The sequence below is a fragment of the Babylonia areolata genome, chromosome 22 (genome assembly GCF_041734735.1).
Source record: "Babylonia areolata isolate BAREFJ2019XMU chromosome 22, ASM4173473v1, whole genome shotgun sequence".
NCBI lineage: Eukaryota > Metazoa > Mollusca > Gastropoda > Neogastropoda > Buccinidae > Babylonia > Babylonia areolata.
In genome coordinates, this window is record NC_134897.1 from 41,153,799 (window position 1) to 41,225,887 (window position 72,089).

Below are 72,089 nucleotides of genomic sequence, written 5' to 3' on the forward strand. Positions count from 1 at the left end.
TTAACCTATGTGTGTACGTGTTTCGTTCCTTTCAATTGATATATCAACCATCATGTTTTTGCCTTCATTTACTGTTACTATAGTGGATAGTATTTAGGGCGGGGCAGGATATAAAAAGCACGCAGTCCTCATCTATTAAATCGGTATGTTTCTATCCTGTGTGTCTGTTTCTGTCTGTCTGTCTCTGTCTCTCTTTTCCTTGAATCATTTATGTGTAGCATTCATGCTAGGGTTTTGTTGTTGTTTTTCCCTTGGTGTGTGTGTGTGTGTGTGTGTGTGTGTTAGTGTGTGTGTGTGTGCGTGTGTGCGTGTGTGTGTTACTTGCTTCCGTTCCGTACAGATGTGAGCGATGTTGTGTCTCTCAGTTTGACACTGTGTTATACTCGTACATTATACATGTATTAAGTATTAAGTATAACTACATTTATATGCGTACATGTTTGTGTGTCTCTTAGAACAACGGCAGATGTGTAAGTCGACCAAAGTGCTAATATCTTCACCGTTGGAAAATAAAGATTTATTCATTCATTCATTCACTCTCTCTCTCGCGCGCGCGCTCTCTCTCTCTCTCATGCCTGCACGAGACAGACCCTTGGTTTAATAATCAAGGGGCTAGCTGGCCTTCTGGATGACGAAGCAGTTTCAGCTGCAGGTATTAATTTAAAGCGCGCATGAAAGAATTTTGAAACAAAACCATGTAGTTTTCTTGACAAAATGAAGTAGAAAAAACCGTCGGTAGGTAAACAAACACACTGAGAAATCAATACAAAAACAAAAAAACAAAAAACAAAAAAACAGCAAAACAAAACTATCAACAACAACAACACCACCAACAACAGATACTGTGATACGATGCCGCACTTTCCGTTTGCAAAAGTGACACTAGGAGAATAAATAGTCACGAAAAGAATGTAAGACAGTCCAAAAACAGCGGCGGAGAGGTATGATAAATTATCTGCATCAAAAAAAGAATTTTTTTTTAAAGACTGCCTGACGTAAAAAAGGTGGGACGAGAGGGCAGAGTGACGTCATCCGGACAGAGCAACCGAGAGCAGTCATGACGCCAGACGGAGGAGAAGGCAGACAGACCACCTTGACGTCAGAAGAAAAACACGTCACAGAGAAAGAAACAAGATCAGCGTCGTGGTTTTGAAGCTCTGGTGTCTACAGGGAAAGAGGATGTGTGTGTGTGTGTGTGTGTGTGCGCGAGGGGTTGGGGGGGACATTGTAGTGGTAGAAGCAGGGAGCTCTGGCGCTGGAATTAACAAAGTACAGACCTGAGTGAAGGAAGTCTGATTTGTATTTGTATTTCTTTTTATCGCAACAGATTTCTCTGTGTGAAAATTGGGCTGCTCTCCCCAGAGAGAGCGCGTCGCTACACTACAGCGCCACCTTTTTTTTTCTTTTTTTTTCTTTTTCCTGTGTGCAGTTTTATTTGTTTTTCCTATCAAAGTGAATTTTTCTACAGAATTTTGCCAGGAACAACCCTTTTGTTCCCGTGGGTTCTTTTACGTGCGCTAAGTGCATGGTGCACTCGGGACCTCGGTTTATCGTTTCATCCGAATGACTATCGTCCACACTACCACTCAAGGTCTCGTGGAGGGGGAGAAAATATCGGCGGCTGAGTCATGATTCGAACCAGCGCACTCAGATTCTCTCGCTTCCAAGGCGGACGCGTTACCTCTAGGCCATCACTCCGCTTTTGCACATGCTTTTTCATCAACCTTCATCAAACACAGACCGACATTCAAAGCCTCCGTATCGGTCTGGAAGACAAAACATCCACATAGTGTAGAGATAAGACGGAAACACAATTACAGAGACAGAGAGAGAGAGATCACAGAGCCAGACATTGAGGTAGAAAGACAGACAAGTGCAAAGACAGGAGAATGCTCACCCAGGTATTCCACACACACACGCGCGCGCGCACACACAAACGCACGTACACACACACACACACACACACACACGCACACACACACACACACACACACACACACACACACACACACACACACACACACACACACACACACACACACACACACAGAGTGAGAGTTTGTTATCAGTCGAATGAGTGATGACGAATATTATTGAAAAAGAAGGGTGGCTGTTCAGATGATGTTCTTTATCTGTTGCACTCACTGGCAGGCACACAGGGCGGAGAGCAATAGGACGAAAAGATGGAGAAACATGTTTCCCTCATAAGATAATGAGAGAGGTGGTTCGAGGTCCAGAAAAGATGGCCAGATCACTAGGGATATTGTTAGTACCTTCTGTCTGCGTGCCTACCCATTGATTATCTACAGGGAGGGTATGAAGGAAAGACAGAGAGAGAGTGAGAGAGAGAAAGACAGAGACAGAAAGAGAGACAGAGACAAATAGAGAAACAGAGAATACGATAATATGGACTATTCAGCAAAAGCTTTTGCCTCTTGTGAAGAGGTGTGTACAGAAATCTTTTTTTCTCCCCCCCCCCCCCCCCAAAAAAAAAAAAAAAAAAAAATCATGGTCAGCGCGATTTCTCTAACTTTAAAAGCTTCATACAGATAAAGACACATATTTCGGACAATATCAATATTTTATAGAACAGAGAGACAGAGACAGACAGACATTGAGAGACAGAGTCACTCACTCAATTGATTGGACAACTTGTGTAAAATGCTGAGGGGTTGTATTTAACCACAAACAGAAAAAAATGAGAGAGAGAGAGAGAGAAAAAAAGAAAAAACAAAAAAAAGAAACCGAGGGAAAAAAATCTGTGATCACCTCCATACCTCTCACCACCGACTTACATCCCCTCTCTGTCTTCGTTCCGTTAATGATTCAGATCGATGTAATCTTCAACACACACATACCCGAAATACCAAAAGTCAAGGGACAGACACAGGAACACTGACTGCTACTGGCTTGCTTCTGTTAGTTAGTTGATGCTTTGAAGCTCAGTCTTTGAATATGGAACCGGACGTTGGATGATGGTGCCAGTTTGTGCCATCTTGTTATGGGGGGGGGGGGCGGGGGGAGGGAGTTATGCTTTGTGAATCCGAAAGACAGAGAAGGAGAATGAGGGAGAGACAGAGAGAGAGAGAGACAGAGAGAGATAAAGAGAGACAGAGACAGAGAAAGAGACAGAGGCACAGAGAGAGAGAGAGAGATGCAGAGAGAGACAGAGAATCGGGGACACAGAGAGAGACAGAGATAGATACAGATTGACAGAGACAGAGAGAAGCAGAGAGAGAGAGAGGCAGAGAAAGAGAAAGAGAGGGAGAGAGAAACAGACAGACAGACTGACAGACAGAGACAGAGAGAGGAAAATCAACGGAAGAAAAAAGATAGAAAGGAAGAAAAACAAAATAAAAGAAGACAAAGGGGAAGTTCCGACGGAAAGACAGACAGACATTGCAAAGACAAGCAGCATAAGTATACATCCCAATTAATCTGAAGCAGATATGCAAGATACGTAATCTTTCTTTGCCCTAAAATGGGGTGAAATCTAAAGTCGCAAAATGCCAACAAAAATAAACAGATTAAAAAACAACAATGAACAGCACTTCGATAATTGCAGTCAACCTCGCTACTCCCTTTACATGACGAGAGAGAGAGGGAGAGAGAGAGGGAGGGAGAGAGAGAGGGAGGGAGGGAGAGAGAGAGAGGAAGAGAGAGAGAGAGGAAGGGAGAGAGAGAGGGGGGAGAGAGAGAGGAAGAGAGAGAGAGGAGCGAGAGGGGGAGAGAGAGAGAGAGGAAGAGAGAGGAGAGAGAAAGAGGAAGGGAGAGAGAGAGGGGGAGGAGGGAGAGAGAGAGAGGGAGAGAGAGAGGGGGGAAGAGAGAGAGAGAGGAGAGAGAGAGACAGACAGACAGACAGACAGACAAAGAGAGAGAGATAGAAGCAAACAGACACAGGCAGAAGCAGAAACAGAAACGGAGAGATTGAGACAGAGAGAGACATGTAGAAAGAGACAGAGAAAGGAACAGAGAGAGAGGGGTGGAGAAGCATATGAACACACACACACACACACACACACACACACACACACACACACACACGCACGCACGCACGCACGCACGCACAGACAGAGAGGGAGACGGGAGACTGCGAGACACAGAGAGAGAGAGAGAGAGACAGAGAGAGACACACAGAGAGAGGCACAGAGAGAGACACACAGAGAGAGGCACAGAGAGAGAGAATCAGAGACAGAGACTGGGACAGAGACAGAGACCGAGGAAGAGACAGAGGAAGACAGTCACAGAGAACGATAATAAGCAAAGGACAAGTAGACCTACTTTGCACGGAAACATCTTACAAGAAGGATAAAGAAAGAAACCCAGAAATTCCTACCCGTACCAGAGGGTTGAAATCCTGTGGTTCTGCTGTCTCAGAGAGATTAACTTACTCAGTACGGCCAGTCCTCTCTTCTCCTCTACACAGACCCCTCGGATGTCCAGTGGGTGTCTGAATGACCCAACCTTTAGCTTCCGTCGTCAGAACTGTGGTATCCTTTGTCAACATACACGTCTTCAGTATAAGAGCCTTCTGCTTGCAATATTTTGATGATGGTAATTGGGGTGAAACGCTGTTAACGTCGTCTCTTTCGCCGTTCGTATGGAAAGAGTTAACAGTCCTTGTTTTTATCTTTAGTTAACCAAGGTTGTTCCTGGCTGGCAAAATCAGCTTTGTCCGAAAAAAAATGAAATGAATACGTCCACTTGCAAAGAGGATAAAAAGGGACTGAAATGTGGTTCTGCACTTTAGCGACACGCTGTGCTCGGAGAGAACAGCCCGAATTTGTGACCACAAAAAAGTAATGAAAAAGCAAACAATACAATACAATGCAATACAATACAATACAATACAATATAATACAATACTGTACTTTGCTTATTCTGTGATCATCTAGCCCCTGAAAAAAACCTTGACAGTTTTTAATTGATGGCATAAAAACATAATAATCATATTTCTTTTTAAAGTTACATGACCAAGAATGCATACAAAGCTGCAGAATATTAAATTTGGCACTTCACGTACCTGTCCCACGTCAGAATGAATAACGCCAATAAAATTTCTTTGTTTTAATATTATCATTATTTTATACTACATGTACACATTATGTATTTGTGGGTTTGGATACTAAAGGAAAATAGAAGAAGAAGAAGAAGAAGATGAAGGAGGAGGAGGAGGAGAAGAAAGTATGTGTGTGTGTGCGTGTGTGCGTTCGTGTGTGTGCAATCTCTCTCTCTCTCTCTCTCTCTCTCTCTCTCTCAGTATACGTATAGATAGATAGATAGATAGGGTATAGTCGCACTTTCGCATCCTAAATTCAGCTCAGGAATTTAGTATGCTAAAGTGGGATTCTATCTGTAGATAGATAGATAGATAAATAGATAGATATAAAGTGGGATTCTATCTGTAGATAGATAGATAAGTAGATAGATAGATAGATATAAAGTGGGATTCTATCTGTAGATAGATAGATAGATAGATAAATAGATAGATATAAAGTGGGATTCTATCTGTAGATAGATAGATAAGTAGATAGATAGATAGATAGATAGATACCTTACCTGAGAGTTTCAACGCTTGTGGGTCTTCTTCACAAACAATCGTTCCATTCCAGCCACTACACCAGAGACACCGGCACTGCACTGCCAGCAGATCTCTGTTGTCTGCAAACGGCTGGCATCTCTCTGCCTCCCTCTGCCCCTCGCATACTGCCGCACAACTCTGTCGCCCGCAGACATAGCCTGACATATCGACGGAGAATGACGATGACATGTTTTACATTTATTTGCTTATTTATCATCATCGTTGTCTTTTTTTTATTATTATTATTATTTTATTATTATTATTATTATTATTATTATTATTATTATTATTATTATTATTATTATTGTTATTATTATTATTATTATTATTATTACTACTACTACTACCTTTTCTATATTATAATTATTATTTTATTTATTTATTTATGTAAGCTTATCTATTATTTATTCCCCCTTTTCTTTTCTTTTTTTTTTTTCTTTTTTTTTTTTCTCAAGGCCTGACTAAGCGCGTTGGGTTATGCTGCTGGTCAGGCATCTGCTTGGCAGATGTGGTGTAGCGTATATGGTTTTGTCCGAACGCAGTGACGCCTCCTTGAGCTACTGAAACTGAAACTGAAACTGACAGTCAACACAAATGTAGGCTTGCTGTTAGTTAGTTAATTAGTTCGTGAGTTAGCAACAGTAGTAGCAGAGGAGGAAGAAGTAGTAGTTGTTGTAGTAGTGCCGTTGTGGTTGATGATGGTGGCACTGTCAAAATGTGGCAGTGAATGATTAGGAAAGTGATGGATTGCTTGTGTCACTCGCAATCTTGGAGTTGGGGACAAACTTGTTTGTGCCAACAATGCTGGGTTAGGACTCTCCTGGTGTGTGTGTGTGTGTGTAAGGGTGTGTGTGTGTGTGTGTGTGTGTGTGTGTGTGTGTGTGTGTGTGTGTGGTTGATGATGGTGACACAGTCAAAAGATGGCAGTAGATGGTTAGGAAAATGATGGGTTGTTTGTGTCACTACTATCTGGGAGTTGGGGACAAATTTAATTTGTGCCAACAAAGCTGGGTGAAGATTCTCCTGGTGTGTGTGTGTGTGTGTGTGTGTGTGTGTGTGTGTGTGTGTGTGTGTGTGTGTGTGTGTGTGTGTGTGTGTGTGTGTGTGTGGTTGATGATGGTGACACAGTCAAAAGATGGCAGTAGATGGTTAGGAAAATGATGGGTTGTTTGTGTCACTACCATCTGGGAGTTAGGGACAAATTTAATTTGTGCCAACAATGTTGGGCTAAGATTCTCCTGGTGTGTGTGTGTGTGTGTGTGTGTGTGTGTGTGTGTGTGTGTGTGTGTGTGTGTGTGTGTGTGTGTGTGTGTGTGTGTGTGTGTGTGTGTGTGTGTGTGTGAGGGAGAGTGTGTGTGAGAGAGAGAGAGAGAGAGGTTGTTGCTGCTGGCACTGTCAAAATATGACAGTGGATGGTTAGGAAAATGATGGGTTGCTTTGTCAATCGCTGTCTTGGAGTGGGGGACAAACTTGTTTGTGCCAACAATGCTGGGTTTGGACTCTCTTGGTGTGTGTGTGTGTGTGTGTGTGTGTGTGTGTGTGTGTGTGTGTGTGTGTGTGTATGTGTGGTTGATGATGGTGACACAGTCAAAAGATGGTTAGGAAAATGCATTGTATCGTATAGTATCGTGGGGTATCGTATCGTGTTGTATTATATCGTAGTGTAGTGTAGTGTAGTGGTGTATGGTGTAGTGTAGTGTTGTGTAGTGTTGTATTGTGTAGTGTAGTGTAGTGTAGTGTTGTTGTGTAGTGTAGTGTTGTGTAGTGTGGTGTAGTGTTGTGTAGTGTACATGGCGAAGTACGGATGTCCCAGAAAGTTCATCAACATCATACGGCAACTACACGATGGGATGCTGGCCCGAGTCCAAGACAACGGAGAGACTTCAGAACCATTCCCTGTCTCCAACGGAGTCAAGCAAGGGTGTGTTCTTGCCCCCACCCTGTTCAGTTTCATGTTTTCAGCCATGCTGACAGATGTCTTCAGAGACGCTGAAGTAGGCATTGGCATCAGGTACCGCACAGATGGCTCACTCTTCAACCTCAGGAGGCTTCAAGCAAAAACCAAGGTGAGGACAGACACCGTCAACGACTTCCTGTTTGCTGATGACTGCGCTCTCAATGCTGCCTCCGAAGCTGGCATGCAACACAGCGTCGACAAGTTTTCTGCTGCCTGTGACAACTTTGGCCTCACAATCAGCAACAAAAAAAGTCTGAGGTGATGCATCAGCCAGCTCCAGGAAAGCCTTACGTTGAACCAAACATCTTCATCAACGGGCAACGACTGAATGCGGTGGACAAGTTCACATACCTGGGCAGTACACTCTCTCGCACAGTTGTCATCGACGACGAGGTAAATGCCAGACTCGCCAAAGCCAGCGCTGCCTTCGGCAGACTCCATAAGAACGTTTGGAACAGGAGAGGCATCACCCTGGAGACGAAGCTCAAAGTATACAAGGCTATAGTTCTCACCACACTGCTCTATGGATGTGAATCATGGACGGTCTACAAACGCCACGCCAAAAAGCTGAACCACTTCCACACCACCAGCCTCAGAAAACTTCTCGGCATAAAGTGGCAAGAGAAGATCCCTGACACAGAGGTGCTCACTCGTGCAAACTTGCCCAGCATCTACACCATCTTGATGCTGGCCCAGCTGCGCTGGGCAGGCCATGTAGTTCACATGCCAGACCACCGGTTCCCCAAGAAACTGCTATACGGCGAACTCCAACATGGCAAGCGCTCCCATGGAGCCCAAAAGAAGCGCTTCAAAGACACTCTGAAAGCTTCTCTGAAGGCCTTCAACACCAGCCACGACACATGGGAGCTGAATGCAATGGACAGACCAAAGTGGCGTTCAGCTGTCCACAAAGGCGCCAAATCCTGTGAGGCCAACAGAATCGCTGCAGCAGAGCAACGCATACAGGCCAGGAAAAGCAGTACCAGCAAGTCCCCGACAGCCGCCACCATCCCCTGTCCACACTGCGTCAGAACCTTCCGGGCGCGGATTGGCCTGACCAGTCATCTGCGCACCCACAGAGCCCGACCCACCCACCCCCAGGATGACTAGATGGTCCTCGTCGATCCGGACGGACGAACCACACCACACAGTGTACTGTATAGTTGTGTAGTGTGGTGTAGTGTAGTGTTGTGTTATGAAATATAGTGTAGTGTAGTGTTGTGTTATGTAGTGTAGTGTAGTATGATGTAGTGTAGTGTAGTGTGGTGTAGTGTAGTGTTGTGTTATGAAATATAGTGTAGTGTAGTGTTGTGTTATGTAGTGTAGTGTAGTATGATGTAGTGTAGTGTAGTGTGGTGTAGTATGATGTAGTGTAGTGTAGTGTAGTGTGGTGAAGTGTAGTGTAGTGTAGTGTAGTGTAGTGTAGTGTAGTGTAGTGCACACACTGGCGTCTGCCTCCAATAATTAACGACATTCCTGTACCATATATCATCAGGCTGGCATCACTCAATCAGTCAGTGCTATGACAACAAGAGGCAAACACTGCGCATTAGCTGAATGTGGGATTTTGAGTACGGTGGGGGGTTTTATGGCACTGCCGGTATACTGATATCAGGACCAACAACAGTTGGCGAGCCGTGTGGGATTAAGGTGAAGGGAGGGTGGGGGGGAGGTTGGGGGGGAGGGGGTGGGGGGCGGATAATTAATGCGTCGCACTGGGTTTGGGGAGATGTTTACTTTGCTGTTGTTGTTGGTGGTGGTGGTGGTGGTGGTGGTTTCGTTGTTGTTGTTGTTGCTGCTGCTGCTGCTGTATTTATTCTTGTTCTCCTCCTCCTCCTCCTCCTCCTCCTCCTTCTTCTTCTTCTCCTTTTTGTCCTCCTCCTCCTTCTTCTTTTCCTCCTTCTTCATCTTCTTCTTCTGCTCCTCCTCCTCCTCCTCCTTCTTCCTCTTTCTTCTTCTTCTTCAAAAAGATCATGATGATAATGATGATGAAATAAAGACGCACCTCATGATAATGTTCAAATGAGTGCTTGTGTCTGTTTTCTGGGTATGGCGATGTGTTGTTGGGGGGGGGGGGGGGGTGACTGATTTTTTTTTTTTTTTTAATGTCGTACTTTGACGTGCATATTTTGAGTAAACTGAGATGATGACTGGTTTTAAGAGTCGGGACTATTTATTCAAAATACTGAGATATGATTATTAATAGTAAAGTGATATTGGGAGCGGTTTTTAAGTATTGTGGTGTGGTTTCCAAGTATTGTGAGCACAATATAGACCAAGAACTCTTTTAGATTTAGCATGCTTGCCATTGCCAAATGAAATAAACGATACACTGAAAGACAAGCCCTAGTTATCATCAAAGCAATCATTTGGAGTCATTTGAGCGTTTTCTTAAAAGTGTTTTAACGTGTGCGTGTTTTTTCTTGGCTAAAATTTGTATTTTGTATTTGTATTTCTTTTTATCACAACAGATTTCTCTGCGTGAAATTCGGGCTGCTCTCCCCAGGGAGAGCGCGTCGATATACTACAGTGCCACCCATTTTATTGTATTTTTTCCTGCATGCGGTTTTATTTGTTTTTCCTATCGAAGTGGATTTTTTTTTAACAGAATTTTGCCAGGAACAACCCTTTTGTTGCCGTGGGTTCTTTTACGTGCGCTAAGTGCATGCTGCACACGGGACCTCGGTTTATCGTCTCATCCGAATGACTAGCGTCCAGACCACCACTCAAGGCCTGGTGGAGGGGGAGAAAATATCGGCGGCTGAGCCGTGATTCGAACCAGCGCGCTCAGATTCTCTCGCTTCCAAGGCGGACGCGTTACCTCTGGGCCAACACTCCAAATTGGAAGTGCCAGAAAGCATTTCTAATTATGAATGGTGTTATCTACATTGGCTGCATATACCACTGTCGTCTGCAAAAGGTCAGCATCATTTCATTATTCACCATGATGTCAAGATGCTGTGCATTGGTCCTTAACTTTTTTGTGAACCGTGTATCAACTTCCTTTACTGATATAGACCAGCCAGATTAATCAACGTAAGTATGTGTTTTTTCGTGTGTGAGTCGGTGTGTGAATGAGTGTGCATGTGTACCTCTGTGTGTGTGTGTGTGTGTGTGTGTGTGTGTGTGTGTGTGTGTGTGTTTGTGAGAGAGAGAGAGAGGTTTACGGACAAAACATCGGGGCACTCAGTCCATTTCGCCCCGTGCAAACTGCCACGGGTCCGCTGTTTTGTGAACTCTTGCACGAGTCTTACAACAGATTTTCTCGGTCATTTTTTAAAATGGGAGGGCCGGGACTTCCATCAGCTATTCTTTTGACGTACATCCCGAGGTTAGTTGGGTTTTTTTTTAATTATTATTAAATGATTAGGTACCACACCATCACAAGCCAGAGAGAGTCACTGGAAGATGTGATGTGTGCAAGGAAGGGAAGGGATTATGTTTAAATAGTATCTCGTCACACACAGTGGTAAATGTAGACTTCTGGTTTAAAAAGGCTTCCTTTTTTTCTTATTTGAACGATATCAGTTAGAATAGATAAATAAATGGTGGGAGAGGATTGGTGAGATGGATTATGCTGAACTAATAAGTTCTGTGCACATCATTTTGATGTCTTACTCTCAACAACTTGTATCACCACTTCGTCATTATATCAATCATTCTATGGTCAAAATGGTTTCCACTCCGAAACTGATGAGCAGTTCACTATCAGCGAGCTTTTTTTCAAACGGTTTAATCCGTTATATACTGAACCTTGGTGGAATGATATCAAAGTGACATGAGTTTGAAATGCACATGCCACTTTTTGTGTACCATTCGATGATGTAACTGACTTTGCTGAAGAAAAAAAATAATGCAATCCCAAGAGACCAAAAAAAAAAAGTACATAGTAAAGAAATGATGCCTGACGACCTGATCTTAAGCTGTCTTATCTCAGTGAGGTGACATACCTTTCCGGACGTGCACACACGCTAGCATCAGACAGGGGTTTAAGTAAACAGATGATCAAGATAAGTACACTGGCGAAGGAATATGTATTGGGAAGGAGAGAAAGATGAGTGCTGTTTCGTGAGACAAGTTTTGTTGTTGTTTCTTTTTCTTTTTCTTTTTTAAGGAAAGAAAGGTAAAACAGTTCGTTTAAGCATTTTACCTTACCCAAAGGTTTGCAACAACAACAGAAATCCTAACACAAACAGTGGATCAACTGAGCAATCTACAGATTTTAGAAATAACAACGCGCATGTGAGAGAACACAGACAGGGAAATGGATCGGAGGAAGAGTGTGGAGATGTTAAAACAAATTCTTAAATGACTAATCAATCTTAGACCATGACAGTTTTTTTTATACCAACACACACACACACACACAGAAACTCACGCACGGACGCACGCAGGCACACACACACACATATCCTACATCCTACATTCAACCCATACACCAATAGCCGAGTGGTTAAAGCGTTGGACTTTCAATCCGAGGGCCCCGGGTTCGAATCTCGGTAACGGCGCCTGATGGGAAATGGGTGTAGATTTTTCCGATCTCCCATGTCAACATAATTATGTGCAGACCTGCTAATGACTGAACCCCCTTCGTATGTATACGCACGCAGAAAAATAATTTACGCACGTTAAAGATCCTGTAATCCATGTCAGTGTTCGGTGGGTTATGGAGATACGAAAATACACTACCATGCATCTACCATGACAGAATCATCGGCAAATCGATGTTGGTCATGTAACGGAAAGAAGAAGAACCCACACTTATCCCTTCTCCATTCCTTCTCCAACTATTAACCACTTTGCTGTTGTTGTTGTTGTTGTTGTTTCTCGCTGCACTCTGAACTGGCCTGGATAAGTCCTCATGATGTGAGTGTGGAAAGCACTTTGGTCATTCCTATTTTTGTTTTCTACACTGGAACTGACGCTGAACGAAAACCACGTTCAGCGTATGAAATATCAACTACACGGCATCATCCTTGGAAGTGGAATTCTGTAACATGGCTTACCTATTGTATTGAATAGTATTGTATTGTATTGATTTATATTATTAATTTTTGTCACAACAAATATCTCTGTGTGAAATTCGGGTTGCTCTCCCCAGAGAGAGCGCGTCGCTACACTGAGAGCGCCATCCATTTTTAACATTTTTTTTTTCCTGCATGCAGTTTAAATATTTGTTTTCCTATCGAAGTGGATTTTTCTACTGAATTTTGCCAGGGACAACCCTTTTGTTGCCGTGGGTTCTTTTACCTGCGCTAAGTACATGCTGCATACGGGACCTCGTCTCATCCGAATGACTAGCGTCCAGACCACCATTCATGGTCTAGTGGAGGGGGAGAAAATGCTGGCGACTGTGCCGTGATTCGAACCACTGCACTCAGATTCTCTCACTTCCTAAGCGGACGCATTACCTCCAGGCCATCTCTCCACACTCCACTCGTTTTATTTATATATATATGTATCCTTTTTTTAATACCAGAGGAACAAGAGGGTGTATACACTCCAGCATGTTTTTGTGTGTGTTTTTTTTTCCAGAAGCAGTAATGGAATGGTCGATGTTGCCAGACGAGATGCTCGCTGTCGCCTGTTTTTTTCTCAGTTCAACAACCGCATGTTAAATGCTAGTGCTAAGAAACCATATTGATTGGAAATATGAGCCGTGGTGTTTTAGGTGATGTGTGTGTGTGTGTGTGTGTGTGTGTGCGCGTGTGTGTGTGTGTGTGTGTGTGCGTGTGTGTGTGTCTGTGTGTGTGTGTGTGCGTGCGTGTGTGTGCGCGTGCGTGTGTGTGTGTATATGTGTGTGTATGCGTGTGTGTGTGTATGCGTGTGTGTATGTGTGTGTGTGTGCTTGCGCGTGTGTATGAGTGTACATGTGCATATGTGTATACATGAGCACGTGTATGTCTTTGTGTGTGTCTTGGGGGGTGCGAGAGAGAGAGAGAGAGAGAGAGAGAGAGAGAGAGAGAGAGAGAGAGATTTAAATGTAGTCACTAGCACGGAATACAGGATGAAAAATATATAGATTTCTATGATAGAAGCCAGCTGCAGCTGTCACTTTGCTGTTGGCTCAGCTGTAAGCTTACGTCAATCTGACATGAGCTGAGCGTTGATAAACCTCAGTGTTATTCTTTCGTGCACACTGCCATCTTTTTTTTCTCTTTTTTTTCTCAAGGCCTGACAAAGCGCGTTGGGTTACGCTGCTGGTCAGGCATCTGCTTGGCAGATGTGGTGTAGCGTATATGGATTTGTCCGAACGCAGTGACGCCTCCTTGAGCTACTGAAACTGAACTGAAACTGCCATCTTGTCCATCACTTTTTTCTCTTCTTCCCTCCCCCCCCCTCCCCCAATTGCGAAATCCCAGTGGAATGGGGAAAGCGCATAGAGCTTCAAGAATATGCGATATAGCAAAATAAATGAATGAATGAGGGGGAAGATGAAGATGGACGAGGGAGATTAGACGCTTAGGTCAAGAAATACAAACACGTCTTGTGGTGGGCGACATACGATTCAATAATATAGCACACAAAAAATTATAGAAAACATAAACTGATTCTAGAATAGCCTATAAAGGTCAACATGTATTCTTCTTCTGAATATAAGGTGGGGGGTAGGGTGAAAATAAAGAACGAAAAAAAAGAAAGGAAGAAAGGAGAGAAGAGGAAAGAAATTATAAAAATTAAAATAAAACATAATTTTAAAAAACCAGGCAAAACAACTGATGAAATAAGAAGGAAAGAAAGAAAGAGGGAGAGAGAAACAGAGACAGACGGACAGACAGAGACAGACAGACAGACAGACAGACAGAGAGGCAGAGACACAGAAAGAGAAGAAACAACGAAAGGAAAAAAAAGATAGAAAGAAAGAAAGACAACATGAAATAAAACAAAAGGGAAGTTCAGGCGGAAAGACAGACAGACAAACCGAAGACAATCAGATAAAGTGTATATATATATATATATATATATATATATATATATATATATATATATATATATACTCTGCAAGAATCTCCACATCTACTTCTTTTTCTGCCTCTATTGTGTTTGGTGATGCCAATGTTCAGTTTTCTAAATCAGCAAGACCTTGGAGTCATTCTTGACTCAAACCTCAGTATGCATGCTCAGGTAGTGAATCTGATATGCATTGTCAATTGTGAACTTCGTCGCATCAACTCTATCCGTCAGTACCTTTCTGTTGAAACTACAAAAACTCTTATTTCTGCTTTTGTGCTGTCACGAATCGACTACTGTAATTCTCTTCTCATAGGCTGTCTACATTATATTCTTCAGCGAATTCAAAAACTTCAAAACAATTCTGCTCGTCTGACTCTCAGAGTCCCACGTACTGATCACATTTCTCCTCTCCGCAGGACCTACATATCTTTCTGACCTTATCAGTGTTTACACTCCCGCACGAAATCTCCGCTCTTCCTCTGACTGTTACCTTTTGAAACTTCTTCGTGTCAATACAAGAATCTATGTTGAACGTTCTTTCGTCTTTGCTGCTCCTCACATCTGGAACAACCTTCCTTATCATATCCGTGCATCTGATTCTATTTCTGCTTTTCGCTCATCACTAAAAACTGATCTTTTTAAAACCTGTCTATAAATACTCTCAGCTTCTTTGTTCTTCAACACCACCCATGTCAGCTCACTTTGGATGTATGTAGAGTGGGAAAGGGAGATTGTGTGTGGGTATGGGGGGGCAGTCTGGGGGGTGAGGGGGGGGTTGAGAAAGAGTGGTCATGAACGTTTTAAGTAACTTGTAATATTTTTCTTTTATGTAAAGCGCCCTGAGCTCTCAGAGAGAAAGGGCGCTATATAAATGTACAGATATATATATATATATATATATATATATATATAGATATATATATAGGCATAACGAAATAAGAACAAAACGACGAAGAAGACAAAGAACGACAACGACGACGAAGAACAACAACAACATGAAAAGGGGGGCAGGGGGGAGGACGAGATGAGGCAACAAGTGATGATGACAAAGCACCCACACAGCACTCAACCCACTCCATCCACCATCAGCAACAACAGTCACTGACTCTCCAGTCACCAGGAAACTGGATAAAAGGAGAAGGGGGCGGGGGGATGGGGGAGGAGTGGTAGAAGAGAGAAAGAAAAAACACGACAGAAAATACATTGTGCTTCAAATGTCAAGGCTGGGTAATCTGGCATCGATCACTGTGGTTACCTAGGTGCTTTACAGAGACAGTGTGACTTGGGTGACATCTGGATCTCTTGTTTCTGTCTGTCTGTCCGTTTATCTGTTATGCATGCGTGGGGTGTATGTGTGAATGTGTGTCTTCATGTTTTACATTTATTTGCTTATTTATCATCATTGTTGTCTTATTTATTTATTTTTTTATTATTATTAATTTATTATTATTATTATTATTATTACTTCCTTTTTTTATAATTATTATTTATTTATTTATGTAAGCTTATCTATTATTTATTCACCTCTTTTTTTTTCTTTTTTTTCTCAAGACCTGACTAAGCGCGTTGGGTTACGCTGCTAGTCAGGCATCTGCTTGGCAGATGTGGTGTAGCGTATATGGATTTGTCCGAACGCAGTGACGCCTCCTTGAGCTACTGATACTGATACTGATACTGTCGGTTTGTCTGTCTGTCTGTCGGTTTGTCTGTCTGTCGATCTGAATCTCTCTTTGTGCCTGCGTCTGTTTCTGCCTCTGTATCTGATTCTGTCTCTCCGTTTCTGTTGGTCTGTCTGTCTGTCTTTCTTTCTTTCTGTCTCTCTCTCTAACTCCCTGTCTCTCTCAATCGCTCTGTCTGTCTGTCTGTCTGTCTGTCTGTCTGTCTATCTCTCTCTCCTTCCCGTATGTACTCAGTTGCAGAGTGATATTGATAAACTCGTAAAATGGACCGAAATTAATCACATGGCTATTCATCCACACAAATCAAAATTTATGCTAGTGACAACCAGACAGAAACGCCAAAACATCAAATCTAGATTACTCGGACCAAAGGTACTTGGCAGTGAGCTGGGGGTAGTTAATTCTTACAAATTACTTGGTCTTACTATTGATAATAACCTGTCATGGTCTAATCATGTTTCTGCTTTATGTAAAAAGCTATCGAAAAAATTATATCAGCTCAACAGAATTAAACATTTCCTTGATCAACATACCCGCAAGTTATTTTTTCACGCATACATTCAACCTGACATCGACTATGCCTCAACATGCTGGGACTTAGCAAGCAAAAATTGCTTGAAACCACTCATAAGCATATACAGACGTTCTCTCAAGATTATTCTCCTCAAATCTTCTGTCTATACTAACGACTACAAAGAACTAAACATCCTTCCTTTCCATCTCAAATGTATCTTTAATAAAGGTGTTTTTATGTACAAAATTAAAAAGAAATTAGCACCATCCTACCTTCAGAGGAAATTTCCTGAAAAAAGTGTTCGTGGCAAAAATACCATTTCTATCCCTCGTCCGAGAACAAACCTTTTCATGACATCTCTCATGTATTCTGGTGGTAAACTATGGAATGAAATTCCCGACTATTTGAAAAATAAATCCACCTTGGTATCATTCAAAAAAGAGTACCAAAAATATCTCATGAATCAATTATAAATAATTCTTATATTCCGTATGTTGTTTGAGCTTCTTGAGAGTGCTTCTACACAATAACATGTTTTTTCCTTGCCCTCTGACAATGTGAACAGGGAAAGGAGCTCAGAAGATTAGTGTATATCAGTCCGTGTATACATGCGTGCGTAAGCTGGTGCGTGCGTGCGTGTGTGTGTGTGTGTGTGTGTGTGTGTGTGTGTGTGTGTGTGTGTGGAGAGTTATATTCCATGCTATTTTTTTTTATGTTTCGTGATTAACTCTTGTTGTTGTAGTTGTTGTTGTTGTTACCGTCTACACCGAGTGTCCGTACCGATATTCTTTTTTCTTCACTTTTTTTCTTTCTTTCTTTCTTTTTTTTTTTTTTTTTTTTTTTTTTTTTTTTTCCTTTTTCATCTTTTGTGCATGTGAGTGGGTGTGTGTGTTTGTGTGTGAGGGAGGGCATGGTGTAAAGAAGCTTCCAGCTTATCCAGTTACCCTCAATAAAACATTTGTTCATTGTTCATTTTGTTCATTGTTCCCTCTCTCCCTCTCTATTTTTTTCTCTTTTTATTTGTCTGAATCTTTGATACATGTCTCAGCTCAGTAATAATTATGGTAAGATACTCGCGGATATACATGAATGTTATAACTCAATAAATAAAATTCCGCGGATATCACGTGTTAAAAAAAAAGTAAATATTTTTGTTGTTGTTGTTGTTTTTTGTTTTTTGTTTGTTTGTTTGTTTGTTTGTTTTTTTGTTTTTGTTTAAACAGTAAAAGTGGATGCACATTCGCGGTCATATGTTAAGACTCAGAAAACGTGGTCACTGATTCACTGATATTTCATATTTCATATTAGAAATCAGTAAGGTGGTGAATATTACTAAACACATGTTCATGTCTTCTATTAGACCCAGAAAATAAATATCAGGTGCGCCGAGAGTTCATTAATTTTCCTCCTGATAGTTTCAGAATGCGACAGCAATTTCAGCATAAAAAATGGAATCCAGGCTTCTGGAATATACCATCCATGGTTCCATATACACTTGTATCATCTATAGTACCGTAGAGATTGTCAGCATTAGTGGTAATACGTGAGCTCTTGTCTCATTCATATGTCTCCACTCTTCATGTGATATACACACCCAGTATGCGTATATTGTTCACCCTACCCGTCCATAACATATGGCGAGAAGCAAAGGAATCGCCTCGCACGCTAGTCAGGTTGTCAGTCGGTTTGTCCGTCTGTCCGTCAGTTCTTATGTCTGTCCATTCATTTGTCTTTTTGTTTTCTTTCGGGTTTTTTTTTTTTTGTTTTTTGTTGTTGTTTTTTGTTGTTGTTTTTTTTTTGTTTGTTTGTTTTTTAAACTGACAAAGCACGCGTTTGATAAACAAAAGAGTATTCGAAACTGTTATTGATCAGGAGTCTTGGAGTCTTTGGGGGGTTGTCATAGGATGCAGTCATTCTTGTTCTGCCTCAAATAGACTTCTTTTTTTTTTCTTTCTTTTTTCTTTTTTTTTTTTTCGCCTCTTTTCAATATACTTTTTGTTGTTGTTGAAAATAAAGATATGCCGATGGAAAAAAAAAAAAGCCGTTGAAGTTAATATGAATCATTAAGTAGAGTGAAAAAAACAAAACAAAACAAAAAACCCTGACCTAACTCCCAGTGGATTTTATTCTGAGCGAAAACCAGTGTAGTCAGAACGGCGCTAATCAGGGCTCGGGGGTTGGGGTTCTGTGAAGGGTTATATATATATATATATATATATATATATATGTATGTATGTATGTATGTATGTATATATATACCGGTATTTCAGCTTTTTTGCTACAACGCATTTTCTCTACAGACAGTCGGTGGTGTGAAGCCGTAAATCAAGGCTTCAAGCACGCTAGCCTACGTGCATCAAATCGCCGAAAGTTCCGATTAACTGTGTGTGACGTATTGATCCGAAAAGAAAGAAAACGGGTGAAAACGAGAATAGAATTTCTTGCGTGATAAATAAGGGAGGTAATGCAAATCCGCGTTCGTCGGATTTTCGTCGCTTGCAGAACGACAAGAAAGGTCATATGACGTCATGAGTAGTCCACCACCACCACCACTGTAACTAGCTTTTCTTGGTGTGCATTGCCGTTTTTTCGACAACGTTTCGGCAGAGTTCGATGACATCATTTTATTTGCATAAACTGAATCAAACAACAAAAACTATGTCGTCAAAAAAGTCTTTAGAACTCAAGACATATACAGCATTTTAAAAGACAGCAACGCGGTAAGTTTATTACTTAAATATCCATTTTATTTGTTTTTTATTTCTTCTTTTTAGATCCCTCCCATACAAGATCTGGCGTAAACAAATGACAGAAATCAGATCACGTAATCGGCTTGGAACCTTTGCCTTGAAACGGAATACGGAATATGTATCATAGATCCCATCGACAGTTGCCCAAAACAACAGTTTCCCATTCCCTCAATTTCACAAAGACATGAAAAAGTATTCGTGCTGTGGATAAAATGATGCTTCAAACTGATATTCGGTGTGTCAAGTCTCTCCAAAGTCGAAGCCAGATGAGGCTCTGTGTTGACTTTAAATTGATCAGTTCGAATACTTGAATGGCAATGGGAGAGATTTTACATGAAGCACACTCAAAGTAAACATAGAAGATTAAAGCAAATAATTGGTGTAATTGTAAAACGAAAAGTAACGTGTAAACTTGCTAAAATACTCATCGAAATAGTTCAAAATCCTTTTGTTGGAACAGGCGATTTCCACTTTTAGCACTTCGGTGACCAAGAAAAACCGGCAATGGAGACGCGCATGCGCACACGGTTCTCGCTAAAAATAAACATGGAATCCCGACGAAAATCCGACGAACGCGGATTCGCACTACCCCCCTAATGTGATGAAAATTTGCGCTAGAAACACCCAAGAATTTTGCGCCCATACAATAGGGTCTAGTCATAACATGTTCTGTTATGCAGAACACACGTGCTGTTAAGAAAGGTCTCGGAAGGACACAGTGTGTGGTCTTTCTGCCGGAAAATTGTTATGAGAGACGAAAACCTTTTTTTGGTTGGCCTACCTTCGGACGGCCTACAAAGGGCGGCAGGTTGAACACAGAAGTGAAGATCCGCCTCGCAACAGCAACATCAGCGATGGCAGAACAGGACAAGATCAGGAGGAGCAGGAGCATTTAACTTGCCACCAAACTCAAACTGTACATATCCTTAGTGCTCGCCATTCTCCTGTATAGGCTAAATGTGAAAGCTGGACACTGTCAGCCGAGCTTGAGAAGAGGATCCAAGCATTTGAGATGAAATGCTACCGAAAGCTGCTCCACATCTCATGGGTCGAACCAGAGGCACTAAACTTAGCGAGATGAATCACTCAGCGCTTCGCGTGAAGCCGCCGCGCGAGCAGCTCTCGCCCGGAAATAGTATGCGCCCTCAAGCGGCCAGACAGTTACGGCAGCAGAGGAAATGGCTTGGTGTTCTGCTGTAAACTGCAAAAACTCGCGCAAAAAAGGATGGACATTGTTCCGATTTCCCAAAGATGAAGACAGGTAAGCGTTTCATGATTTTGTTTAATGAAGTATCGTGTTGATATGGACATTTATGTCGTTATTACATTCGTTAATCAGAGCTTTGTTTAGCCGAGTGTGCAAAGTGAAAGTAGTTTTCAGCAAAACCGAAAGTAGAGCTGTGAAAGGTATCCGTGACGTTTTGTGATTGTGACTTTGGGTCTGGGACAGACAACATTAGAGCGGCATCAAAACTGAACCCAAAATAAGGCACTGTTTTAGTGATTAGAACCATAGTGATGCATTGATATAATTATGCAACACTGAATGTGTTGCTATGGTTGTAGTGTAGTGGTTATGGTAGACTGCTCAGCTAGCAGTCATAGTAATAGTAATCACTACTTGCAGTAGACGCCAGTCAAATCTTTCTAGTAATCAGTAATCACTCAGTTTAGCAGGAATGGCAGTAATAGTAGAAGCAGTTGCAGGAGCAGCAGCAACAGCAGCAGTAGTAGCAGCACCAGCTTTGTCATCATCATCATCATCTTCATCATCATCAGTAGTAGTTGTTGTTGTCGTGGTAGTAGTAATAGTACTGAGAAGGATGAAGAGAACAACTGAGGATGAAATGATACCAGTTTCTATAAATTGAAAACTGAATGAAAATAAATATTGAAATGCTATATTGCTTTTTTTGTACAGATGCAAAAAGTGGGTTCAGAACACCAGGCGAGCTGATCTACAGGGAAAAACCAGCGAGTACCTGTACACTAACTGCAAACTTTGCTCTGAACATTTTGAGCCAAATCAGTTTATGAAACCCAGTGCGGAAAAATTGAGTCGTGTGTGGAATGCTGTCCCCACATTGTTCAACATTCCAAATCCACCACCTAAAGTCACAACAAAAAGAAAAATGCCCTGTCGACAGGATCACCCTGCAAGTTCCAAAAAAGCCAGAACCAGCCATGAATCACAGGAAAAAGCAGGTAATTTAATTTACTGTATATATTTGTATGTTTTTAAATTGCTGTAGCTTTTATATGTACAAGTATTTTGATATAATTATATCAGACTTGTTATCTCTGCGATAATATTATTTAGAACTGTGTATATCACATTGTGTGGGGTGTGGATGAGGAGAGTGAAAAGATAAAACATAAATGAACATATATGTCATTATTTCTGTCGCCTTGTCAGTGTCTCTCTCTCTCTCTCTCTCTCTCTCTCTCTCTCTCTCTCTCTCTCTCTCTTTGCTGTATCTCTTTTAAAACCTATGGAGAATCTGCAAAATTATGTCGATAACCCACGTATTTATTTTGGGGGACATGCCGCAGACAGTCAACATACGCACATGCTTTTTCTGTGTTGCTTCTCCTTTGCGCCTGGCTGCTATCTACTGTCTGGGGGAAGGGAGAGGGTGGTGAGGGACGCGGCGCGCCGCGAGCGAGCGAGGCTTCAGTTTTGCACATAGGGGAAAGAAGGGAGTGTGCCCTCTCCCTCATTCTACACTCTCTGGTCGAACACAAGACCAACGACTATGTCCGGAGCAAAGTCGAAGCCTTCGCCGGACATCAAGAACCCCTCCTGGCCACCATCAAAAGGAGGAAGCTGGCCTGGTTTGGCCACGTGACCCGCCACAACACCCTAAGCAGGACCATCCTGCAGGGCACCATGGAGGGCGGAAGAAAGAGGGAAAGACCAAGGAGAAGTTGGACAGATGACGTCAAGACCTGGACTCATCTGAAGATGCCAGAGCTGGTGTCAGTGGCCGAGAGCAGACCAGGCTGGAGGAGAGTGACGTCCGCTGCATCCCTTGTGTTCCCCCCCCCCCTCCCCCCCAGGACCCGGTGGGTCACGGGACAAAAGGTAAAGGTAAGTTATAACCTTCGGACAATTCTTCACTACTACTACTACTACTGTCGTTCTTGCCTGTAAATTCGAAGACCCTTCCGAATGCGAGCATCCAGTTCTTGATTTGGCAAGGGGTGTTGTATGCCTGTCATGTATGTTGCAATGTTCTGGGTGAAAGATCCAAGTTCGAAGAACTGAAGTTGTAGTTTGATTTGTTCTAGAATTGTTGGTCACCATTGTTTACGTAATTTTTAGCTACGTCATTGATCGTTTGACGTGTTTTCTTGTTTGTCTATTGTTTTGTTGTTGTTGTTGTTGCCTTGAGATATCGTGCTACTTATTTTTCAGGTGAGTTTCCTTTGTGATCGTTAAGATCGCGTATCTGATAGATTGGGATTTCGATATAGTTATGCATCGATTTTTTTAAGCAGTTCGAACATTCTAGGCTTTGTTTTGCATCGCCACAAATCTTGATCTAGAATTGTTTCTTTCTTCATCCATATCGCTGTTTGTTCAGGTTCAGGTTCAGGTTAGGGGCTGATGTTGATCATCGTAGCCTCACTGCTTTTTACGCCCCGTCTCATTTATGATTAGCACAAGGCCTCACGGCCTTCTTTGTGCTATGTCGTTATCGGTCTTGTCTCAGTCTAAGTAGACCCAGTTACAATTATCTTGGACCATCAAAGTCAAACCAGATGTCTTTTAAAATTTTGTGATTATCGATAAGGTTCTTGAAGTTGTTGGTATTGGAAGCATACTTGATGTTAGTGATTAGTTTGTTCCAGTCGTTAGTAACCCTATAACTGAAAGTAAAGTTCCTTGTTATGTCTCTGTTTATAAATTTTATCAACACTGTTTCTTGTTTCCATATTAGTATCTGGCGGTGAATCAAAGAAGTGATCTTTTTTTTTAATATCGTCTATACCATTACAGATCTTATAGGCTTGAATCAAATCTCCTCTTTTTCGTCTTGCTTTCATTGAGGGTGATTTTAGGAATTTCAGTCTTTCTTCGTAAGACAAATCCTTAATTTCATGCACCAGTTTAGTAGCACGTCTTTGCACTCTTTCATGTTGTTATGTTCTATCATTGTTCATTTCATTCACATTGTTATGTTCAGTGTCATTTTCGTACCTATATTGGTAGGTGGGGTTTTCTTTCCCGATTTTTTTTCCCCGATTTGCTTTATAGTGTAATTGCAGCCGGACTGGTTTACTGAATTCATTAACCACGTGTAGAAATGATAGTCCCTTTTCTTCTCTTCTACAGTAGCTTCACTTCTGCATCTACTCTGCCATCTGGCCATTCCCGACAATGTCTTCCCAGAGTGGGTGGGCGGGTAAGGAGGGGTAGAAAGCGAGCATCATGAGTGTGTCTGGAGGGGTGGGGGGCGGATGAGATTGTATGTGTGTGCGTGTGTTTGTGTTTGCATGCTTTCGTGTTTTAATGTCTGTGCTTTTTTCTGTTCTGCAAGGTTTCAGTTGAAGAATATATAGCCAGAAAAACTAATTGTAACAATTTTATTTGCAAATAGTCTCAATGTAAATTGCTGTTTGTTAGTACAGTTATGATATTGATATTCCTATATTTTGTATCTTGTACGGCCATACATATGTTAACACTGCGAGGTTGACAAACCATCATTGATACCCCAGATGTATCTGTGTACAATATGTAAAAAGAACTTCAAATATTACCTGTTCATCTACTTATTAGATATAACACGTTCATTCTTATGCATAAGATTGCTCATATCGAATGAATGCCCACAATACCTAAAATCATGATCATGTTTCCAGTTTCAACGTAAACCAGACAAGAGCTATCGTCCCGAAGCCTAAAAATGATTTAACGCGCGCGCGCGCGCGCGTTCGTGTGTGTGTGTGTGCTATGTATGTGTGTGTGTGTGTGTTTGCATGCGTGTGTCTGTGTGTGTGAGAGAGAGAGAAAGACAGACACATGCTGCCAGGCAGGCAGGTGGTGAGAAAGTCGTGTGTGTGTTTTTGTTTGTTTGTTTGTTTGTTGTTTTTTTTAATGTCTTTTCCTTTGTCTCTCTCTCTCTCACTCTCTCTTTCTCTCTCTCTCTCTCTCTCTCTCTCTCTCTCTGAACAGGTCCTTGGAGTACTGTCCTAACAAGGCCATTGGATCTTAGTTATGTGGCTGTATACTCTACCAACGTAGCTTTTCTTTTCTTAGCTGATGTCAGAAGAGTTGTTATGATAGTCCAATGGGCTGCTTGATGTCACACTTGTTCGTTCGTTGGTGATTTGGTCAGTTGCGTATCGTGCGATAACATCTAAGTCAATTTGAACTGAGTTCTTTCAGAATCCGCCGTGAGGGCCCATGTCTCATACGCATACATGGCCATTGGCATGACCTGACTTCACACATATCGATCATAATTATTGCGATTAAAACTGATCTACAGAGAGAGAGAGGGAGAGAATGGATCAGTTCGAAAACTTTGACACCACCTTCACACTGAAACGGAAACTGTGTGTGTGTGTGTGTGTGTGTGTGTGTGTGTGTGTGTCCGCATGTGTGTGTGTGTGTGTGTGTGTCCGCATGTGTGTGTGTGTTGACAGAGGTTAATCATAATGACGACCTCAACTGGCGGCCTCACCACAAAAGCGGTGGAATACACCCCGTTCACCCCCCAGCAGTCTGTCTATCCCCTTTTCCCCGATGATCTGATCGCTGAAGCGGTGAAGTACAATGAAGTGGGGGTCTCCTTATGGCGGATCACTCCCCTCTTCCTAGTGGTGGGCACGCTAGGGAACGTGATGTCTGTTGTGGTCATGTCTAGGAAGAACATGAGGAGGTGTGGTATCGTTTTGTATTGTTGTGGTATATTTTGTTTTGTATTGAACTTTTTGGCACAATAGATTTCTCTGTGTGTGAAATTCAGGCTGTTTTTTTTCCTCGGGAGAGATAGCGCATTGCGACAGTACAGCCCATCTCTTTTCTTTTTTTTCTTCTGGCTATATGTGTATTTGTTTTCTTATATGAGTAGGCTTTTGTCTACAGAATTGCCGTTGGTTCTTTGTATTTGCGCTAAGTGCATGCGGAACTTTGGTTCATTGTCTCATCCGAATGACTAGCGTCCAGACCACCACTCAGTGTCTAGTGGAGAGGGAAGAAAATTCCAGCGAGTGTGGGATTCGATCCTGTGTCCTCGTTTCCTAGGCGGACGGGCTGCCACTAGGCCACCAATCCACATGAGATGAGATTTTTATTTCAGACATTAGTCTGTAATCAGATTGAAGGGAGACACAGAACGTGGCAACTTGTTTCGTTTCAAAAGCTTTGCATGTGACATTGCAACTTATGTTATTATACCTTTGCATGTGACGTTGCAACTTGTTAAAAATGATATCTTTGTCTGCGGCATTTCAACTTGTTATATTATTATAGCTTTGCATGTGATTTACTGTTATTGGATGTAAGCTGTTTTCACACAAGCCCATGATATCCTGTGTGTGATGTATTAGAGTGGAGTGGAGTGTACTGAATCAGAACAGACACCACAGTATAGTACTGTCTGGACTGAGCAGCAGTGCAGGATCTATGGTGTGTGTGTGGCCTCCTGGTGACTTTACGTTGACGTATTCCTGTAGACTGGGGTGCAGCACTTAGGTCTTGTGATGTTTTTCGTTTTGTTTTGGTTTATATAGATATATATTGTTTTTTTATGTATGTTGAATGTTATCCCGTGCGGTTGTTTCTGTTTGGCTCTGTGTGTGAGTGTGTGTGTGTGTGTGCGCGCGCGCGCGCGCGCGTACAATCTTTATTACAATGACACAAAAGCCCTAGGCGTTTATGAATGAAAGGCACAATGACACATTCTTACTAAAAACACGCACAACATACCTGCATGCACAAATTCTCCCACTGCAACCTCAACCTTTCAGCCCGCACTCACTCCACACAAGATGTAGACACACACACACACATAAGCAAGCTCCACGGCCGCTCAAGGTATATGAGCATGTGCACGTTTAGTAACAATTATGAAAATGAATAATAAAAGTGAAAATAAGATGTTAGATACTGATTTGAGTCGTTGGAAATGAGTTTTCTTTCGAAAATGTTTTGAAAGAAGGGCAAGAAACAGCATGACGGACAGGAAACGGGAGTGAGTTCCACGAGGAAGAAGCCTGGAAAGAGAAAGTGCGTTTTCCGTACGATCTAATTCTGTAGGAGGGAATTTTTAAGAGACGGTCATCGCCTGATGACCAGAGCTGGCGAGATGGAGAGTATTAATGCAGAAGCTCTGAAAAGTAAGGAGCTGTGCCATTTCTGAAGTTGTAACACAGGAGAGTCTGAAATCTCAATGGTGTGTGTCCATCGAGATCGATGATGACCATCGTTGTCATCCAGCTGGGGGATAGGGTGGTGGGGGGGGGGGGGGTGCTCATGAATCTATCTGTGAATGCGCAGATGGCTGAAAAGTCCAATCTGCGCACGAAATGTTCGCTGACAGTTGGGGCAGACAAAGACAGGCATATCATTGTCAGGGAGCTTGTTTGCTCGTGACTTTCTGGCCTGCCTCTTCTGAACAGCTGCAGCAGTCCTGTTGGCTTCGCACAACTTGGCGCTTTTGTGCACAGCAGTGCGCCATTTGTCAAGGTCCACTGCAGATTCCTCCCAGGAGTCAGGGTTGATATCAAACGCTTTCAGAGAGACTTTCAGAGTATCTCTGAAGCGCTTCTTCTGACTTCCGTGTGATCTCTTCCCTTGTTGCAGCTCGCCATAGAAGAGCCTTTGGGGCAGCCGATGGTCTGGCATGCGCGCCACGTGTCCAGCCCAACGAAGCTGGGACTGTATCAGGATGGTGAAGATGCTGGGAAGGGTGGCTTTTGCAAGCACTTCCGTGTCTCGGGTCCTGTCTTGCCACTTGATGTTCAGTAGCTTCCTGAGGCATGTTGTGTGGAAGTGGTTCAGCTTCTTGGCATGTCGTTGGTACACTGTCCAAGTTTCACAGGCGTACAGTAGTGTGGGGAGAACTACTGCTCTGTAGACCTTTTAGCTTAGTCTCAAGACCAATGCCTCTTCTGTTCCAGACATTTGCATAGAGTCTACCAAAGGTTGCGCTTGGTCTTGCAATCCTGACGTTCACTTCATCGTCGATGGTCGCATTTCGTGACAGTGTGCTGCCAAGGTATGTGAACCGCTCCACCGCACTGAGTCTCTGACCGTTGACTGTGATGTTGGGCTCAACGTGGGGTTTCCCTGGGGCTGGCTGATGGAGAACTTCAGTTTTCCTCGTGCTGATGGTAAGGCCGAAGTTCCTACTGGCAGTGGCAAACTTGTCGACGCTGAGTTGCATGTCAGCTTCAGATCCAGCGTTGAGGGCACAATCATCAGCAAACAAAAAGTCTCTGATGATGTCTGAGGTCAGGTCAAGTCATTAGATCTGCTACTGGTAACCTGTAATCCAGTACAACCTGTTCAGGGTCGGGTTGGGTTGCCGGCGACTAAACTGGCACTCCCACCGCTCCCTTCCGGGACTGGTGAGGCGGGTGGCTAGACACCCTTATGGAATTAAAAACGAGATCCATAAAAGGGCGTCGGCTCAGGAGAGCCACCGACGGCCATCTAGCTCCACCGTGCTGTGTGCATGCCACACGCAGTTGGCCCCCGGGGTGTGTATACCCATGCATGCGAAGTCTGGATCCGGCAGAATCTGCGGAAGATACCTATCGGTTCAACGGAGAGAAAGGCGGTTACAGCAACGCACTGTGGAGTGCAGAGAGCAAGATGAGACACCAAAAGGATATCTTGGTCATCCACTGCATCCGTGCTCATCCTCCAGTCGTCTCGACTTAGTCTTGCCACTGGAAATTGGTGAACCCGGACAAAAGAGTGAGGTCGATGTTGCGCAACTCCTCTTCACTTTAAACAAACTCATCGCGCAAGTCATCATCATCTGAAATCTCAATAGGAAAACAGTGGAGGAAATGAAGAAGAGGAGTGCCATGAGCAGATTTGGGAGAATGGAAGATAAACCGTGCAGAATGGTTTTGTACTCTCTGAAGTCTGGATAACATATAGTTGGGGCATCCAACTAGCAAAGAATTACAGTAGCCAAGCCTACCAAGAAATAGACAAGGAGTTTTGCTGCATCCTGAGACAGAAGGTGCCGAATAGAGCTTATTCTGCGTAGCTAAATGTAACACATTTGACTGACCGGGGAAATCTGCCGTTCAAAAGATAGAGTCTGGTCTAAGTAAATACCAAGACTGTGTACAGGTTTTTGAAGTTGGAACATTGCACTCATTTAACTGAACACATTTGGGAAGTGACACGGAATTTAGCAAATGTTTAGGAGCAATAAAATCATTTATGTTTTTTCGTCATTCAGCTGTTGTTTGTTGTTTGTCACCCATCATTTCTGTCAGCTGTACATCATTGAGTAGAGGTGATAATCTCAGAAAGACGAGAAACTGAAATCATCCGAAAAGCTGTGATGTGAAAGAAAATGATGGGACACAGTTTATGAAACAGGTTGTATATAAAGCAGAAAAGGAACCAGTCCAAGGACATATCCTTGTGGAACACGAGATACTAAGAGAGAGAATCCTGAGTGCAGAAAGTTCACAGTAACAGTCTGGTTCCGGTTGGAGAGGTAATAGCTGAACCAAGAGAGAGCCGTGCCAGACACACCAGACGTATGGGAGAGTCGGTTTATCAAAGTATTATGATCAATAGTGTCAAAGGCTGCTGACATACCATGAAAAGAAAGAAGAGAAATATCATTTTTGTCCAGGGAGAAAGTCATTGATAATTTTCAGTAAAGTAGTGTAAATGTCGTGACCAGGTCGATAAGCTGATTACAAGGAATAGAATAGGTTGTTCTAATTGTACTGAGAGTTGCAGGAGAACAATCTTTTCAGTTGTTTTGGACAGAAAATACAGGTTGAAAACGGGTTTGCAGTTTTTCAGACTTTCTCGATCAAGAGATGGCTATTTCAGAAGTAATTTGACAACTGAAGATTAAACACAATTGGAAGGGTGCCAGACAGTAGGGAACTGTTAAAGATGGAGGTGAAATGGGGAAGTAATGCATTCAGAAAGAATGGATGAAGGCAGGGGGTCAAGTTCACAAGTCTTATTACAGTACATCAGATATTAATATAAGCTTATAGTTGGGCCAACAGCAAAGAGAAAGCTGAAAGATCAATTGTTTCTCCTTTGCAATGGGAATTCATTTCCAGCTTAGTCCTTTGTGAAGGACTATAACTTGAAACTACGAGACATGACAGCACTGGCTCTTCGAGTGCTACATCCTTGGGGACTAGTTGGCTTATGGGGGACATCCCAGTGCCGACTGTCTCAAAGCCATTTTGGCCAAGAGAATGAAGAGATAACTTGGGCAAGACACTATCCGCTATAAGCTAACTCAAGCCCAGATAGATAGTCGGGGACAGTAATTGCCTCTTCTGCTGCTTCTGGTGGTGATGATAATGATGATGATGACAATGAAGATACAGATTATGATGATGATTTTTTTTTTTTTTTTTTTCATGAAAAGGTCCAACGCTGCAATTTACCTGATCGTGATGGCTGTGGTGGACCTGGTAGTTCTCTACACTGGCCTGCTCCGGCACTGGATCTTCCACGAGTTTGGCTACGACATCAGACACACCAGTGACGGGTTCTGCCGGGTGAGTGGATAGGCATCTGAATGGATGGAGTTCCGGTGCAGTGTAGCAGCCTAGTAGTACCTCCGGCTGGTTGTTACTGCATGAGTCACATCTGGATAGCCTAGCTCAGGGTCTGTTTAGACTAGCCTGAAATGACCCCCACTCTACTTAGATCTATAGCCCCGCCCTATCTTAACCCCCGCACCACCCCCCCCTCCCCCTCCCCGACAACCCCCACGACCATCGTATATATCAGGGCCATTCTAGAGGGGGGCGGAGGGCGAGAACAGGGGGGAGGGACTTTTGCTCAGGTAGAATCAATACGGTTGAACTCTCTCACACCTGCTTCTGTTCAGCTGTAATGGAAAGAAGAGGTCAGTAAAGGCTAGCTAAGAACGACCACCTTCCTGTTTCCATAGGCTGATTAAACTCATGGAAAGGTAGTAATTTACAACTGGTGGAAAAGCGGGGAAGGCTGAATATGTTGTATGAATCACGTGGGTGAAATAGTCATATTACAATATTTTCATTATCTTTTACTTGATTGAAATGTGTGTGTGTGTGTGCGCGCGCGTGTGTGTGTTGTTGTTGTTGTTGTTGTCTTCAGTTTAACGTCTTTCCACTTGAAGTGATATTAGACGAAAAAAAAACAAAACAAAACAAAAACAAACAAACAGGGGGAAGGGGTTGTGGGAACGGGGAGGGGGGAAAGTGTGTGTATGTGTGGGGGGTGAATAGGGAGAGACAACGCTAGGGGGAAATAGAAACGTTATGTGTGTGTGTGTGTGTGTGTGTGTGTGTTTGTGGTCTGAGCGAGATGAGAGTACACTAGTCCTTTTATTTACGTTGACTTAATCGACCTTTTAACATTGTTTGGGATTCCCTTCAACTGGTTTTATAAACTGACGGCTATCTGGCCCCGAAAATGGCTCATCCTTTGCGCTCGACTGGGCTGATGCTTATATAAGCAACATGGTTTTGATTTGATTCAGGTGCACGCTTTGCTCGTCTACGCCAGCCTGCAGACGAGTGTCTGGATACTGGTGGCCTTCACCTTCGAGCGGGTGGTTTCGGTATACTGGCCTCACCAGGTGAAGCACCTGTGTACCACCAAGACGTCAGCCGTGACCCTTGTCGCCATCGCCGTCGTCTTTCTGGTCATCAACTCTCACTTCCTGTTTACTGTTGGGGATGTGGACAAAGTGTGAGACATTTTGGATGTTGTTGATGATTGATAATGATAACAATGATTAGTAGTGGTAGTAGTAGTAGTAGTAGTAGTAGTGCTGTTAATATCGTTTTTTCACAGTTGTAGTAGTTTTATAGCAGTAGCGTTTCTTGTATTTTTATTATCATTATTATTGTTATTATTATTGCCATCATTATCAACTCTCACTTCCTGTATGGGTTGTGGGGATTGTACAGCTTAATCCGTGAGACTTACAACTGATCGTTGGTATTAACTGTGAAGATTTTTTCCACTAAGTTTAATGCAAATTTGATATTGGGGGATAAAATATTTCCTCAGAAAATGAATTCGATAAAGTTTACCACGGACACACACACACACACACACACACACACACACACACACACACACACACACACTATCACATATACACACATGCACACACAAAGACACACACACACTTTGACATACTTTGACTCACTTTCACACACACACACACACACACACACACACACACACACCGGATTATAACGTGGACTCGCTTTGTTTACACAAGTGAGTCAATGATTTGGAATACAGTGGGAAAACAGGGCGATCAGAGCTGAAGAAGTGCACCATCCTCAACAAGTTCTTCCTTTACAAAGTGTGGCCTTGGATCGACCTCTGTCTCTACTCCCTCGTCCCCTTTTGTATCATCATTGTCTGTAACATCTCCATCGTCGTCAAGGTTCGTTTGATGCAATGAAGCAGCATGTGCGCATGCACACACACACACACACACACACACACACACACACACACACACACACACATTGCCCCGGAGCAACACCTTTTGGGCATCACTGACCTGTCACGGGGGGAACGGTCTAGAGAGGAAAAGAGAGTGGTCTGGGACCGTATTCAAGACAAAATTCATTTTGCCTTAAGGCAAGTTATCTTTGACATGGTAGGGACCCGAGGGTACAGTTTAACGTGAAGGTTAAGTGATCGTATTCAAGACACGTGCTGTGCACTCAGGCAGCTAACCCATCGTCTATAATAATAATAATGCTATTTATATAGTGCTGAATCTTGTGCAGAGACAAATCAAAGCGTTTTCGCACCAGTCATTCACATGCATGCATAACTCTAAAACTGTAGAAACTAAAGACAAGGAAGGGCAGGCAAGGGAGGCTATTTCGGGAAGAGGTGGGTTTTAAGGCTAGACTTGAAAGAGCTGAGTGTGGAGACTTGATGAAGCGAAAGAGGAAGTTCATTCCAATCGCAAGGTCCAGAGACAGAGAAAGAATCGAACATCCTGGTGATTCTCTCCTTTGCATGCTCTCAGTTTTACTTTTCACTGCACCACAGTTCAGAGCATTTTAAGAGAGTTCGTAAAACACATGCTATCTGCAAAGCACGCCTGTTTTCCCTTGAGAAAAACAATGCTACAAAAAAGGATCTGCCATATTTACCTCTGTTTTGTGGGTGGGCGCTTGTGCTCCTGAATACCAGATATTACTTACTCGGACAGTTTGCCTTGCCTCAGGCAGATTACCCGCACGATGGCTCTCTTAAATACGGCCCCTGGTGGGAGGCTTGGTGACTTTTGTCGCTCCTGCCCACAGACTTATCACTGTTGTCTGTTACATGTTTTTTGTTTTAATGTTTAAGGCTGACTTTTTGCTGACATCAGTCTGCCTTACCACATGCTGCCTTTGCTACTCCGTCTGCTTGCTGATAGTGTGTGTGTCAGTCAGCTGACATTCTGTCACCACGTTTGTGCCCCAGCTGCTTGCAGGGTTTGCAAACTATATCTTTACTGCACTGAGAGACTGGGTGGTTTGGCTTCAGACAGCATGAACAAAATACTTGGGGGGCTTTTTGTTGGGTTTTTTGTTTGTTTGTTTTTTTGTTGTTGTTGTTGTTTTGTTTTTTTTGATTGTTTGTTTGTTTGGTTGGTTGATTTTTGGGTTTTTTGGGTTTTTTGTTTTGTTTTGTTTTTTTGCTGCTTTTTTCCGTCTGGTTGGAACAGTTTGGCTGGAAAAAGTCAAACTTCATGATTGGGTTGGAGGAGAAGTAGGGGGGGGGGGGGAATAGATATATAAACAAACCTGTCACCTGGGAGGAAGCGTGTTAACTATACCTTGCTCATTCCATTTCAATTTTTGGAGACCTGAGCTCACACCACAGGTGTGAAAAGGTACCTGACCAGCTGGGGAATGTTAAAATGGCAGAAGGAGAAGACTGGGCCCTGCCTTCCTATTCTGAACTTCGGAGACCGTGAATGGTCGTGGGACCCTGAACTTTTTCAACTTTTATGTAAATAAACTTATGATGAAGATAGTGATATGATGACGAATAGCAATAGTAGTAGTAGTAGTAGCAGTAAGAGTTGTTAAGACAGTCTCTTACCCACCTCTCTTTTGCAGTTGATCATTGGCAGTCAACGTGTACAGAGTATGTTTCACTTGACTATCTCACCGACGGTGAACCTGTCCTCCATGACGGCCATCCTGATGGTGCTCAACACGACGTTCCTGATAACCACCATGCCCGTGTCCATCACCAACATCATGGAGCCCTATATCATCACCGCCGACTCCTCAGAGGAGGTGTGTTTTTTCTGTATCTGTATGATAATAGTCATGTCAAATCACGCACACATCCGCTCTTCTTCTGACTGTTACCTTTTGAAACTTCCTCGTGTCAATACAAGAACCTACCCTGCATCTGATTCTATTTCTGCTTTTCGCTCATCAGTAAAAACTCATCTTTTTAAAACCTATCTATAGGCACTCTCAGCTTCCTTGTTCTTCAACACCACCCATATCAGCTCACTTTGGATACATGTATGAGGAGTGGGAAAGGGAGTATGTGTGGGGAGGGTGGGGAGGAGGGGTTTTGAGAAAGTGGTCATGAACGATTTATGCAATTTGCAAAAATTTTTCTTTCATGTAAAGCGCCCTGGGGCCATATTCAAGACAAGATTCATTTTGCCTTCAGCAAGTTATCTTTGACATGGTTGGGACCCATGGGTACAGTTTACCTTGATGGATAAATTATCTTCGTATTCAAGACACATGCGTTTCGCTCAGACAGCTAACCTATCATCTTTTTTTTTTAAATCCCGACAATTCCCGTCAGCGCATGCTCTCAGTTTCACTTCTCATCGCACCACAGCTCGGAACATGTCGAGAGAATTCGCAAAACACGTAAAACACGCCTGTTTTCCCTTTAAAAAAAAAAAAAAAAAAAAAAGGAAAAATGCCGCAAAAGGATCCGCCATATTTACCTCTGCTTCGTGGGCAGTCACCCTTGGCAGGTAGTAAGGGTAGATTGCCTTCGGGTTTGTAGACATGTGGGTTGACTCTTGTGTTCATGAATACTGGATATTGCTTACACTCAGGAAGTTTGCCTTGCCTCAGGCAGATTAACCGCAGGTACACATTTACCGTCAGGCACGATGTTCCTTTGAATACGGCCCCTGAGCTCTTTATTAATATGAATGTACATTATTATTATTATTATTATTATAACCATGACCATCAGAACAGCAGAGGAGGCAGCTGCTGTCCCGACCTTAAAGGCTAGAACTTGATAATAGTGGATAGTTTCTTGCCCAAGTTACATGTTCACTCTCTCGGCCAAAAGAGATTTAGGACAGTCAGCATTGGGATGGTCCCCAGTAGCTCAAGGAGGCGTCACTGCGTTCGGACAAATCCATATACGCTACACCACATCTGCTAAGCAGATGCCTGACCAGCAGCGTAACCCAATGTGCTTAGTCAGGCCTTGCGAAAAAAAAAAAAAGGGGTGAATAAATAACAGATAAATTATAAAAATAAAAAAATTTTAAAAAAATTAAAAAAACTACCACTACTAATGATATGTATAGGGCACAAAAACTTGAAGCGTACATATATAAATAAATAAATAGATAAATAAATAAATTATTATTATAATATAAAAAAGTAGTAGCAATAATAATAACAATAAATAGATAAATAAGACAACAATGACGATAATTAAGCAAATAAATGTAAAATATGGAGACACACATTCACACATACACCCACATATGCATAACAGATATGCACCAAACATGCAGTTTCACAGATATGAAAGCACAGTCAAATACACATAAACGTACATGAGTCCCAACACACACACACACGCACACGCACACACACACATTACCCTGCACTTCGTATCGCAGCTTCCACGACACACACACACACACACACACAGATGAACACTTACTTGTACAAGCACACGCACATACGCCCATATCCCCCACCCCCAAACACATATATACAAAGATATATAATATATATACACACCCGCACGTTCCAATATTCCGTTGCTCATATCCCCCACCCCCAACCCCACACACATATATACAAAGATATATAATATATATACACACCCGCACGTTCCAATATTCCGTTGCTCCCACACAGTGTAGGCATGCATACACACACATACCTCATCCTCTACCCTCCTCCACCCCGCACCCGCCCTCACACACACACACACACACACACACACACACACACACACGCACGCACGTGCACAGAACACTCCTGACACTTGTGTACACTTACACCCTCGCGCATGCACAAACGCACTCAAAAACACAGACCTACACATACACACAAACACACACATACACACACGCACAGAGGCTGCCACTGATTGGCCGCAAGAGGGATGGGAAAAGATCTCTGATGCCAAGAACATGGCGTCTAGTGTGTTGCTCAGTCTATTGTATTTGGAAAAGCCCACAGAGACTCTGTTCCGTTTTGAAGAAATTTGCGCAATGTTGGTTTGGAAATGATGCCCCCAAAAGGCCAGCTAGCCCCCAAGGCTGCAATACTAAGACCCGGCGCAATCTTGCCTCCTAGTTTGAGAGTCACAATCCTTAACAAAAACTAATGGTGTGAACATAATGTGCGAGAAAGATATGGACAGAACCAGTAATATCATCAAATACCATTATTAACTCACTCAGTACGGCCAGACCTCTCTTCTCTACACAGACCCCTCGAATGTCCAGTGGGTGTCTGAATGCCCCAACCTTTAGCTTCCGTCGTCAGAATTGTGGTATTCTCTGTCAACATTCACCTCTTCAGTATAAGAGCCTTCCGCTTGCAATATTTTGATGATGGTAATTGGGGTGAAACGCTGTTAACGTCGTCCCTTTCGCCGTTCGTATGGAGAGAGTTAAACTCTGAAAGAGGTGTGATGGCCTGCATCGTGTCCACCTTGGAAGCGAGAAAATCTGAATGCACAGGATCGATCGGATCCCACACTCGGCTGTATCTCCCACACCACCCCTACACAAGACGTTTGGTGGTTGTCTGGACGTTGGTCATTCGGGCGAGACAACAAACCGAGGTCCCGTGTGTAGCGTGCTCACTCGCTAAAGAACCTGCTGTAAGCAACATTTTGACGAAAATTTTCACTTTGATAGCAAAACAAATATACTTGCAGGCAGAAAAAGGGGAAAAAAATGGGAGGCACGGCACTGTAGCGACACGTTCTCTCTGAGGAGAGCAGCCCGAATTTCACACAGAGAAATCAGTAGTGACAGAAAGCAAAACAATGCAATACAAGACAATGTGTGTGTGTGTGTGTGTGTGTGTGTGTAAAGAGACAACGGTTTTGATACCTTACGGTCTCTAGCTTCAAAGCCCATGTGACAGTTGGGTTGGGGGGTGCAGTGCCTTTTTTCCATTCAAAGGTGAGAGATTGTTTATACTTTATTGTCGTTAGCTTGCAAGCCCATGTGACAGAGTAGGTAGGGGAGTGGAAGGGTGGTTGCAGTGCCTTTTTCCAGTCATTATGTTCCAAAGGAGAGAGAGGGAGAGAGAGAGAGTCTTTACTGTATTCGTTTAAAAGCTCACACGAGAGGAACATGGGGGAGGGTACAGTGCCTTTGTTTTTTCTCCAGTCATGACAGCCGAAGAGAGAGAGGGAGAGGGAGGGAGGGAGGGAGAGCAAAAAACAAGCTCAAGATTACATATCAGACCTCTGGCCAGTAACCCGAGTTCAAAACTACTTCCAACAGGAAAAGGAGCGGTTTCACATGATTTGGGCCATAGTTAACTTGCTGCAGTACACCCACCACACTATCAACTTCCTCCTATACTGCCTGTCCGGCTCCCGATTCAGGGAAGAGCTCAAGGCCATGTTCAGCGCGCGGCGACAGGCACGGGTAGTGCCCACCACAGATGCCACCAACACCGATGTGCAGCTCAGAAGGTGCGTGAAGAGAAGAGAGAGGATCGGGATTTGGGGGGAGCGGGGGAGATGAGTGTGTGGGGTGGTGGTTGGGGTGGGAGTGGGCTGGCTTGCATCCCACTCTACACACATACACACAACACACGCGCGCCCCGCGCATGCACGGCAAGATACCAAAAACAAACAAAAAAGAACGAAAAAGGCGCATCGTCGTCCATCCGGCGATCAAACAGAAAAAAAACAACTTTAGAGGTCTTGCCTCAACTCCTCCACTGCGATTTCCGCTTACCAAAAACTCTGAAGAAGCACCTGTGGTCAAATCGCTGAGACTTATCAAAGCGTGGGTGTTTTGTTTTTTCATTCACAACCCACAGTTTTTGGTGGGGTTTTTTCAGATTTTATTCATTGAGCATTCGCTCTCAGTTTCCATTTCTCGATAGCATCCTGATGTATATAATTATATATACACAGAAAAGATTCAATGACCAACTGAAGAAGCAACTGTACCAAGCGGATATCAACCCCAAGACATGGGAGCAGTCAGCATCAGATAGAGGTAGCTGGAGATCTTCAACGCTCAGGGGAACCCAACACTTTGAGGAAACCAGACGACTGAACATCCAGGAGAAAGGAGGAGAAGGAAAGACCCAGGTCCGCAGCCCAGCACCGCAGGCCAGATCTACTCCTGCCCACAATGCCACAGACTCTGCAGATCACGGATTGGACTAATTAGTCATCAAAAGGCATGCCGCCCATCCCTGGCGGGAGCTTCCCACTGATCTTCGCAAGCAAAGAACCAGCCATCAACCAATCAATCATCAGTGGTAGTAGTTACTGTGGAAGTAGTAACAATAACAACAATAAAACAACAAAACAACAATAATAATGATAATGACAATAATAACGATGATGATGATGATGATCACAATGATACTACTACTACTACTACTACTACTACTATTGATGATGATGATGATGATAATTATGGAGATGATGATGATGATAATTATGAAGAAGATGATAATGATGATGACGACAACAATAACAACAACACCCACAACAAAAGCAATAATATCATAAAACTAATTAGTCATCAAAAGGCATGCCATCCATCCGTGGCGGGAACTTCCCACTGATCTTCGCAAGCGAAGAACCAGCCATCATACATATATATATATATATATATATATATATATATATATATATATGTGTGTGTGTGTGTGTGTGTGTGTGTGTGTGTGTGTGTGTGTGAAGGTAGACAGATAGATAGATAGATGTATGTGTGTGTGTGTGCGCACAGGCGCGTGTGTGTGTATGTGTGTGTGTGTGTGTCCTGCAGATTTCGTTCTCAGAGGATGAGCCAGAGGTCTGATGCCACACCAGCAGTAGTGGTGGCCTGTGCCAACGACCATTCCCTTCCCCCTATTGCCCAGTCACAGGAGATCTCTCCTCCCTACACCGTGAGTCTTACACCTGAGAAGCCGGTGAACCAAGCAGTGAGTTCTCAGGGCGACAGCGCTCACCACCAGGACCAAGACCCACACAAGGATCTGAAGACCCCCAGCAACAAGAACGACAGGGACAACATGTAGAGATCCGACACAGAAAGCGGCATTGGCCATGGTGACGACACTGATGATGGGGAGAGTTTTTCTGGTTTCAGTTTCAGATTCAAGGAGGTGACATAGCGTGCGGACAGATCATTGTGTGCCACATCACATCTGCTATAGAAGAAAATAATAAAAAGAAAAAAAATTAAGATATAAAGGAGAGCAGATGCCTGATATTAGCATAAACCCAACGTGCTGACCAGACCTTGAGAAGGGAAGTGGAATCTTCTTCTTCTTCATCTTCTTCTTCTGCGTTCGTGGGCTGCAACTCCCACGTTCACTCGTATGTACACGAGTGGGCTTTTACGTATATGACCGTTTTTACCCCGCCATGTAGGCAGCCATAGTCCGCTTTCGGGGGTGTGCGTGCTGGGTATGTTCTTGTTTCCATAACCCACCGAACGCAGACATGGATTACAGGATCTTTAACGTGAGTATTTGCTTGCGTATATATACGAAGGGGGTTTAGGCACTAACAGGTCTGCACATATGTTGACCTGGGAGATAGGGAAAAACTCCACCCTTTAACTACCAGGCACCGTCGCCGAGATTCGAACCCGGGACCCTCAGATTGAAAGACCAACGCTTTAACTACTCGGCTATTGCGCCCGCCGGAGTGGAATCAACCTTGCACCCGAAGAATTTTCATTTCCATATATTTCCAATGCGAAAGAATACGACACATCCGCTGTTGATGCTCATGAATACGCTATCTCAGATGAAATGTGTGTTCGTGTGACGGGCAATGGTGTCACTAACAATGCTTGCTCGGATCATAGCTCGTCTGTGGCCACAAGCAACAATATCTACACACAGATGAGTGCCACCAACACAGACAGTATGCTTTAGCAGAGAAGCTGCCGTACACTGGTCATCTTGATCGTACCGCACAGACTTCAATTTCAAATCACACCTGTGAGAAGATTTTAGGAAAAAAATGTACCAATGACTCCCTGCACACAAAGTTCAATGTGACATTTTCCAACAGCAGCGTTAAAAGGAAGGTTAAAGGCTGACTGAGGAAAGGATGAGCGCACTGAGCCATTATCACCATCGTCATCACAGCACGTCACCCCTCCAGAGCCATGGACAACAGTCTAGCCGTGTCTTCTGTCTCAGGCTGTCTTCACGGTCATCACCAGCTGCCCCAAGCGCTGTGTCGGTCTCCACGTCATGGCGCCAAGTGTTGTATGATGGCCACGTTTCCCCTAACCTGGGTATTTCACATCGAAGCCTGTCGGTTCCGGCAGGGTGTACCCAATTTACCATGCCTTCTTCCCTTGTGATTCTATTTTTGACTGGTAACTTACTTGGTCCATGCCGATCGTTGGCGTTGTTGACTCGTCTGATGAGCGGATCTGCATTCATGATATTCCTGAGGCAGACTGTTGATAACTATCTGTACCTTATCACTGGTCATCGTCAGTGTCCTCTGTGCTTCTGATTTTACATTTGACTTAAATTGTCTAACCTTGGTGTAACGAGTTGTGTCTTTTGAACTCTGGATGTTCTTGAGCTGCGTGAATGCCTGATCTTGCCTTGCCTGTTCTTGCTCTGATAGCTGTGTCTGTGCCACTTTTGTTGTCGATGCTGCTGCTATGGTAAGTGAAGCTGTTGAATCTCGTTCAATATAATTCGGATGGACCTGGGTGCAATAGTATTCGACATTCTCTTTCCCAAATGCTAAGATTAAATGCACTGGGATGTTGGGGGGTTAATAGTGGGTTAATACAGACACATTAAAAGGTGGATTGTTTCTGTAACCAAATAACATTGAAAAGCCATGTGAAATAAATCTCAATTTGTCTATTGACATGATAAAGAAAGGTGTACGCATGTTTGTGTGGAGGGCGGGAGCAGAAAGGAGAGGAGATATTTTTTACACAATATTCTGAATGTGTGCATGCATGTTTGTGTGTGCTTTTGGGCGTGTGTGTATGTGTATGTGTGCGTTTCTGTCAGTGCGCGATTTTCGGTGAAATACAAGACAGAGAGATTTGTTTTTCAATTTATTGATTGTGTTATTGGACTGTTCTTGTTCATCAGTTTCCCAATAACATAACAGTATAATAAGCATATCTTGATACATTGTTGCACGAGCGGGCATGGCTGAAAACGTAAGAAGTGGTTATGTATATTTAAATATTGTGATATACAATCCATTATTTAGATATTGTGGTGTTTAAGTGTTAGGTTGAGCTTGATGTTTTTGTGTGTTCGTTCATGAATTATTGGCAGTGTTTGATGTTTGTGCTGGGTAATGTTTGGAAGCTGTCGTTTTAGTGTTTAAATGTGCGTTTTTCACGTCGATGTTTACAATGTACAGATACGGAAAGATGCTGTGAAAATAAGAATTATGATATATGACAGAATGACCACAACTGCATTTTATTTCTCGAAAGGTTGCCTCGTGCACACTTAGTGCGATTCTTAGTTTATTGAGTACAGGTTTAACATGCGGAAATCACTCCCCAATCCGAAACTCACCCCACCCACTCCCTCACTTTTTCCAATAGTTTGCCGCTGATTACCATCCACATAACGCAGGGCTTCACGCTGAGGTCTTCTGTCGTTATAACTGTGATCACCATAAGATAAGATAAGATAAGATAAGAATAACTTTATTATCTCCAACTGGAGAAATTTGGTCAGGTGCATTATCACAACATAAACAAGTAAACAACATGGGGACCATAACTGTAAAAGCCAACAACAGCCCTTACAAATATTACGAAGATACAAATGTAAAAAATATCACATACATCGTTTCATACATACATCCACACACTTGCAGGTAATAACTAGTATTCTTAATGTAAAAACAGAAAGAATTAAGAAACGTTATTTGAATATAATTATAAACATAGCCTACTATACTGCACATTGATTATAATAGACAGATAAGATAAGAATAAAGATGAATTGCGGAAAACCACAACCAGATAATCAGCACACACCCGCACCGCACCCCCCCGCACACACACACACACACACACACACACACACAGTTCTCAAGAATTTAAAAGGTGGATCGAACGTGGAATAAAAGTCTTCAGAGCTCTGGATTTCAACTTAAAAGTTCTGTAGCGTCGTCCTGATGGCAATAGCTCATAATACTTTGCTAAAATATGGGTGTCGTCAGTTGCTATCTGCCTGCTTTTTTTAACCACTCGACTTTAATACAGCTCTTGCATACTAGCTTGTTTCACTCCCACAATTTTACTGCATACACTCATGACATCGTTCAAAACACGCTTACTCCTCACTCCCAAACTTCCATACCAGCACATAAATGAAACTGTAAGCACGGACTCGATACAACATCGATAATAACTTTGAAGAATATTTGAATTTATACCAATATTTCTAAGCTTTTGTAAACAAAAAATTCTAGATTGACATTTCTTATGAATGGAATCAACATTTCTGTCAAAAGTCAGCTTATTGTCTAAGATGGTCCCTAAATATCTATATTCATTGACCCTCTCCACTGTTTGACCATCAATAACAAGGTCAGCTACAGGCAAGGGGTCTTTCCGAAAATCTATTAACATTTCTTTTGTTTTCAATACGTTGAGATCCAGATAGTTTCTCTCACACCAGGAACAGAACTTTTTAATTTCACTGAAATAAATAGACGTGTTGATCGCGGGTTGAGTGATGACGGTGGACATCAGTGTGAGAGTCCTGCACACCAGCCTCCCGTTGAAGTAGAAAGCACGTCTTCCTTCGCGTCTTTGATTTGCAATGTGTCTCTTTGGTGCTTCGTCAGGTCAGCAGCGACACGCACACCTTCACTGTTCTGCATCAACTCTCTGCCATCCTTATCACGTATGACCAGCATGACGTCAGACTGTTTAACGACCTTGACGAACACTGGACGGTAGTTCGATGAAACAGTTTGCTTTTAAACCCGATCAACACTTTCGATGTCTCTGCCACACCACTTCTTCTGTTGAAAAAGATGGTTGAGGAGCCTCACAAGAACATCATGCAAAGCACTTCCTTCGTCGACTTTCTTCAGTCCATGAAACAGAAGATCTGAACGCCAGTCCAACTGCTCGCTTCGCTCGACTGTAGCCTCCATCATCTTCAATCTAGCCTTCGGGTCGTCTAGCTTCATCCTCATGTTGTTCAGCTGATCTGCGTTACGTCTGATGGAGCCCACCATGCCCTGTAACTGCTGGAAAATGTGCTGGCAGTTCGTTGCCAGGTTTTGCCATAGAGTCTGGAAGCAGTGCTCAAACTTTATGCGTACGTCAAGGGTTTTGCGTAAGTCATGCATCTACAAATATTGTTATTCAAGGAAACAAGAAAAGCTTGAATTGTCCATTTTGTAGTTTGATTGATTGATGTGGATACTTCTATAGCGCCTATCCTCGGTCAGAGACCAAGCTCTAAGCGCTTTACATACACGGGGACATTTGCACCACAGGCTGCCTACCTGGGTAGAGCCGACTGACGGCTGCCACTGGGCGCTCATCATTCGTTTCCTGTGTCATTCAATCAGATTTCAGACACGCACACACATACACACTCAGACAGACATTTAACATTTTACGTGTATGACCATTTGTTTGTTTTTTATCTACCCCGCCATGTAGGCAGCCATACTCCGTTTTCGGGGGTGTGCATGCTGGGTATATTCTTGTTTCCATAACCCACCGAACGCTGACATAGATTACAGGATCTTTAACGTGCGTATTTGATCTTCTGCGTGCGCATACACACGAAGGGGGTTCAGGCACTAGCAGGTCTGCACATATGTTGACCTGGGAGATCGGGAAAATCTCCACCCTTTACCCACCAGGTGCACCGAGATTCGAACCCAGGACCCTCAGATTGAAAGTCCAGCGTTTTAACCATTCGGCTACTGCACCCGTAGTTACTTAAAAACCGAAATTCACTTTATTTTGGAGTGTCCAAAGAATGAAGATTTAAGATCTAAGTATTTACAGTATAATTTCATTGTCAATTTCGAAAACCATAATCTGGAATTGTGAGAGATGCAGAAAAGAGTAGGCCTTTTCTTTACTTTGCTAGGTTTCTATTTTACGCCTTTAAGCTCAGATCACATATTTTGAATGCAAACCAAAATGCACAAAATAGAGGTGAAGCAGCGTATTAGACAAAACCCGTTACTCTTAGCTTCACGAAACACAGTTCTTTCCACGAATCTGCTAAGTATTCATGCATGTTGTTTCGATTTTTTTTCTCATGTAATTTGTAATATATTTGTCGATTATGACCCCCCACGGAAAGCTTATTCAATAAACTAGTGTTACTGTCAGAGTCAGTGTCAGTCTCTCTCTCTCTCTCTCTCTCTCTCTCTCTCTCTCTCTGTCTGTCTGTCACACACACACACACACACACACACACACACACACACTTTGATGTAGATCTATATTATGTTTGAAAAATAGTGAAATAAGCGGTAGTCTGCTTGAGATGGAATTTTCCCATTTCCATCATACAACTCTCACGAATACTCATATCCCATGGAAAAAGCAGAAAGCATTATTTGGATCAATATATGTTATCAGGCCTATTTGTGACATTAAATGACGGCTCGCTCATTCACTCACACGGTAAGTCAGTGGATGAGATGTATGGTGAAGCAAGTTAAACATAAAAGATTTTACTGACCTCAGTAAGAAAGATCGTGTCAAACCAACTGCTGCAGCACTATCTTGCCTAAAAAGCCCATAATAATAGCAAATTATTCCTCACCTCACCTCAGGCTCATAACTACAAAGTAGTCGTTGGGGGAAGCCTGAGGACCGCAGAAGCAACCTCCCTTTTCCATCTGTCTCTGTCGGCAGCCGCCGGCAGCAGCTCACGTGTGTGGAGTCCGGTCCATTGTTTGATGTTCTCATGCCAGTCCTTCCGCTGTCTTCCTCTTCTTCTCCCGCCCTTGATGGTGCCTTGCATGATTGTTTTGGACAAGTTGGTGTATTTCTACCGTCTAATAAAAGGTGAATAAACAGTGAATTTGTTACACACAAGTTCTTTCAGAACTGTGTAAATAAATAAATAAATAGATAAACAACGGGAACTCAGTTTGTCTGGAACACATACGTCAAACCAAAATTACGTGACCTTCTGTTTTTTCTGGAACTGTGTTATTTCAGTTTGCATGGGTTACTTTATGACGTCAGTCAGCCATGGCACGCCTGTCTGCATGTTTGTTACACTAACCTGCCGTCATATTCGAGTCAGCTGAATTGACCTAACTGCACTGCAGCATCTATCTTTAGACACGGGCCGCGACCAGCCAAATCATTCGACGGTAACCCTTCGCTGTCTACTTGGAGTTGCCCAGCAACTTGGCCTCCGAATGATATGAAAAAGAGTCATATTTAAGATTACATTACTGTTAGTATGTAACCACTCCTTTATTGTATTGTATTTTCTCTTTTTGTCACAACAGATTTCTCTGCTTAAAATTCGTGCTGCTCTCCCCACGGAGAGCGCGTCGCTACACTACAGCGCCATCCATTTTTTTGTATTTTTTCCTGCGTGCAGTTTTATTTGTTTTTCCTATTGCAGTGAATTTTGCCAGGAACAACCCTTTTGTGGTTTGGGTTCTTTTACGTGCGCTAAGTGCATGCTGCACACAGGAGACCTCGGTTTATCGTTTCATCCGGATGACTAGCGTCCAGACCACCACTCAAGGTCTAATGGAGAGGGAGAAAATACCGACGACTGAGCCGTGATTCGAACCGGCACATTCAGATTCTCTCGCCTACTAGGGGGACGCGTTACCTCTAAGCCATCACTCCACCTATTTATTGTGTGTAAGTGGTGAAATGTATGTGACTAGGTGTAAGAATGTAGACTGAAGGTGAGGTGTATGTTTTACATGTGGAAGTAGATTGTGAGGTTTGGTTGGATGGGATGAATACATGGAATGATTTCACAGCGTGGGTCCGGTCAACATTTTATCTTTCTCACAAAATAACAATGAACAAGAGAGGCAAGGCCTTCAAGACTCACTTGTGATATACTTTTTTTTTTTAATCTAATCGTTTAAATGTGTTTTGTATTTGTTATCATAAAGCTTTGGGTTAAAAGAAAGAAAAAGAAAAGTCCTAACGGCAGATTCGAACCCCGTATGTTCGGGTGAGAAGAAACTGTCCTACCCATTACACTATCGGGGCTTCTTAGCTGACGTTCAAAAATATAACATTTAAACATGCTTTTTTTAAAGGGCGATAAATCGATTGCGGATTCGCAGTGAGAACGCTGTTTAAATCATATTATTCTGGTGTATCTTGGGCATTCAAAAATCTTTAAGGACAATTAAAAATTCTTTTTAAGTCCGCGGTAAAGGAAACGTGGCTATCGCCGCAGTCACTCTGCAACATTTAGCCGTTTTCTCTGGATCTAGATAGATGTACAAGTTTAGTTACACCGGTTGACACGGTCCATTCAATTTCTCTGTTATGTTCATTCTAGTTTTAATAAGTTGATATGAAAATTTAGTATTTTGTTAAACTAATAACATGTAGAGGCAAGTACAAGTACTTCTAAACGTCGTATGAAGTGAAAAGGACTTCATTTTGAGAAAAGTCAAGACTGGAAATTTTAACGTTTCATCAATTCAAGGGTATTAACTCTCATGGTTTATTATTTTTAACACGACTGATTCTGTGGATATCTTTATGGCAGTTTGGGGCATAATCCAGTAAGTGATGAGGCGTTCACAAATCATTATCTGAATAAATATTTAATGGTCTCCTTCAACTTTCCATCACATGTTATCGTGTATTGTCGATTGAATATAGGACTGAACGGGCAGGTCAACAACTTGAAACAAAATGGCGTCGTTCGCGTTCGCGAAGAATATGAGCACGCGCTTTGAATATGTATAAATATGTGTACGCAATTGATTTTTGCCCATGACCTTCAGGGCTCAGCCAATAAATCTATAAAGTCCACTTGTCGTATTGATTTTAGTATTTTCCGAAAAAGACCACTTGGGCTAATGAACATAGTGAAAGCCCTGTACACTGAGAGTAAAACACACAAACTTTTTATGTACTGAGTATAATTTCAAAATGTAATGTTTAAGATGAGAAAGATCAGTTTAAAGCAAATTAAGCCCCCTAGCATTAATTACAGATTAATTTCCCTTTTTTACTATCTGCACCAAAGACATGCAAAATAAATATAACCTCCATGCTCAGAAAAGAAGTTCCTGTTTGAACAAAAAATGATAAAAATGACTGCTCTTGTTGTTGTGTCAGAATATCAGATCAAAGTGCCAAGTTTAGATAATAAAAAATATAAATATAACAGTAAATTCAGTCTGCATATAATTTGGCTTCTTTTTTTATTTTTTTGTGCCCATCCCAGAGGTGCAATATTGTTTTAAACAAGATGACTGGAAAGAACTGAATTTTTCCTATTCTTAATCCAAATTTGGTGTCAACTGACAAAGTATTTGCAGAGAAAATGTCAATGTTAAAGTTTACCACGGAGACACACACACACACACACACACACACAGAGACAACTGAACACAGGGTTAAAACACAGATTCACTTTGTTTACACAAGTGAGTCAAAAATGCAGCAATGGACGTTACGATTTTTTTGTTTAACAAAACAAGCCTGGTGGTGCATATCATTTCAACCTGTTATCACGAAGGATGACCCCAAATCAGTCAGATTAACTATATCAGACGAGGGGAAAAAAACAAAACAATAACCATATTAATGATAATAATATGTGCCCCTGAAACAGGCAAAACATAGCTGGTAAGAATTTTGTTACATTTTGCAGGAAAACTCATTAACTCAGCATAACAATTTTACACACATGCATATCTTATAACATGTACTTTGTACAAGTTCATTGTATTCCAATGGTTAAGGGTTGCTTTATATCAAATTAATTACTGATAAACTCAGCATAACCAGCCATAAGAGTATTTCCATTAACACTGATATTTTACAATAAATTACATCTACTGAAAATATGTTCCAGCAGATGTAACAGCAATGTAACATTTATAAAGTGACATTTCCCTCAAATTATCACAAAAATTATGATGAGGTCTTCATATATCTACACATTCAGTGACAATCTCCATCTGAACATCCAGTTCATAATATATATATATATATATATATATATATATATATATATATATATATATATATGGAATCAAAGTTATTTCCATTTTGATCAAGCAATTTGATAAAAATTACCAAAAAGACTCAACTATGACCCAAGCAAACCACCCATTATTTGCTCCATAACTGTATAACAGAATAAATTTTCTGTACAACAGAAAAATGTTTCTATCAACACACACACTACTGAAATTTGACAGCTTCCAGTCAAGTAAATCTCCATAAATGATACAAATGGCTGAATGAGAATTTCTTGTGACCTATCATACTGATTAATTCATAACTGAATATCTATTATTACTCATGTAATGACATGATATTTATAAATATATATATATATATATATATATATATATATAAATCTTTTTTTAATTGCCCATGATAATCAAACAATAACAAATAAAAAAAAAAAACAATCTTTCGATAAGTAACCAAAACCAGAATAAAATATGAAAATTATTTATCATTCCTAATACACATCACCGTCAATATCCTTACATCAACATGCATACCAAGTTCTACGACTCATTGTTTCCATATTATGCATTTCCACAAACTCTAATATTATTCAAAATAATGCCTTGTGTGGATTTTTTTTTTTTTTTTTTTTTTTTTTTTTGGTTGTTGTTGTTGGTGTTGTTTTTTGTTGTTTTTTTTGTTTGTTTTTGTTTGTTTGTTTTCCAATTATTGAAACTGATACAATGATATACTAAGTTCTGCAATACACTATTCATGAAACAAATGTATTGCAACCTACCGTAATCATTTGGTCTATTTTATGGGTGTGCTATGGCTCTATTATCGATCGTTTCCATTCACGAAATCAGAAGCTATGATTCTGAATCGCATGGATCATGCCTAGATATAGTTTACTTGTCTGGTGATCGGCGATCTTTGTTCTTATCATTCTATGGTCTGAAATCGGTTGTTGTTGTTGTTTTGTTTTGTTTTTTGTGTTGTTGTTTTTTTGTTTGTTTGTTTGTTTGCTTTTTGTGTTGTTTTTTGTTTTGTTTTGTTTGTTTTGGTTTTGTTTGGTTTTTGGTTTTTCATAATATTAACCAAACTAAACTTTATCTTGACCAGAGACACTGAGCTGGCAAGGTCGCCAGGTTGTTGTTGCAAGGCAGAGCGTTAAGTCTGCTAGTAACTTAAATGACCCGGATTAAACAGACAAACCAAGGCCGTGACCTTAAGACACATCCGGCCTTGGACAGATGCTTCGTCTGCTCTAGGTATAGGTATAGGTAGGTATAGAATAGGGACGAAGTATGCCTCGCGGCCTCTTTGATGTCCCTTCTTTTTCGTCAACATTGAGTAGTGTCTGCATTGCATGCGGTAATTTTCCTACGAGTAATTTAATCATCATATTCATACTTTTTTATCTTTACATTTATATCAGCGTCCAGAAGATTCTTGAATTGGTTAAGAGTTGGTGCTGTTTTGGTTAGTTCTGTTAGTGGGTTCCACCATTTTACAACGCGGTTGGTAAAAGTGTATGTTTTGGCATTTAATCGAGTATGTTTTGGATATATATCTTTGCTAGAGCTTCGTGTTTTTTCAACAGTGTTAAATTCAAAGAAATCTTCCACTCTTAGATCATCTAAATTGTATATGATTTTGTATACTTGGATCATATCTCCTTTATATCGTCTATATTTCAGTGATGGAAGGTATAGGTTTCCAATAATTATTTAAAAGTTTCCATAGGCGTCTTTATTAATTTTTTTTAACACATTGTAACAGTCCACAAAAAATAACTAAAATACATGAAAATACTCTTTTTTTTCCATACAGGTTACAAGTATAAAATCAGCAGGCCTATATCTTTCAAAGCAAGGTCTTAAGTGTTTTACAGACTTCCACGCTCAGACTATTAGCTTATGTAGGGTATTGATCTGAAAAAAAGACGAAAACTCTTGACAACGCAAATAAAACATGTAAATGTAATTGGTTTTGTGTTCAGTTGACCTCCTACTGGTTGTGGAATGTTTCTTTGGATGGCAATATGAGGACGTCTTGCGTTAAGAAACACTGTGCGATTTTGCGCCCAGACAACAGAATCTGGTCATAACCTGATCTGGTAACCAGAATACACGTGGTGCTTTTCTGCTGTTAAGAAAGGTCTCCTCACGACACGGAAATTGTTTTGAGAGACGACCTCCGTGACGTTCACATTTTGATCGTTCTATTCTGAGTAGAAGCTTCTCTGGTTGAAGACTACCTTTGGACAGTTTGTTGTTCTTGCCTGTACATCCGAAGATCCTCCCGAATCTGAGCATCCATTTCATGTTTGGCAAGAGGTGTTGCATGTCTGTCAAATATGTTGACATAGTCTGTGCAGAAGATCCAAGTTTCAAAGAACGTATTAGTAGAGTTGTTATTTTGATGTGATTTTCATTTCTGTCCCGGAACAGTGGGTCACAATTTTTTGCGTCACTTTTCGCAACGTCATTGGTCTTCGTTTGACGTTTCCGACTTGACTTGTACGACGTTTGAGGCCCCATTCAAAGGCATGTTCGTCGTTCTGTGGATATTAACTATATACTTTGCAGCATGCATGGCTGGCGTATGGAACAATAGTTAAAGTAAATCCACCAAATAACAATTTGGTGAATACAAAATGGGCAAATTTTTCCAGTGGCAATCAAGTCGATTCTGAAAAGAGTTGATGGAAGGTGCGATCACGACGTTGTTGGCAAACTGTTCCAGAGGGAGACAACCCTATTTGAGAAAAAAAATTCCTCTGACGTTGAGCCTGTGTTGGTTTTTCTGGAGCTTGAGGCTGTGCCCTCGTAGATCTCTTCCGCAGGCAAGCTCGAACTTGGGCAGTTCCACTTGTAGCAACCCTGTAGGTATTTATACACCTCAATCATATCTCCTCGATGGCGTCGATGTTCTAGGCTTGGCAGTCTCAGAATTTTCAGTCTCTCCTGATACGGTTTATCCTTCCGGGATGACAACACCTTTGTTGCTCGGTGTTGCACATCCTCTCCTTCGCTGCACAATGTTTTCTGCTGTGGCTGCCAGGCACAGTGACCATATTCCAATAGTGGTCGGACAAGGGCCTTGTATAGTTGTACAAAGGTCTGATATGTCAGGTCGTCAAAGGATCTTTGAATAATACCAACAATTCTTTTTGCTTTTGCTGTAGACTGCAATCTGTTCCCTGAAGGATAGTCCATTATCAATAAACACTCCTAGGTCTTTCTCAACCTCGCTTTCTGCCAGGATAAATTGTGACTCACTTCCTTTTGTGTCGCTGGCTTTCATGTTGTATTTCGCATCAGATGCTTTCCCTCCAAGTTTGAGGGCACAGCACTTCTGTGGATGGAATCGGAGCTGTCATTTGTTTGTCCAGTTCTGAAGTTGGTCCAGATCATCCTGTAGGTCTTCAGGGCCTTGGTCAGTATGGGTCCTGGCATATAGCTTTGTGTCGTCAGCGAACATCTTTACGTTGCTTTTCACCTGTCTAAGGAGATGAAAGTGCCGAAAAGAATGGGACCAAGAACGATGCCTTGAGGTATTCCACTGGTCACATCAGCTTCTGATGAATGTGTTCCATTGACAACTACCCATTGGTGTCTGCCAGTCATGAAATCAGAGATCCAGTCTAATACTTTGCCACGGATTCCAAGAGCTGCTACTTTTGTCAACAGTCTGCAGTGACAGATAGGGTTCTTGTTGCATTATGTTTTCCATTACTGTTTCATCTCGAAATTTTGCGCTTCATGTTCTGCATGTGAGTTTTTTTGGTGATCGTTAAAATATGCTCATCTAATAAATTGGGAGAATTGGGAATAAGATGTTAATACAGACTTCACAAAAAGTTAACTATCGATTCATATGAAACAGATATGTTTCCATAAAAAATAAATTTAATCAAGAGATTATTTCAATTTGATTTCGTTTCCAAAGGCTGTTTAGCTGGGGTGAGCAGTGAGGGTATGCTGTCACTGCTCAATAAAATGCTCCCAAGGCATACGTCTCAAAGCTCAGGTCTGGGCCATCACAAAGCAGGGCCAAAGCGAGTATCAGGTACAGGTACAGTATTTGGGGCAAAAATTAAGCTTTGCAGCCTTTCTACGCCCCATCTTGGTATAGTAGATTGGTTTTGGGGTTTGCATTTGCTTGCTAATTTGTCAAAATAGTTATATTTCTGCACTGTTGATCAAGAATCACTGTCAAGAAGAATTTTTAATTGTTTGATATTTTAGGTGCTTTCGTTACAACTAACAGTGCATTCCAACCTTTAACAACTCGGTTGCTGAAAGATGATTTGCGGATATTAGTCCTGCAAAACTGGGTATAAGTATGTTAGTATTTGAGTTTCTGGTTATATCAGACTTGCTAGCTGAGAAAAAAAAGTGTTCGGGTCAATATAATCAATTATGTTAGTATCTTGCGCCTTAAAACCAGTCACTTCGTGTAGATGGAGATAGCTTGACAGCCTTGGGATGCAGTCCATCTAGGGGAAGGAAGACCCTTATTTCAAACCTCCGCTGTCTTGAGGCAATACCCTCTTCACGGAAAGGCTTTGGGGGTCAACCCTGAGGATGCTCTTCAGTCTTGGCCGGCACATCACCTACCAAAAGGGAAACATGGACTGCTGCTGTGACATGATGGAAGAAAATCAAATTATTCCCACAATCAACACACATTGTTGATGTTTCAGCTGTTAGGAGGCAGAAGTTCCAATTATTTAATCATATTGATGTCCATCCCCAGTACAAAGAAACGCAACCCCTAAGTCATACTAGCCGTTCACAGATATGAAGGATCATACAATGCATGTTCAGGGAAGCCTTGACACGCCTACCACGGACATCACTAATTTGTCACAAATGCATCCTCCCTCTTCATGGCAACAACGTTACATCTTTCCCCATTGGCAAATTCAGTGTGATGTTTCTCTGGTCTGAAACAGTCATCAAGCTTGTTGAATTCTGATTCATTATTGATGATGTCTGTAGCTGCCCCACAGTCAGTCAAAAGCATATCAGTTTTCAAACATGTCACACCGCTGCTACAAACACAAGCTTCACAAGCAAAAGTATGATCTGAACCGTCCAACTGTGAATCAGCTATTCAGCGACTTTGTCTCCACTGTTTCTGCCCATGTTATTCCTCCGTCTGTATGATTTGTTGGTGTTATTGCTTTTTCGAAGAAAAGGCTATACCACATCCTTTTATCTTTTAGCGCAGTGTTTCGCAAAATGACCAACTTGGCCATATTTGAAACAAACCGCATCTTTACTATGATTCTTAGAAACTGGATGAGGACTGACTACTGACTTCAACACCAAATCATTACCACTTGCAGATTTGGAACGTTCAGTACCTTAAAAACTACGTAGAGACACACTGATTTCACAAGATGTCTGTTTCAGGCAAACCTTTTGATACCAATACAATCACCGAAACTGTCACTGACAGTTTCACCAGCATTTCTCAAAGCTACTGCGGCTGTCTCAATCCTGATGATATAGCCAGTCACCATTTCATCAGACTGCTTAACAAGAGAGGATAACTCTGTATACAAAGAAATCACTCTTGGAGTACCTGACCTTGCAAAATGAGTACGAAGAATTTTCAAAGCTTCTCTGCCGTCATCAACAGCATCTCGCATAACGAGGGAAAGACTTTTATCACCCAGATATAGCATTAAATCCGCAAAAGCTTCTTCATTCCAATCATCAGCAACTTCTACATTTTCTGGAGTCGAAAACGGTATTCTTCAGTTTCTTCAACCACAGATACCCAAGAAACTTCATTTCCCATTGCTCGTACCTCCACTCACCTCCATCGAAGACAAACCAACCTTACTTGCCCTGAGACCCTGCACCGGGCCCATAACCTGTTGAAGTGAACATCTCCGACATGATGGAGGAAAAAAACAAATCATTCACACAGTCAACAAATACGCATTGACGGTGTTTCAGCCGTTGGGAAGCAGAAGCCGGAAGCTTTGGTCCCAATTATTTGTCATATTGACCTCCAACGCCAATACAAAGAAACGCCACACATAGTTAGCCATTCCTAATTATAAGATCACACATCCAACAAACAAATAAACAACAACAAAGTGCCCGATGTACTGGGCTCCTGTGGCGCATAACGACAGTACAAATGGGCTCTCTCAGGCACACATACACCATGAACTGCTTGAGATTGGGACTATGTGTACGTCATGCATCTGCTCCTTTTTCTTTTTTTCTTTTTTTTTTCTTTTTTTTTTTCTAAAGCAGATGTGGTGTTGCGTGAATGAATCAATATGCACGCTGTGACGCCTCCTTCGCATTGAAACTGAAACTCTGTGTGTGTGTGTGTGTGTGTGTGTGTGTGTGTGTGTGTGTGTGTGTGTGTGTTGACAGAAGTCATCCCCATGATGACCAGAACAGGTGGCCTCGCACCGACGGCGGAACGCTACCAGTTCACCACCCATGACCCTGACCTTGGCCCTTACCCGGGCGAACCATCCACTGAAGAGGCGCAGTACTATGACGATGTGAGGGATGTGATAATGTCGGGGATCCCTCCCCTCCTCCTGGTGGTTGGCACGCTAGGGAACGTGATGTCTGTTATAGTTCTGTCCCGGAAGACCATGAGGAGGTGTGGTATCGTTTTGTATTGTGTGGTATTGTGTTGCATTGTTTTACTTTTGGGGGCACAATTGATTTCTCTGTGGGATTTTCAGCCTGCTCCCCTCCTGCCCCACCCCCCAACCCCCTACCCACCTCCTTCTCCCCTCCTCCTAGTGTTAACCTGTGCGCATTGTGTGTGTGTGTGTGTGTGTGTGTGTGTGTGTGTGTGTACATAAAATGAATAATGTCATTGTTCGGTGTGGGTGTCTGTGCAAGGTTAAGTATTTAATTTGTCGTTTTAGTGTTTAAATGCATGCATTTCATGTCGATTTTTTTTATATTGTGCAGCGCAAATTCAGCATATTTACATGGAATAGTCCTATATAATTGGATTTGTAGAAGAAGTAGAAGTAGCAGTAGTAATATCATTGAGGCTCAACGCTCGGCTCATATCAGAGATTAACATAATTTTATAGTTGGGCTGTCTGTGAAGTGAGAGCTGAAGGATCAATGGTTTCTCCACTGCAACGGGAATTTATTTACAGCTTAGTCTTTTGTGAAGGACTGTGACTCAAAATATGAGGCAACATTGCACTGGCTCTTAGTGCTGCATCCTTGGGGACCAGTTGGCCTTTGGGGACCATCCCAATGCAGTCTGTCTTAATCAAAGCCCTCTTGACCAAGAGAGCGGGAATGTAACATGGACAAGACTCTTTCCGCATTAATCAAATTATAGTCCAGATAGTCGGGACAGTAGTTGTCTCCTATGCTGTTCTAATGGTCATAGGCAGACACGACTGACTCTCATGAACAGACTGTCGTGAAGTAGTAACAGGATTATTATTAGTATTATTATTACGGTTGTCATCATGATGATGATGATTGTTTTGTTTTTTTATGAAAAGGTCCAACGCAGCCATCTACCTGATCATGCTTTCTGTGGTGAACCTGGTAGTTCTCTACACGGGCCTGCTCCGGCTCTGGATGATCCACCAGTTTGGCTACGACATCAGACACAGCAGTGGCGCGTTCTGCAGGGTGAGTGGATGGGCATCTGAATGGATGGATATCCAGTGCAATGTAGCAGCCTAGTCGTACCACTGGTTGGTTTTTACCACACGGGGATCAAATCTGGCTAGCCCGGGGTCGAGTAAACTCGTCTGGATTGACCCCTCAGGGGTGCTGTTATTGTTGTTCGTCCATCGGAGTAGATGACTACAACTTCAGCGTCACATGGAAGATCTGTGACAGTGGGTACAGAGGTGACTGGTGAGGCCAGTCCGGGCCCGAAATGTTCGCTCACGTGTGCGACACATGTGGGTTGGTGCTGCAGTGGAAGTGGAAGTATCTAGTGCCTTGCATGCACGCAGCACGTTTCCTATGAGCCTCTGCGGTGCGTCTGTTTTCTGCTACATTTTTTGTATTTGTATTTTGTATTTCTTTCTATCACAACAGATTTCTCTGTGTGAAATTCGGGCTGCTTTCCCCAGGGAGAGCGTGTCGCTATACTACAGCGCCACCCTCCCCCCCCCCCCCCCCCCCCCCCCCCCCCCCTGCGTGCAGTTTTCTTTGTTTTTCCTATTCACAGATAGTCAATAGTAAAAGTGCTCCTTTAGTGATCTTGCTTCGCCAGAGCAAGCAATCCGCAGCTACAGGGATTGGTGTTGAAGTCTTTGAGGAACATTTTGAGGCAGGTTTTGAAGCGTTTCTTCCGCCCACCAACTGAGCGCTTGCACTGACTGCTCTCCATGCAGCAGCTGTTTTGGCAGTCGACTGTCAAACATCCTGACGATATGTCCAGCCCAATGGTTTGGTCTTTCTGTAGAGGGGTGGAGACACTGTGAGTGTGAGTGAGAGGCAACCAACCCTGATGACATCAAAGAAGCTTTCTACGAGGAGCTCAGCCGCACCATTTCAGCAGTAGACAGAAAGGACAGGTTGATCATCCTTGGGGATTTCAATGCCCGTGTCGGCGTGGACTTCTCGTGGCCAAAAGTCCTAGGACAGCACGGCACTGGCAAGTGCAACTCCAACGGACTGCTTTTGCTCTCGCTCTGCGCGCAGCATGGACTGACCATTATCAACACCCTCTTCCAACAAGCGGACAAGCACAAGAACACATGGATGCACCCCTGCTCCAAGCAGTGGCACATGCTGGACTATGTGATTGTCCGGCAGAGGGACAGAGGTGATGTTTCCACTACACGAGAGGAGCAGTCTGTTGGTCAGACCATCGCCTGGTACGCAGCTAGATGAACATCAGACTTGCACGCAAGCTCCAACCAGCCAGGCAGAAACCCCCCAGGAAGCTGAACATCCACCGCCTCCCTATCACCAAGGGGTTAGGGAGTGCACGGGGGGGGGGGGGGGGGAACGGGGGGGGGGGGGGTAGTACCTCTAGAGGGGGGGCTTGTCACGCTCTTCCGGGAGTGGTTTGTCCTCTGTTGGTCCCCACCGGCACCCAGCTCTTACCTATGGGTCCTAGAAGCTGCTAGCATGCAGCAACGCCAAACCCCCGGGCAACGGCTTTGACAGGTTGGCTAAACTAGGTGAGGGTAGCCGACGGGTCTCAAACCCTCGGTGAGTTAGGGCTTGTCTACCCAAGCATGTGAAGACTGGATCCGGCGGACTCTGCGGAAGAAACCTTCATGGTTCAACGGAGAGGTAGGCGGTTGCAGCAGAGCACTGTGGAGTGCTGAGGGCAGGATGAGGCACATAGGACATCCTGGTCATCCATTGCATCCGTTTCCATCCCCAGTCGTCTTGACCTCGTCTTGCCACTGGATACAGATGGTCTCGGACAAGAGAGTGAGGTCGACGCTGCGCAACTCCTCTTCACTATAAACAAAGTCATCGCGCAAGTCATCAGTCATCCTTCATCCCATACCATCATTTTCCCCAAGCCCTGTGGCGACAGGCGAGTGACGAAGCGACAGGTGTGGGTACACTGGCAGTCGTAGCCGCGGACCTGCACACAGGCGGCTCAGGCTGAAGGGTCGTTTTTCACCGACTGGAGCAGCGGTGGAGATCGGCAGCCCCCTGAGCGAATGAGCTGCCCTCTTCAGGACAGTACTGCTCACCTCCATGGCATGAGGAAGGGGCTAGAAAAGGTGCCCAAAACATTGCCTGCTCCACACCACCCTAGTCAGCATACCGTGGCTGACGGGGACCCTACTCAAGCGGTCGACACACAAGCTGGCTGGCCCCCCGAAAGGAGTGAACGATCGTCTGATGACGATAAAACTCCCTTTATGCAACGGGAAGAAGTTTACCACCATTGTCAGCGCCTACGCGCCCACCATGACCAACCCGGATGAGATCAAGAACAAGTTCTACGAGGACCTGAACGCTGTCATCACCACTGTTCCCAATGCAGACAAGCTCATCATTCTTGGTGACTTTAACGCGAGAGTTGGATGTGACAGCAGCACCTGGGAAGGCGTGATTGGGAAGCATGGGGTTGGTAACTGTAACAGCAATGGCCAACTACTTCTCCAGACATGTGCCGAGCACGACCTTCTTATCACAAACACCGTCTTCTGCCTCCCTACCCGTAACAAGACGTCATGGATGCATCCTCGCTCTGGGCATTGGCATCTCATCGACTTTGTCATCGTCAGGAAGAGGGACAGGCAGGACGTACGAGTCACGAGGGCCATGAGCGGCGCCGAGTGCTGGACAGACCACCGCCTTATCGTCTCAAAGCTCAACCTCCACATCCAGCCCAAGAGACGGCCTCAGGGCATGAAAGCACTCAAACGCCTGAATGTCAACAAGCTGGAGCTAGGCAACATCAAGCAGAGCTTTGCTGACACCCTGGAGGAACGCCTTGAGTCCACCGTGCTGGACAACCAGAATGTGGAGGCAGCATGGGGCGCACTGCATGAGACGGTGTACAACACTGCCATGGAGTGCCTGGGGCCTTCTGTCAGGAACACAAAGACTGGTTTGATGAGAACCGCACTGAGATCAAGCAGCTGCTAGAAGACAAACGCCAAGCCTACAGAGCCCACATTGAAGATCCCAAGTCAAAGTCAAAGAAAGACATACTGAAGAGTGCATGCAGCACCATCCAGCTGAAGCTGCGGCAGATGCAGGATTCCTGGTTGAGCAACAAAGCTGATGAGATCCAGGGCTTTGCAGACAGGAACGACATGAAGAACTTCTATAACGGCCTGAAAGAAGTCTACAGTCCCACCACCTCCAGATCTGCTCCACTCCTCAGTGCTGATGGTTCTACCCTGATCACTGACAAGGACGGGATCCTTGAGAGATGGGCTGAACACTTTAACAGCGTACTGAACCGCCCCTCCACCATCAATGATGAAGCCATCGACCGACTCCCCCAGGTGCCAGTCAGTGAGTCGTTGGATGCCATTCCAACTTTGGAGGAGACCAAGAAAGCTATCCGTCTGCTATCCAATGGCAAAGCCCCTGGCTCAGACTCCATTCCAGCTAAGGTCTACAGAGAATGTGGTATGGCGCTGACTGAGAAGCTTCATCAGCTGTTCCAGCTCATCTGGCAGCATGAGGCAGTTCCACAGGACTTCAAAGACGCTTCCATCATACACCTGTACAAGCGCAAAGGAAATCGTCAGGCCTGTGACAACCATCGTGGAATATCCCTGCTGTCCGTCGCAGGCAAGACTGGCCAGAGTGCTACTCAACCGTCTCATAGTGCACCTTGAGCAAGGTCTCCTACCAGAGAGCCAGTGTGGCTTCCGGAAAGAACGCGGGACTGTCGACATGGTGTTTGCTGCCAGGCAGCTCCTGGAGAAGTGTCAGGAACAGAACGCTCACCTTTACTCCACCTATGTCGATCTGACCAAGGCCTTCGATACTGTTAGCAGAAATGGCCTTTGGAGAATCATGGCGAAGTACGGATGTCCCAGAAAGTTCATCACCATCATACGGCAACTACACAATGGGATGCTGGCCCGAGTCCAAGACAATGTAGAGACTTCAGAACCATTCCCTGTCTCCAACGGAGTCAAGCAAGGCTGAGTTCTTGCCCCCACCCTGTTCAGTCTCATGTTTTCAGCCATGCTGACAGATGCCTTCAGAGATACTGACGTAGGCATTGGCATCAGGTACCGCACAGATGGCTCACTCTTCAACCTCAGGAGGCTTCAAGCAAAAACCAAGGTGAGGACAGACACCGCCAACGACTTCCTGTCTGCTGATGACTGCACTCTCAACGCTGCCTCCGAAGCTGACATGCAACACAGTGTCGACAAGTTCTATGCTGCCTGTGACAACTTTGGCCTCACAATCAGCACAAAGAAGACTGAGGTGATGCACCAGCCAGCTCCAGGAAAGCCTTACGTTGAACCAAACGTCTTCATCAACAGGCAACGACTGAACGCGGTGGACAAGTTCACATACCTGGGCAGTACACTCTCTCGCACAGTTGTCATCGACGACGAGGTGAATGCCAGACTCGCCAAAGCCAGCGCTGCTTTCGGCAGACTCCATAAGAACGTTTGGAACAGGAGAGGCATCACCCTGGAGACGAAACTCAAAGTATACAAGGCCATAGTTCTCACCACACTGCTCTATGGATGTGAATCATGGACGGTCTACAAACGCCACGCCAAAAATCTGAACCACTTCCACACCACCAGCCTCAGAAAACTTCTCGGCATAAAGTGGCAAGAGAAGATCCCTGACACAGAGGTGCTCACTCGTGCAAACTTGCCCAGCATCTACACCATCTTGATGCAGACCCAGCTGCGCTGGGCAGGCCATGTAGTTCGCATGCCAGACCACCAGCTCCCCAAGAAACTGCTGTACGGCGAACTCCAACATGGCAAGCGCTCCCATGGAGGCCAAAAGAAGTGCTTCAAAGACACTCTGAAAGCTTCTCTGAAGGCCTTCAACATCAGCCACGACACGTGGGAGCTGAATGCAATGGACAGACCAAAGTGGCGTTCAGCTGTCCACAAAGGCGCCAAATCCTGTGAGGCCAACAGAATCACTGCAGCAGAGCAATGCAGACAGGCCAGGAAAAGCAGTGCCAGCAAGTCCCCAACAGCCGCCACCATCCCCTTCCACACTGCGTCAGAACCCTCCGGGAACGGATTGGGCTGACCAGTCATCTGCGCACCCACAGAGCCCAACCCACCCACCCCCAGGATGACTAGATGGTCCTCGTCGATCCCGACGGACGAACCACACACATCACCAAGGACGTGCTGCAGCAGCAAATCCAAGTAGCTCTCCAAGAAATTCCTGCATCGACTGTGGTAGAAGAGGTATGGAGCACCTTTAGAGATGCTGTGTACACAGCAGCAGCTGACACATTCGGCTTTGTACTGAGGAGCCACAAGGTTTAACAAGAACGACTCTGGAATCTCCAAGCTCCTGAACACACTGCATATACGGCATCAGGATCACATTTTCGATAAAGACTGCCAGAGGAAGGAGAACCAGTTCCTGCAAACCAAGCAACTTGTACAGAAGAGGCTGCGTGAGATGAGGAACACCTGGTGGGAGAGAAAGTCCGAAGAGATTCAGTCCGCTGCTGATGCTCACGACATGAAGACCTTCCATGATGGTCTCCGAGCTGTGTATGGGCCGAGAGTCACAGGATCATTTCCTATCCGAGCCTTGGACCAGACCACCCTCCTGACAGACAAGAAAGACATCCTTCCCCGCTGGGCAGAGCACTTCAACACTCTCCTCAACAGGGACTCGTCCGTATCAGACGAGGCAATTGCAGCCCTCCCACAGCTACCAGTCAGTGAATCGGTAGCTGCCCCTCCCACCAAGGTCGAGACCCAGAAGGCCCTGAAGCTGACAACGTCAGGAAAAGCACCAGGAGCGGATGGAATCCAGGCTGACATCTACAAGTATGGAGGCGAGGTGCTGACAGACAAGCTCACCGCCCTGTTCCAGTCTATCTGGGAGAGAGGAGAGGTCCCACAGGATTTCAGGGATGCTTCTATTGTCCACATTTACAAACGGAAGGGAGACAAAACATCCTGCGATAACCACCATGGAATCTCTCTCCTCTGTATCGCCGGCAAGATCTTCGCCCGCATCATACTGAACAGACTGGTTGACCATGTCTCCAACACAGTCATCCCTGAAGCACAGTGTGGCTTCCGCTCAGGCAGGGGAACATGTGACATGGTGTTTGCCATACGCCAGATGCAAGAGAAGTGCCGTGAGCAGAACAAGGAGCTCCACATGGCTTTGTAGACCTGACTAAGGCCTTCGACACGGTGAACCGCCGAGGTCTGTGGAAGATTCTCCTAAAGTTCGGCTGCCCAGAGAGCCTAATCTAGCTGATTGCGTCTTTCCACAATGGCATGCAGGCGAGAGTACAGGAAAATACTGACATGGATCCGTTCCCTGTGGTAAATGGAGTGAAGCAGGGCTGCGTCCTGGCACCCACACTGTTCTGCATTCTCTTCTCTGTCATGCTGATTGATGCCTTCAAAGACTGTGACTGGGGCATCTACATTCAGTTTCGCACAGATGGCAAACGTTTCAACTTGCGGGGACTCCACGCCAGGTCCAGGGTGTTCGAGGCACTGTTGAGAGAATTCCTCTTCGCTGATGACTGCGCGCTTGCTGCACACACCCATGAGGACGTGCAGTTCATTATGGACAGGTTCTCAACCTCCTGCAGGCGCTTTGAACTCACCATCAGCCTCAGCAAGACCAAGTCCATGTACCAACCAGCTAGCTCACAGAACGCCAGTGCCTCCCCCCCACCTGCAATCAAGATCAGTGACACAGAGATCAAGTCAGTCGACAAGTTTTGCTACCTGGGCAGCACCCTATGCAGCAACGGAGCCCTTGATGCAGAAGTGACGCTCCGCATCGCCAAGGCCAGCTCCGCCTTTGGCAGACTCACCAACAGGCTGTGGAACAACAAAGGCATCAGGCTCAGCACCAAGATGAAAACCCACAGAGCTGTTGTGCTGACCACCTTGTACTGCTGTGAAACATGGACGACGTATCGCCGTCACATTCAACAACTTGAGCAGTTTCACCAGAGATGCCTACGAAAGATCCTCGGCTTAAAGTGGCAAGACAGGGTCTCCAACCTCCAGGTCCTAGAGAGGAGCGGCCTGCCCAGCATCGAAAGCCTGCTGATCCAGTGCCAGCTACGCTGGACAGAACACGTTGTCCGCATGACAGACAGCAGGATCCCGAAGATGCTGCTGTATGGCCAGCTGAAGGAAGGCCACCGTGAACGTGGAAGACCCTGCAAGCGCTTCAAGGACACCTTGAAGACAAACCTCAAAGCCTGTGACATAGACATCGCTTCCTGGGAAACTGATGCCCTTGACCGCTCTCGCTGGAGGATACTGTGCTCTAGTGGCATAAAGACGTTTGAAAACAAGAGAACGCTGGCCATTAAGGAGAAGCGTGAGCGAAGGAAGCAGGGCTCAACTTCTGGAGACGTTTTCCCTTGCAACACCTGTGGGAAGTGCTGCGCATCCAGAATCGGCCTCTTCTCACATATGAGGACACACACCGACAGATAAGCCTGCCTGCCTGCTCATCCATCGGACCGACGGGAGACTCCGTCATCATCAGAAGGGTGGAGACACTGTGAGTGTGAGAGAGGCAACATTCAGCATAGCTGAGAAGACCATACCAAAGAGTGTAGTGGCGAGAACGCATCCTTGCTTCACACTGTTCGTCATGAGGAAGGCTTCAGTCTCGTCGCCATCATCTAGGACTTTTACCATCATGCCATCGTGGAACTGCTGAACAATCATGATGAACTTGTAGGGGCAGCCAAACTTCTCCATTATCTTCCATACTATATCTCTGCCCGTAGATGTCACTGTGCTGGTCTTGGCACTTTTCCTTGACATGACGTGCAGCAGATATCATGTCAACAGTTCCATGCTCTGCACGGAAACCGCGCTGGCTTTCTGGAAGGAGACCTCGCTAAAGGTGTTAGAGAAGGTGATTGAGCAGGATCCGAGCCAAGGTTTTCCCCGCTATGGACAAGAGAGAGATGCCTCGGTGATTGTCTCAAGACTGGCGATTGCCTTTCCTCTTGTAGGTGGCGAACCCCCATGGTATGTGCTGTGCAGCCAGCATCTAAGAGTCAAACATCTTCTGATCGACCGCAGGGATCTGCATGGTATCAGGCGCAAACACTTTACAGCTACCTCCGTGGGGGTTTTGTACTGTGATGTCCCCGCCCCCACCCCGCTTATGAACTCTTTCTTTTTTTCTGGAGAAATCACGTGGGTGAAATGGTTATTGTAAGACATTTTCATTACTTTTATCTCGATTTGAATTTTTCGTGGACTGGGCAAGATGTTGGTAAACTGGTCTGTATAACTTTGGCGTAATCGACCTTTTAACATGTTTTGACATGATCTGGGGTTCTCTTTGACTGATTTTTAAAAACGGATGGCTGTTTAGCACGGAAACAGCTCCTCTGCACTCGTTTTGGCTTAAATAAGCAACATAGCTTGATTTGTTTCAGTTGCACACTTGGGTCGTCTACACCAGTCTGGACCTCAGTGTCTGGGTACTGGTGGCCTTGAGCTTCGCGCGGCTGTTTTCAGTGTTCCTGCCTCACCGGGTCAATCAGCTCTTCACCACCATGAATTCAGCCGTGACCCTGGGCGTCATCGTCGTCGTCCTTCTGGCCAAAAACGCTCACTTCCTGTTCACGTATGGGGTTGTGAACAAAGTGTGAGTTCTTTTGGAGTACAACAACTACTACTACTACTACTACTACTATTACTATGATTATTTTAGTTTCTTTTTTTTATTATTATTATTGTTAGATCCTTCAGTAATTCTTCCTTTTCCCATTCAGCTTCATCTGTCTGGAACCGTTTTCTTCAAGATCACGATTTCGCCACTTTCCCTTACTTCAGTCTTTAAAAACTGGTCTGAAAAGATCTTTTTGAAAACGCTTATGGATAGACATACCTTTCAAATGACAGTTATAAGCGATGTGAATTCTGAGTGTGTGTGTGTGTGTGTGTGTGTGTGTGTGTGTGTGTGTGTGTGTGTGTGTGTACATGAATAACGTAATACGTTGTCTCTGAGTATGTTTTATGCTTCTGTGGTTTAAATCAGTGTTGTTTTTTTCTCCATCTATAAGTAATTGTAGTATACACAATTACTTATATGTTTATGTGTTTAAAGTTGATTGTAAAGCGCTTTGAGCTCCTTCCTATGGAGGAAAGCTCTCAACAAGTACCCATACCATTATCATACTGTTATCAAGGGTGGCACTACACTACACTCCCGGGAAGAGAAGCCGGAATTTCACACATAGAAATCTGTTTTGACAAAAAATGATAGGAGATGATGATGAATATGATGATGATGATGATGATGGTGATGATGAAAACCATCACAATCATCATTGTCATCATCGTTGCTGTTATTAATATTATCATTTTCATTAGGCCTAGGCTAGTATTTGTTTGATTCACTATTCATTTTGCGATAGTGCACAAGAAAGGTAGTACACGGATCAACTTAAGTCAGTAACCAACAGACAAATGGAGAGACAAGAACAAGAAACAAACAAACAAAAAAGACAGGGTGTACACAGTCACACGAAGAAAGACACAGCATGGAATGACACGAGAATAAGAGACTGTCACGGATAATGCAAGTGATTTCAGAAGCGGACGCAACTTCCACATGTCATCTGTCATAATGCAGCACCTGAACCACCGGTAATTAATTATACGATTCATTTTTTTGTTGGCTGTAACTCTGTTTCCAAGACATTTATGTTAAAAATCTTTCGACACTTTTGATTTTAGATGTAATTTTGCTAAAGATGGACAGGTGTGACTGTAACAGTAAACAGTATAAACCAAAAGGGAAGGGATATTTCAAATCTTCCCATAGGTAAATAATGAACAAGACAAGGTTGCGCTTTTTTCACGTTTACCTTTTATCAGAACCCTGGTACTTTTTGCAAATAATGATACGAAACAGTAACGTATCTGGGACTTTTCTCTTGTCACCCAATAATGAATCAGTACAGCTTCCGTGTGTGTGTGTGTGTGTGTGTGTGTGTGTGTGTGTGTGTGCCCTCGACATTAAGGAATGGGATAACTATACAGAGAGCGGTTGCATTTAGCCCTGAACATCACCACCGATGACAGATGTCGTCACTGATTTTTTCTTGTGCTCACCACAGTCAATGCATCTGACAAGGTGACATTACCCTTATTCTTTATGTCTGTATCAAACCAAACACCAAACTGAGAGTGTACCAGAGATGTGTACTTTCCACATTGCTTTATGGCTCAAAATGCTGGAGAACGACTGAGACTGATCTAACAAAGTTGTCTACTTTCAACACGAAAAACCTCCGAAGAATTTTGTTACTTTTCTGGCATAATGCCATCGCCGGTCCAATACTACTCATTATGAGAAGGTGGTGGAAATGGAATGGACGCGCTGTGCGAAGAGAGCAAGGTAACACCGGAACGCAAGAGAGGAATTGTTGTTCTTGTTGTTCTTGTTGCTTATAGTCCAGCCGACCGCACAGGGCCATATCAGGACTGTTAAACCATGCACATGTTCAACCGCGTCAAGACAAATCTGTCACATCTACAAAAACAAAAAAACAAAACAAAAATTATACAAACCCACAAAACACAGTTCATGACACAGTATCCCAACCATTTAGCTCCTTATGGCAACTAAAACTAGTCCGTGCTGAGGACGCCAGCCATTCCGCTTAATTTATCATTCCCATATTACAACAAAATCGTTAAAAAAAAGGGGGGTATGGGGGCGGGGGGAACAATACTTCAAAGCCAAATAAGAAATACGTTAAAAAAGCCATATAGGCAAATAACACTGCGGGATTGGCAGCTAGTGCCCATCCCAGTGTTTACATCTCACTACCTAATCGCCAGAGCAAAACAGCACAGATAGTACATCACAGAGTGCGGAAAAGAGAAAAAAAAAGTGTCAAGGCTTGCTTGAAAAAAAGAAAGGGGAATGGACTGGGAAAACAGAAAAAGGAGACAACAGTGAAGAAAGAAAAAAGGCAGAAACAAAGAGAGTATAAGAAAAAGAGGAAATTTCTAGCACAGAATTTCCAGAGGGCGGGGATGCTATTTGTACTGAAAGACCCCCGGCATCCCCGCGGGGGGAAGAGAGGAAGGCCAAAGAACAGTTTAAGAACTTAAGACTTTAAAGCACATCTGGGGTTCCATTCAGAGACTAGCCCAAAACAGACCAGAGTGGTGGATACCTAAGTTGCACGCACGTGCACATGTACTTGCTCACGCGGTCACATACACACACGTACAGTTATGCACTTACGCGCGCACTAACGCATACACATCTAACTTTTGAAAAGTGCTGCCATAACTACTGTGCTCCACCACACCGTAAGCCCACTCCATCCCTCACTCACACCTATGAAGAAGAAGAAGAAAATACTTCTTGGCAGCAACAAGGAGTGAATACAACAAAACTGAATGATTTGGAATGCAGGGGAAAAACGGGGCGTCAAAAGATGAAATGTTCCGTCGTCAGCGACGACAACCTTTTCATTGAAGAAAAAGTCTGGCCTTGGATCGACCTGTGCGTCTATTCCCTCGTTCCCTTCGCTGTCATCATCGTCTGCAACATCTCCATCATATCCAAGGTTCGTATGATGCAATGAGGCAGTGAGCGCGCGCGCGCGCGCGCGCACACACACACACACACACACACACACACACACACACACACACACACACACACACACACACCGCGTGTGCCTGTTCGTTTAAAAACGATCTTAAAACATTTCATTGACATTAAAAAAGATGATAAATCTAGACTGTATCTGTTAGACTACTGCTTCATCATTTGTATATTTTTGTGCTTGCTTGCATTGGCAGGGTTCTTGTGTTATACGAGGAAACATGTTTGTAAAACGGGGTGGGAGTGAAGTGATCATGCACGAGCATGTGTGTTTGCATTTGTGCTATTTGTAATTGACTAACCTGTGTAAACAAAGTGAGTCTATGTTACAACCCCATGTTAAGTTGTCTCTGTGTTTGTGTGTATTTGTGTCCATGGTAAACTTCAACATTGCCATTTACTCAGGAAATACTTTGTCAACCAATACCGAATTTGGCTTGAACATTGTAGGGGAAAAAATCTTCAGTCATACCAACAACAGGTTGCAAACCTTCCAAATCATTTCCGGGTCAATAGCGGTTTATTTCGTTAAGGCTCGTTCCGGATCCGAAAATGCCATATTACCGCTTCCCTTTTGTCGGAACATTGGCTATGTTTTATTAGAAGATGGCATGACCTCATTTTTCTTGTTCGCAATGAAAAGAAGAGAAATACAAATTCTGGACAGAACACTTACACTGACGGTAACTACACCATCAGTGTGTTTACTGAATATGAATATTTTGAAGTGGACACTGAATTAACTGGAATGAACATAAAAGAAAAATTGAATCCACCGTTTCACTGGGTTTCGGTCAACCCTGTCTAGACTGGTCTGTGCAGAAAATGAGCTGCATGTTGTGATGTGCCTGATGCGATGGCAATGTCTTCTTTACTGCTGAATTAAAAGAATTTCTTGATAATCGAGATATCTTTTAGAAGAAACACAAAAAGCATGATTTAAAGGGTGTTATTACCTCCAGTACAGTAATGACGTCAGATGCGCTGCAGCAGTGTAGATAAGTCTAATTGTTTCCGAACTGAACATGCGTCGTTCGATCCCGCTGGCATACCTTTTTTTTCTCCCAAACATATTAATACATACATATTTAATACACAACACATTTCAACAACTTTTTAAATCGTTTTTTCCCTCGTGATTCCTTACTGGATAAAGCGTGTATCACAAGTGTTTCTCAAAGACCTTGCCCCATGTTTTATTATTGTGACCTTTTCTTGATGTTTGTTTAGAGCATAATATTGAATGGAATTTAGACAGTTTCTGACTTTTTTATGATTTACAGGAATTTAGCTTGTACATGTAAGGTTGAGGAATTTTCGTGCATTTAGAGGTTTCATGAAATCACTAAGAATCAGCGATTTCATGAAAACTGACCGCCACTGTGGTTAACTAAAATAACTAAATTTTTCAGGAATTTCATGAAATCACTGATTTCACAAACTTACTGTAACACACACACACACACACACACACACACACACTATGTGCATGAAAAGAATGCTTTGTTTCTGTTCTTTTTGTTGCCTTATAGTCTAATGCATTTGTTATTCCCGACAGGTCCATAAAAATCGCAAAAAAGTTATGACAGTTAAGGTGATTTTTTTGTTTGTTTGTTTTGCTTTGTTGTTGTTGATTGTTTTGTTTGCTTGTTGTTGTTTTTTGTTGTTGTTTGGTTTGGTTTGTTTTTGGTTGTTGTTTTTTTGTTTTGTTTTGGTTGTTGTGTTTTGTTTTTTTATATCTATGTATGTATGTGTGTGTATATATATATATATATATATATATATATATATATATATACAGAGAGAGAGAGAGATGTATTTCTTATGTATGCTTGCACTGGTGTAATTGTTATATGATTACGTCCCTTAACACGTAATGGGTGGAGGGGGGAGGGGACAGGGAATGAAGTGTATTGACCGATTGTGTGTGTGTGTGTGCGCGCGCGCGCACGTGCGCTTGCTTGCTTGCAGCAATATGCATATATGTGCACGTCTGCGTGTGTGTATGTGTCTGCATACGTGCATGATATGTGTGTGTGTTTGCCTGCAAGCGTGATATGTGTATGTGCACATATGCATGTATTTGTTTATACATGTGATGTGTAAGTACATGCACGTGCGCGTCATTGCGTTTGTTTATGCACGTTTGCGTGCGTACACGTGTCCATGATACGGCATGGGTTCTTTCGAACATGCATGATTGAGTGAGTGAGCATTTGTGTATCTGTAGAGGGAGTGGGTCATGGGGGTAGGGGCATGTATCTGTGTGTGTGTGTGTGTGTGTGTGTGTGTGTGTGTGTGTGTGTTCTTTCCAGTAAATATGCATCGTTGACTTCGCTGTGTGTGTGTGTGTGCGTGATGCGGGTGTCCTTCGACGCAATCGTGAGTTTGACGTAAGTTCCATGAGGAACTCCGTGCTGTAGGGGTTAACTCACTCAGTACGGCCAGTCCTCTCTTCTCCTCTACACAGACCCCTCGGGATGTCCAGTGGGTGTCTGAACGTTTAGCTTCCGTCGTCAGAATTGTGGTATTCTTTGTCAACATTCACGTCTTCAGTATAAGAGCCTTCCGCTTGCAATATTTTGATGATGGTAACTGGGATGAAACGCTGTTAACGTCGTCTCTTTCGCCGTTCGTATGGAGAGAGTTAAGACACTCTCAGTTGATTTCTAGCTTCAAAACCAACTTCAAGACTCAACTGTTCACGTTTGTCTTTGTTATTATCATATGTATGTGTATGTATGCATGTATACATTCATATGTTTGTTTGCTGTGTGTACTTTTGATGCATCGTCTTGTCAAAGTATATAATTTTATATAGCATGGAGACATGGCAGATTCGTTTAGTGATCAGGGTTCCAGGCCTCATTTCGGAACGGTGGTTTGTCCGGGGGAAAGACACTTTAACCTGATTTTCCTCGCTCTACCCAGGTGTGAATGGGTTGGTTACCTGACCGGCTGTATAAGGTTAACCCTTTCACTTCCAAGCTCGCATTTATGCACAGGCGTGGCAGAGGACCCATGTCACTGAAAGTTGACCATTCATTGGTCTGTTATCCATGAACCTACTGCTCTTAATGTTCGGTGGTAGGATAGGCCATATTTTCTATACATCGCAGGGATAATCCCCAGCTATTCTTAGCCACTGTCTTTTCTGAGTTTTGTACCACAAGGGACTTTAGTATTCTAAATTGACTGGCGGTGAAAGGGTTAAAAAGGGGTTAAGACTGGGCCCTGCCTTTCCTTCGAACCCTGCAAACAGTGGACATAGATACACTGCCACGATGGCTGTAAAATGCCGTGGGACCGTTTAAGTATTTTTTAATCTGGAAAAAGTAAACTTGTGATGATGATAGTGAGGAGTAGTAGTAGTAGTAGTACGAGTAGTTAGACAATGCCCTACTCACCTCTCTTTCACAGATGATCCACAGAGACCGTCAAAGCGCACATGGCGTGCATCTCTCTCCTCCCACGACAACGGTGACAAAGAGTCGTGGTGGTAGCGGCGGTGGTGGTGGTGGTGGTGGTGGTGGAGGAGGGGACCGTGGGAAGGGTCATCGGGTGCAAATGAAACACAAGAACCTGTCCTCCATGACGGCGGTCCTGGTGTGGCTCAACACGACGTTCCTGGTGACTACCATGCCTGTGTGTTTCTACCTCATCCTTCGGCCCTACCTCTTCACCCACAACATCTCTCGGGAGGTTGGTTTGTTTATCTGTATCTGTTCTCTGTCTCTGGACCTTGCGATTGGAATGAACTTCCTCTTTCGCTTCGTCAAGTCTCCACTCTCAGCTCTTTCAAGTCTGGCCTTAAAACCCACCTCTTCCCAAAATAGCCTCCCTTGCCTGTCCTTCCTTGTCTTTAGTTTCTACAGTTTTAGAGTTATGCATGCGTGTGAATGACTGGTGCGAAAGCGCTTTGATTTGTCTCTGCACAAGATTCAACGCTATATAAATTCCATTATTATTATTATTATTATTATTATAGTTGTGTCCGACTGTGACTATCCGAACAGCAGATAAGGCAGCTGCTGTCTCGACAAAATAACTGAGCTAGAATTTGTTGTTGTTGTTGTTGTTGATAGTGGAGAGTTGTCATGACTTGCCCAAGTTGCATCACCACTCTCGGCTTTGAGACTGGTGGCTTCAAGACAGTCTGCGATGGGGATGGTCCACAAAAGGCCATCTAGCCCACAAGGCTTAGGGATGTGAGAGGCACGCGGAAATGCGAATTTTGAAAAAAAAATTATGATAATCATAATAGTGATAAAAGCTCTCTCAGTTGGACATGTCAGTTGCGCGTAGAGTCAATCGAGAAAATTAGGCGTTGTACATTCCTTGACTTTTTTCTTCTTCTTTTTTTTTTTTCTATGCTTCGAACTGTTTTGCGATCATATCTAGGCAATGTATTTTGAAAATTCATTATTCAACCTAAGAGGCAGTACCTGAGATCTGTGCAAAGCCGGTGAGAAATTGGGGTGTGGGGGAAGAGGGGGGGGGTGTATTTGACGACACCTTTTTTTTTTTTACACT

General features: G+C 43.4%; 1 protein-coding gene across 1 annotated transcript; it reads left to right on the plus strand.

Moving 5' to 3' along the window:
- Nucleotides 1–25,102: 25,102 nt before the first annotated feature.
- Nucleotides 25,103–39,157, plus strand: LOC143297125 (cysteinyl leukotriene receptor 1-like). The gene is made up of 7 exons (XM_076609299.1): nucleotides 25,103–25,326; nucleotides 30,040–30,172; nucleotides 31,144–31,355; nucleotides 31,920–32,067; nucleotides 33,752–33,934; nucleotides 37,393–37,586; nucleotides 38,905–39,157. Exons 1-7 carry the CDS (start codon nucleotides 25,103–25,105, stop codon nucleotides 39,155–39,157), a joined length of 1,347 nt encoding a protein of 448 aa, XP_076465414.1.
- The last annotated feature ends 32,932 nt before the right edge of the window (nucleotides 39,158–72,089 follow it).

Bases quoted from the DNA above. Each gene is read 5' to 3' on its own strand.
- LOC143297125 (XM_076609299.1), top strand. From the start codon at position 25,103: ATGACGACCTCAACTGGCGGCCTCACCACAAAAGCGGTGGAATACACC. The intron at 25,327-30,039 runs GTGTGGTATCGT...TTTCATGAAAAG, and splicing joins TCTAGGAAGAACATGAGGAG to GTCCAACGCTGCAATTTACC. The intron at 31,356-31,919 runs GTGAGACATTTT...TTTGGAATACAG, and splicing joins GTTGGGGATGTGGACAAAGT to TGGGAAAACAGGGCGATCAG.